This window comes from Stomoxys calcitrans, chromosome 1 (genome assembly GCF_963082655.1).
Source record: "Stomoxys calcitrans chromosome 1, idStoCalc2.1, whole genome shotgun sequence".
NCBI classification, from domain to species: Eukaryota; Metazoa; Arthropoda; class Insecta; order Diptera; family Muscidae; genus Stomoxys; species Stomoxys calcitrans.
The window spans coordinates 170942997-171008299 of record NC_081552.1 but is presented as its reverse complement, the minus strand read 5'-3'; the positions used below and the strand labels follow the sequence as shown (position 1 = coordinate 171008299).

Below are 65303 nucleotides of genomic sequence, written 5' to 3'. Positions count from 1 at the left end.
TGCCACTTTCTCCCTTATATTTATGCCATGGGACACACAATTTATCCTCCTTTTCCTTAGCATATGGTGTATCCACTCTTTAAGGACCGGGTCCACCCGGTACTGGTCCAACGATTGGATCAGTGTGTCGGTCCGCACATTGTTAAAAGCCCCCTCGATGTCAATGCATACCGCCAGTGTGTACGTTTTGGCATCGAAGGATTCTTCTATTTTATGCACAACCTCGTGCAGGGCAGTCTGCACCGACCTTCCCTTTACATAGGCATGCTGTTTGTATTTGAGCAGTTCGCTGGATATCCTACTCTTTATTATGATGTCCACAATACGTTCCATGGTCTTGAGTAGAAAGGACGTAAGGCTTATGGGCCTATAGGCCTTTGGTTTCGCATAACTTGCCTTGCCGGGATTGGGTATAAACACCTCCCTTGCCTTCTACCAGGCTTTCGGAGTATATGCAAGTCCTAGGCACGCTGTGAAAATTTTGCGCCAGACGAGGCGCCAAATAGTCTGCCTCTTATGTAGTAACACCGGAAATATTCCATCAGATCCGGTTTGAAGCTCTTCAAGGATTTCTTCACCATAAATTCCGTTATTATAAATCTTCGATCAACGTCATTATTCCAAGATTCCGGTGTCTTCGTGAGTACCTTCGTATCCTGTGGAAAATGGGTTTTCATCAAAAGCCTCAACATGTCCTCCGTTGTCTCTGCTCACACTCCCATATCGTCTACTAAAGTTTCAATTTGGACATGGGTTTTTTAAAGAGAAAATGTTTTATCTTGGAGGCGTCATTAACGCTATTGACCCGCTCGCAGAAAAGCTTCCAGGAGGCACGTTTTGCCGCTCTGGTAATCTTATTGTGTACCTTGAGCCGTGTGTAATACACATCTCAATAAACTTCCGCCTTTTTATGACGTGCTCTGTTAAAAAGTCTGCGGACCTCTTTCCCAATATTGCGAATCTCCCCGGTCATCCAGGGTTTTTCTTGGGCTGATATCCTTTCCCGAAGAGGACAACTATATTCAAAGAACCTCACCAGTGCAGTCGTAATTCTGTTCATATTTTCGTCAATGTCTTCTATGCTTGGACAATGTAAATTATCTTGCCCAAGTCTTTTTCTGAGTAGCCTTCCGAATTTGGTCCAGTTGGTTTTCAACTTATTCCGGAAGCCTATCGGATTCAGCGCTGGCCGTGCTATTCTAAACCTAATGTAGCAATGTTCAGAGAAAGAGTGTTCCATGGAGACCCTCCTATCCTAAACCTCATCGATTACATTTTCCAAACATATCGTCACATCCAATACCTCCTCCCTAATCCTATTAACAAAGGTAGTGGTGTTACCAATATTAAGTGTTATTAGGTCGTTAGTATTCAAGAACTCTGCCAGGGCTTGGCCCAGCTTATTAGTGTTGGTACTACCCCACGAAATGTGGTGAGAGTTCGCATCGCACCCTATTAGCACCTCGTTTCCTGTCTGGTTCGCTTTCCTCACCAGCCGTTGCAGCTCCGACGTGGGTGGTGGTGTCGGAGAGTCGAAAGGCAGATAAAGTGATGCCAGATATGCTCCACCGTCTCCCTGTCTTACCACTGTTGCATCCGACGTGGAATTTATTGAAATTTCGCATCGAAATCGAAAAATCATCTTCACTGATGAGGACCTTTTCCACATCGGTGGATACGTCAACAAAAAAATTATCGTATCTGGGGCACGGAAACCGCAAGAGGTTATTCTTGGTGCGGTTTAAGGTCCGGCGGGGTCATTGGACTTTACTCTTTCGAATATGAGGTTGAATCAACAGTTGCGGTGAATGGATTGAGCTATCGAGAGATGATTAGTTTTTTATGGTCGGAGTTGGATGGCATTGATCTGAATAACGTTGGCTTTCAACAAGACGGCGCAACGTGCCACACAAGCAACAAAGCCATTGCTCTTTTATGGGAAAAGTATTATGGCCATGGTATCTCTTTCGAAGAGGTGATCACAATTGGCCACCGATTTAACACCTTGCGAATTCTTCCTTCGGGGCAACGTGGAACATAAGGTGTTCGCCAACAGCACAGCGTCGATTTGAGACCTCAAAGATAGAATACGTGTGGCTATCGAGAACACTTTGCGATTTGTTTATGGAAATTTCAGGATAGAGGATATTGTCCTCTAAGCGTGGTCGTGGCGGCCCTTGGGCTGATGTTCTTTTTCATTTCTCACGGCATTTATCTTTGAATGCCAAAATAAGACCTCTTATTGGAAAACCCTTTATGTATGTGGGGATTCAAATTGATATTTCCCATCCTATGGTGGCATAAAAATCATCGCCCTTTTTGACCTACTAAAATGCTCTCTTTGCTACCGTGAGCAACCCTTTTACGGGATAAAATCTTAATGTTCCCTATATTTATTGTAGTAATGTCTAAGTAATGAAATTTCCATTTACAAATAAAATTTCTGAAACTGTTGCGTGTGCATATGCACTTATATGACATCGAAGGTATTTCTTAAAGCACACGTGCCATTGCATGGGAATAATAAGACAAATTGGCTTGATCAAACTGCCGAACACTTTAAAATATGAAATTTACAGGGCATAATTAGAGTGTATTATGGGCAAACGAATATCGAGATATGTGCACATATGAATGCAATTTCCCCTGGAAATTCAATGCAATTATATTGCAAACGCTTCAAATGTTCATACATATCGTTTATTGAGGCAATATAATCTACGTTTTATTAAATACCCAGTAAACCACAAGTTAAACATTGTCATGTGCTCTAATGTGATGTGTTCCAGTGCACTAGAAGTGGTCGCGTATCTGCGGTTGGTGGATGTACACTCAGAGAAATTTCTTTGTAAAAACAGCAAAAATGTTTGCTGTAACAGCAGAAAGTCTGCTGAAAATGGGACAGCAGTAAAATGTTGCTAAAACAGTAAACATTTTCTGCTGTTTCAAATGGTAAGAACTTAAGTAGTTGTTTTATCCAACTTATTTTTCAATTTTACAGCCATATGCTTAAAATGTTTTCCAATTTTCCACAATTTGTTAATTATTGATCGAATTTAAATAACAGCAGACAAAATAACTACTACTATTATATTTATGCTGTTAAACCAAAAATTTACTCCCAAAGTTGGTAGTTGGGATTGCAAATGGGTCCACATTTTGGTACTGCTCCCATATAAACTGATATCCAAAATATAGAGGCTCCAGAACCTCTAGATAGAGCAATTATTATCCGATTTTGCTTAAATTTTTTACTTTGACGTTTCCTATGACATTCAACAGATGTGCCAAGTATGGTCCGAAACGGAACATCCGATTTTACTCTTGAGCCTCTAGAAGGCTCAAATTTTGCATAATAACTTCTTTTAAGGTCTTCCACCCCACCTCTAGCTCCATTAGCATAGCAATTCTTATCCAATATTCTGTGTTTGCCTAAAAAGAAATACCAGGCAAAGAACTTGTTAAGTGCTTTGCACGGTGGAGGGTTTATGAGAATCGGCCTGGCCAAACTAACCACGCTTTAACTTGTTTTAACTGCAACAATCCGGCTACCCACACCTATTGACATTTGTAGAACATTTAAGAGGAATATTTTTTGAGAGAAATGTTCGTATAATGAACAAATCAAAACGCGTTAAGTTCGGCCGAACTTTGAATACCCACCACCTCGGGTATATTTGTAAAGCACCGTTCGTCAAAATCCGGTGAATAATGCATACATTATGCCCCATGGCAGCTTTATCGAAATATGTTCCGATTTGGACCAAATACTAATAAGTACAAGTCATTGTTCAATTATGTATAACAAAATATTGGTCTTTTTAGTAGCTATATCTAAAAATAAACCGATCTGAACCCTTTTATGGAGCCAAGACTTTAAATCGAGATATCGATCAATTTGGCAGCTATATCCAAATCTGGACTGATTTGGACCAAGTTGCAGAAAAATGTCGAAGAGCCCAACACAACTCACTATCCCACGGACAATAAATGCGCCTTTTATGGGCCCAAGACCCTAAATCGAGAGATCGGTCTATATATGGCAGCTATATTCAAATCTGGACTGATCTTGGCCAAATTGAAGAAGAATGTCGAAAGGCCTAACACAACTCACTGTACCAAATTTCGGCGACATCGGACAATATAAACGCCTTTTAAGGGCCCAAAACCTTAAATCGAGAGATCGGTCTATATGGCAGCTATATCCAAATCTAAACCGATCTGTGACATATTGCAAAAGTATTTCGAGGGGCTTAACATAACTCACTGTCCCAAATTTCGGCGATATCGGAAAATTAACACGCCTTTTATGGGCCCAAAACCTTAAATCTAGAGATCGGTCTATATGACAGCCTAACACAACTCACTGTCCCAAATTTCAGCAAAATCGGATAATAAATGTCGCTTTTGTGGGCCTATGACCCTAAATCGGCCGATCGGTCTATATGGCAGCTATATCAACATATAGTCCGATATAGCCCATCTTCGAGCGTAACCTGCTTATGGATAAAACAAAATCTGTGCAAAGTTTCAACTCTATATCTCTATTTTTAAAAACTGTAGCGTGATATCAATAGACTGACGGGCAGACGGACGGACATGGCTAGATCGTCTTAGATTTTTACGCTGATCAAAAATATATATACTTTATAGGGTCAGAAATAGATATTTCGATGTGTTACAAAGGGAATGAAAAATTTGAAAATACCCCCCATCCTTCGGTGGTGGGTATAAAAAGAACATCGGCCAAATGGCCACCACGATCATGCTTACAGTACCATACCCTTTTCATTACATTTTCCATAACCAAATCGCAAATAGCGCAATTCATTCACCGTAACTATTGATCCAATCCCATTTTCGAAAAAGTGAGGTCCAATGACCATGTTGTTTACACTGAAAGTAAATAAAAGTGGAACTAGTTCTGATTACTTTAAAACTAGTGAATAGACAGGTTTGAAACTAGTGGCCTGGACTACTGGGATAACACATACACACCCACACAACGAAAAATTGCGCGAACTAGAACTCAAAATCGGAGTTGCAGAAAATTTGATTGATTGATTTTGACAGATAGTGTATTCGATTTTTTGTTGTTGGGCAACTTGGGTAAGTGCTTACCTGTATCGATTTATCTTGGGAAAGGCTTATCAAAAATAACTCTTGAATTTTCCGAGCACCAGATGAGATAATTTGGAGTAGCCAACGAGGCGGAAATGGTCCTCATCAGTCAAGATGCTCCATAATGTTGCATGCGCATTCGTCGCCCACTCCCTTAACTCGGACTGTGTCGACCCGAAAGACTTTGGGGTAACGAAGTTTATTGACGGCAGTCCTCTGGCCTTCACCGCCAAATCGTCTGCCCTTTCATTTCCCTTACTCCGTTATGGCCCGGCACCCAAGCGATGCGGATTTTGCCATCCTCAGAGAAGGCGTTAATCCCTTCTTACCCTGCAAAATTGTTCGTGACCTTACCTTCCTGGTTGTTATTGTTCTTATGGCAATTTTACTGTCGGTAAAGATGTTCGCACTCGACGTCCTCACGTTAGCACCACACCACTTCACGCATTGCGTGATTGCCCGGATCTACGACTGCAGGATTTCAGTCCCTGAGTTCCCAATTTAAACTCCCAGGCCCAATCTGTCCTCTAGCTTACTAGGGTCAATCCAAGACTGTGCCGATGGCAGCAGTGCCTCGCACTTCACATCAAGGTTCATCTCAGGTATCCGTTCGGATACCTCTTCCCTTTCTTCCAGGTTTCCTATCGTCGCCTCGATTATACCGCGATGGTATGAGCTGCTCCCATCCTCAATCCATTCTCCCATTGCCTTAAGTCTCATAGCCGCGGTGGCTGTCTCACACTTAATCTGTATGTCAATGGGTCGGATATCTAGAATAGTCTCCAGTGCCCTAGTGGGCATGGTCCTCATCCTATCCGCCTATGCCAAGACAACATGTTCTCTGAACCTGTTGTATGGTCCTTATGTTGCACTTTTACTTCATAGCAGTCCATCAAACCACTGAGGCGTAAGTAAGTATTGGTCTTATCACGGTCCTGTAGAGCCAGTGGGCTGTCCTAGGATTCAGGCCCCATTTCGAACCTACGGCCCGTCTGCATAGTGCCCGATATCTGTGAGCCTTGTCGGTACGCTCCTGATTGTGACACTTCCAATTCAGTTTCCTGTCCGAATATCGAAATCCTGTCAAATATCGAAATCGTCTTTTTGAGGAAACGATGTGCGTTAAATTACCCCACCTTCGTCTTTCTCGTGAACAGGCATATTTCAGTCTTCTCTGGGTTAACATTGAGACTTCTGGGTCTAGCCCAGTCATATGCCATATGCAAGGCCCTTCTGCATAGCTCGTTCGGATCCTTATCCCTTAGAAGTATTATAACATCGTCTGCGTAGCAAACTGGTTCAAATCCCTCCTCAGTCAGCATCCGTAATAGGTCATTTATGGTGGTCACCCATAGGAGTGGCGATAAAATGCCTCCTGTGGCGTGCCTTGTGCCACTTTCTCCCTTATATTTATGCCATGGGACACACAATTTATCTACCTGTTCCTTAGCATATAGTTTATCCAGACTCTAAGGACCGGGTCCAACCGGTACTGGAACAGTGTGTCGGTCCGCACTTTGTTAATCGATGTCAATGCATACCGCCAGTGTGTACGTTTTGTCATCGAAAGATTCTTCTATTTTATGCACAACTTCGTGCAGGGCAGTCTCCACCGACCTTCCCTTGACATATGCATGCTGTTTGTATTTGAGCAGTTCGCTGGATGTCCTACTCTTTATCATGGTGTCCACAATACGTTCCATGGCTTTGAATAGAAAAGACGTAAGGCTTATGGGTCTATAGGCCTTTGGTGTCGCATAACTTGCCTTGCCGGGCTTGGGTATTAACACCCTTGCCTCCTGCTAGGCGTTCGGAGTATATGTAAGTCCTAAGCACGTTGTGAAAATATTGGCCAGATGAGACGCCAGATAGTCTGCCTCTTTCTATAGTAACACCGGAAATATTCCATCAGGTCCGGGTGACTTAAATGGTTTGTGGTATCACAAACTACAATAACATTTATTAAATAATTAACTAATAGTTACAATAAGCATTTTTCTGAGTGTATACACGGATCCCTTCTACACTGAGGTAGAAGAAGATGATGTAGATGCGGGAACTGCCTGTCTTCTCGGACTATCACGATATACGTAGACAGTCAGGCGACTCGGAAGGCTTTGGCGTCGGGTCAGGCTCGATAGGTCATTGGATTCAAAGAGCTTCTCCGATAGACGCTTTCTGCGGTGAGCGAGCAAATAGAGCTTAGGCTAATGTTGCAAGGTGGCTAAGGGATTTTCGTGTGGAATATATCTCGAAACAGGACGTCACCAATCCTGAGATTGAGGAATCAAGTCCTAAATTGATCTTTACAACTTGAGGTATTTCGCGTCACGCTTCAAACAGGGAGAGGCCATTTTCTTCGGGTCAAAAGTGAAGAGAAAGAGTTGTGTGTCAATTGTGGGGATACAGCATGTGTGGAGTCCCTCCAGAATCCAAGCCCTCTTGGCATTCTGGACTACTGTCGAAGCCTGTAGTGGTTGACTGGAGGATGCAGGGGTATTTCCACGGGAACAAGCCAGGCATGATATCTTCTTGTTCCTACCGTTGAAACAATCAGTCCACTTTTAAAAAGCTAAACAAGTAAAAACGTGTTTAGCTCTCCCGGCCCGATCTTATAAAGGGTGATTTTTTTGAGGTTAGGATTTTCATGCATTAGTATTTGACAGATCACGTGGGATTTCAGACATGGTGTCAAAGAGAAAGATGCTCAGTATGCTTTGACATTTCATCATGAATAGACTTACTAACGAGCAACGCTTGCAAATCATTGAATTTTATTACCAAAATCAGTGTTCGGTTCGAAATGTGTTCATTCACCGTTCAGCGATGAGGCTCATTTCTGGTTGAATGGCTACGTAAATAAGCAAAATTGCCGCATTTGGAGTGAAGAGCAACCAGAAGCCGTTCAAGAACTGCCCATGCATCCCGAAAAATGCACTGTTTGGTGTGGTTTGTACGCTGGTGGAATCATTGGACCGTATTTTTTCAAAGATGCTGTTGTACGCAACGTTACGGTGAATGAACTCATTTCGAACCGAACACTGATTTTGGTAATAAAATTCAATGATTTGCAAGCGTTGCTCGTTAGTAAGTCTATTCATGATGAAATGTCAAAGCATACTGAGCATCTTTCTCTTTGACACCATGTCTGAAATCCCACGTGATCTGTCAAATACTAATGCATGAAAATCCTAACCTCAAAAAAATCACCCTTTATACTATCCACCATTTATGGCATTTGTGAAGTTCTATGCCCGGTATCTCTTTATGAGCAAACGATATGGGATGAGGGATAATTGCTATGCTACTGGAGCTATACCAGATAATGGACCTAATCGGGGCATACTAGGTTTGGATGTTGGAGACCATAGGAGAAGTCATTGTGCAGCTAAATTGGATGAGAATTGCTGAAGAAGTATAATTGTGAGATCGGTTTATATGGGAGCTATATCAGGTTTTGGCCCGATTCGAGACACCAAAACAAATCAGATAAGAATTGTGCTCTCTAAAGACACAAGGAGTATAATCGTGAGATCGGTTTACATGGGAGCTTTAGACCGATTGAGACCATACTCGCCACCTATATTAAAGGTTATAGGAGAAGTTATTATGCAAAATTTCAATTCGGATAACAATTACGCCTTCTAAAAGTCAAATCCGCCGATCGGTTTATATGGGAGCTATATCATGTTAAGGACCTATTTAACCATACTTGACACGTCTGTTGGAAGGCATAGCAAAACTTTACGTGCAATATTTCAGCCAAAGCGGGTGATAATAGCGGCTTCTAGAGGCTCAAGAAGGCAAATCTGAAGATTGGTTTATATTGCAGCTTTATCATATTATGAACCGATTTGAACCATACTTAGCGCAGTTGTTGAAAGTCGAAACCAAACTCCTATTGCAACATTTTAGCCAATTCAGATAAAAATTGCACCCTCTAGAGGGTCAAAATTCAAGATACAAGATCGGTTTATTTTGCAGTTATATCAGGTTATAAACCGATTTGGACGTTAATTAGCACAGTTGTTGAAAGCAGCAACAAAACACATCGTGCAAATTGGACAAGAATTGCGCCTTCTAGAAGCTTAAGAAGTCTAATCGGAATATCGGTTTATATGGCAACTACACCCAGAAAAATGAGTCCGCTGATATCAGGAAACACTGTCTGCTAACATTATATTAAAAAATTTTTAACTTTTGAATAAATTCACTAAAAATTGTTTAACTACTAAATAACTATTGAGGAATTTGCTATATATTAGTAAAAAAAAATTCCAAGAGAGGACAACTTTAGCAAGAGTTTTACATTAGAAATGCTTCACATTATAAATGCATTGCAAGAAAAGAGAATAGACTTTAAGATTGATATAAAGAACTGTACGTCGAGCTATAGGCATATTATACAATAAATAAGAGAAAAATGACTTATTTGTTCAATATAAAATGCTGTATTTGTAAGACGTTTGATTATTGTAACTCTGTAAGCTTTTGTTTATGTACAATATGTGTGAATTTGTCTTTAATTAATTTATTTCCTTTATTGTTTAGTGTCTAGCCTGATGATGCCAACTAAAGGAAGGCGAAATATTGTTCAAATAAATAAATAGAAAATAAACATCATTGACCTCGAGCTTAATTATTCATCAAAAAGTACCAAAATAAAAGGTGTAATAAAACTAATTAATATTTCCAATTTTAGGTGATAATTTTTTGTTTAAAAACTTAAATATAATTGTATTAATTATTTTGTTTGCTATTATTTAAATTTGTTAAAAAATTAGCAAATTGTAGAAAATTGAATGGAATATAAACATTTTTGAAATTCTTGAGCTTTAATTAACTTTTTAAATATTAAAAACAATAACAAATTACTGCTGTCTTATTTTCAGCAGACTTTCTGCTGTTACAGCAAACAGTTTTGCTGTTTTTACTAACTAATTCCTCTGCGTGTATATCAAAACATGAACCTATTTGACTCAAACGCCTAGCTTTATTTCTTCGAAAAATAGCGTGATATCGACAGACGGACGAACAGTTAGGCGAACGGACAGACAGACGGACATGGCTAGATCGACTGTCATGACGATCAGGAATAAATTTACTTTATGGGGTCTTAAGGCTCTATAACATGGCATGTAGTTGTTTTATGACATGTCAAATTTAGCACATCTTGAGTTGTACATGTCATGTGATACAAACGAAGGTAACATATGAAAATCACTTTACAAAATAGCAAATAGCCAAATAGCGATAAAAGCGTGCTCTACTCCTTCTGACAAAAACAAAAATATATTAGAAAATTTTGGCAAACATTTTCAATTACATGTGAATACAAAAAGTGACATGTCATAAGACATTTACATGCCGTGTAATAGCGCCTTTATACGAATATTTCGAGGTGTTACAAAGGGAATGACGAAATTTGTATACCCCCATCCTATGGTGGAGGGTATAAAAATACTCCCGTAAAAATGTATTTCCCGTTGCGATTTCTTATGATCTTACCACACAAAAATTGTATCTGATTTTGCGAATAGTCTTGCAAAAAATTATAGGCATAACGTAATTAATATAATTATTTTAAATTCGAGATAAAATCGTCTTTAGTGCAGAAAGAAACCCCTACTCATGGCCGTTAAAGTATTAGTCCACGAACGCAAAGATTATTTCCAGATATTTTACTAAGTCACAGCACTGCGTACCGCATTGATGGTATTGCCGTTAGTTGGCTAAAAAACAAAAGAGCTTAAGTTTTTTTTTTAATATTTTAACTGTCATGGAATCTGCCTATTATTAAAGTTAATTTTATAGCAACAACAAGTAAGGGAAGGCAAAAGTCGTGTGGTGCCGACTATATAATATACTTAAGCTATGAGTGAAAATTGGGCGATACCAATATATGACCGTCATATTTATAGAAGAGGACATTGTGCAGAATTTTGAGAATATGGCCTGATAAATGCGCTTTCAATGGCTCTAAAAGTAGAAATCGGGTGAAGCATACTACATTCATATATATGGGAACTATAACTCAATCTATACCGATTTCTATGAAATTCACCAAATATCTCAAAAGACATAAGAATTTCGTGAGGATCGTTGGAAAAATTATCACAATATTGCAATATTACTCAGATTCATCCGAAAATATACATATATGGGAACTACACCTAAATCTGAACCAGTTTCTTCCATACTCGGAGCATATTGGGTGATCGGTAAATAAATGCGCTGCAAGTGAATATCAAACCATACATATATATTGGAGCTATCTGAAGTGATTTCTTTGAAACTCACCAATCTTAAGAGCTAAAGGGTGATTTTTTTGAGGTTAGGATTTTCATGCATTAGTATTTGACAGATCACGTGGAATTTCAGACATGGTGTCAAAGAGAAAGATGCTCAGTATGCTTTGACATTTCATCATGAATAGACTTACTAACGAGCAACGCTTGCAAATCATTGAATTTTATTACCAAAATCAGTGTTCGGTTCGAAATGTGTTCATTCACCGTAACGTTGCGTCCAACAGCATCTTTGAAAAAATACGGTCCAATGATTCCACCAGCGTAGAAACCACACCAAACAGTGCATTTTTCGGGATGCATGGGCAGTTCTTGAACGGCTTCTGGTTGCTCTTCACTCCAAATGCGGCAATTTTGCTTATTTACGTAGCCATTCAACCAGAAATGAGCCTCATCGCTGAACGGTGAATGAACACATTTCGAACCGAACACTGATTTTGGTAATAAAATTCAATGATTTGCAAGCGTTGCTCGTTAGTAAGTCTATTCATGATGAAATGTCAAAGCATACTGAGCATCTTTCTCTTTGACACCATGTCTGAAATCCCACGTGATCTGTCAAATACTAATGCATGAAAATCCTAACCTCAAAAAAATCACCCTTTATAAGATAATCCGTTCTGCAAAAATTTTTGAGGGTCTGATAACAAATGACCACATCTTTGCAATATTAGCCCAAGTCGGACATGTATACAGCTCAGTGACTGACTGATCAACTCCCAGTTCTTGGATCGTAGGCGCGTGACAAGATGGGATTTTGTGATGTTCGGTCGTTTAGGTAATAAAAAGTACCAAATAGTACGAAATTTTGAATGTTTGTAGAGAACGAACGGAAATGGCTAGACGATCGAATTTGGGCTCAAATGAAAGAGCGTCTCAAAAAAAAAAACGAGAATTGGTGAAAAAATTTTCCAAAATTTTACCAGAAGTGAGAGAAATAGTACGAGTGCCGTAATTGGTTCTATTTGGTACCCTCTTTACGAATTGAACTAGAGCTCTGAATTTTGGTACTTAGGTGCACTATGGCAACATAAATTAGTTGATTACATGAGTTTTTGAAATTTTTTTACATTAAGGTACCAAAAATATAGGAAATGTGTAAACTTTGAACAGGGCGAACGGGTGGAGCAAAACTATTGAAAGTTTGCTTAAAGGTTGAAGTTGCGTAAAAATGGGGGAGGGAAAAAACTGGATAGTTGTTCTCGAAAGGCAGAAAATGTTCCTTTAGTACCGAATGTGGTAAAATTTAGTACCTTCTTACAGATTGAGCTAAACCTCTGTAGTTCTGCATTTAAGTACAACTAGGAAATAAGCAATTTGGTCAAAATTATCGTGATTTAAAAAAAAATTACATATGCCGTAACAAATTGCACCAGAAGTGGAGGAAAACGTACTATAGTGTTCCAGAAAATGTTCCTTTAGTACCGAATGCGGTACAATTTAGAACTTTCTTAAGGGTTGAGCTATATGTCTGAAATTTGCCATTAAATACAACTAGCAAATAAGCAATATGGAAAAAACTATCGTGATCTCGAGAAAAAATTGCATATGCCGTAACAAATCCTACCAGAAGTGGAGGAAAACGTACTATAGTGCTGTAATTGGTACTATTTGGTACTTTCTTTACGGATTGAGCTAAAGCTCTCAAAATTGAGATACAGTTACACCCTGGCAGTATATATTAGGTAGGAGGTAGGAGATTTTTTGAAATTCGTACATTTAGGTACTAAATCGTAAGAAATGGTACTTTCTTTGCGAACTGAGATGGAGCTCTAAAATTTGGGATACAGGCACACCTTGACAGTATATATCATAAGCATAGTGAATTTGAAGAATTTTTTGAAATTCATACATTAAGGTCCTAAAATTTTCAAAATGGACGTTTTAACCAGATTGAGCTATAGCTCTCAAAATCGGAATACGTACAAAATTGTACTTTCTTTACGGACTGAGATGGAGCTCTAAAATTTGGGATACAGGCACACCTTGACAGTATATATCATAAGCATAGTGAATTTGTTTGAATTCGTACATTCAGGTAATAAATCGTACAAAATGGTACTTTCTTTACGGAGTGAGCTAAAGCTCTACAAAATTGGAATACAGGTATATATATATATAGCGGCAGAAAAGTCTTTTTAATATTCGTATATTTAGGTTCGTATATTCTGACCAGAACAAATTTTGAAATTCGTACTTTAAGCTACTAAAACGTACAAAATGGTACTTAAGATTATTTTTTTGGAATTACTACAGGAGGCCACCGTAGCGCAGAGGTTTGCATATCCGCCTATGACGCTCAACGCCTGGGTTCGAACCCTGGCGAGTCATCGGAACAAATTTTCAGAGGTGGTTTTCCCCTCCCAATGCTAGCAACATTTGTGAGGTACTATGCCATGTAAAACTCCTCTCCAAAGAGATGTCACAATGCGGTACGCCGTTCGAAAAAAAGCAGGCCCCTTTTTTACTAGAAGAATTTTTTGAAATTCGTACTTTAAGGTACTAAAACGTACAAAATGATACTATCTTAACAGATTGAGTCGCAGCTCTCAAAATCAGAATGCTGTTACTCCTTGACAGTATATATCGGTGGAGAATGAGTTTTTTTGCAGTTCCAACATTTAGGTACTAAAACTTTCTTGACAAATTGAGCTAGAGCTCTGAATTTTGGTATGCAGGCACACCTTGGCAGTATATATCTGGCGACTAAGAGATTTTTTGATATTAGTACATTTATATACTAAAATGTACAACATTTTACTTTCTTTACAAATTGAGCTATAATTGTATACAGTTACTCTTTGATAGAATATATCGGGCGACTAGAAGAATTTTATGAAATTCGTACATAAAGGTATTAAAACTTAGAAAATTGTACTTTCTTTACAGATTGAGTTAGATGTCTGAAATTTTCGGCACAAGTATGCATTAAGAGTAGACAAATTATTTGAAATTATACATCTAGGTAAAAAAACGTACAAAATTGTACTTTCTTTACCGATTGAACAACGGCTGTCAAAATTGCGATACAGTTAATCCTCTACAGAATATATCGGGCGACTAAAAGATTGTCTTGAAATTCGTATATCAAGCTATTACATCTTACAAATTGATGCATTCTTTACGGATTGAGCTAAAGCTTTTATAATTAGGATACAGCTGCTTCTTGCCTGTATATATTTGGCAATTCGTACCTTTAGGTAATAAATAGTACAAAATGGGACAATATGATTCACAATCGCAAAAGAGGCATCTCAAACAAATGGATAGAATAGAACATACGAAAAACGGGAAATGGTACATTTAGTACAACTTTAGGTACCATTACGTACTTACGGATTGAGGTATATCCGGAAATATTGAGATACACAATAGACGAAAAGAAAGTTTTTTCGTACATTCAGGTACTAAAACATGTGCACTTTCTTTGCGGATCTAATTAGAGCTCACAAAATTGGGATACAGTTACACCTTGACAGTAATAAAATCTAGTCGCCCGATGGACTAGTCACTCAAACTTTACTTTCTTTGCGGATTAGGCTAAATCTCTTAAAATTGCAATACAGCTACACCTTGACATTGGCTGTACCATGGGGGGCAATGAAGCGACCGGACGTACGCTAGTACATATATATGGGAGCTATATCCAAATCTTAACAGATTTAGTGACAAGAAAAATGTTTGTGCAAATTTGAATATGATGGGATGAATACCGCGATCGAATCAAAAAGAGATTCTGAGTTGATCCGTATACTTATTTATGCGTCTCTCTCTGCTTCTCTCTCCATCTCCCTCTTCCCTGAGTGATGTTACAAACAAATACACCAAGTTATAATACCCTGTAACACAGTGGTGGTGTAGGGTATAGTAACGCGCACTCAGTAAGTTTCCATTGCTAGAACGTTTAAAATTGTGATGGTTTTTATGATAATCGCGTTAAATATCCCAAATTTGTTTTAATTTATTTTTTTTTTTGATTTACCTAAAATTAACTATGTTTCCACTGTTTTGCTTTTAAGGTGGCAATATTAAACATTTGAAATCACCGAAATCTGGCTTTGGTTCCAGAGGTTGGTTGTAACGGTGTGGTTTGTATCTTCTTGACATCTTTAGAGGGGAGGGCATTACTAACAAGTGTGTGCATAGATAAGTGTTCCTATAACTCATCATTTATGAATTTGATTCTCACCACACACACATGTTGTTGGCTAAACGCAATGAATTTTACTGAGCTCACAGTTAATGACAATTGTTTTCTTTTTTGCTTCTACCCAATTTAGTCCGGTGAGTTGTGTAATACGAGGTAGGTAAATGGGAAATGAGGAAAAAAACCAAACATGTATGTATGTATCTGCATTCGGCAACGGCTTCTTTGAAAATAGAAAAATTAAAGAGATGGCTTAGTGTGTGATCTCTTTAATAGCTTAGTGTGTGATAGAATATACGAGATGCAGATGGGAACAGGTATGACACACTTCTCACAAGGCAACACCTGCTGCTCGCCTATGCTGACGACCTTGATATTGCGGGTGGGAAACCAGAAGCAGTAACAGCCAGTAACCTTTGAATAGATCGAAAGAGAGTCAGCAAAAGTGGGGTGGCAGTAAATGGAAATAAGACAAAGTGGACTGTATCAACTTTCGGCATCTCCTGTATATATTAATGGCATACCACCCAACCGATATCATTGCCCCCACTCTATATTTGATCGGTTGACAAATGACAACATTATTGCAAATTACCCAAAATCTGACGATATATATATATATATATATATATATATATATATATATATATATATATATATATATATATATATATATATATATATATATATATATATATATATATATATATATATATATATATATATATATATATATATATATATATATATATATATATATATATATATATATATATATATATATATATATATATATATATATATATATATATATATATATATATATATATATATATATATATATATATATATATATATATATATATATATATATATATATATATATATATATATGGAAGCTATATATAAATTTGAACCGATTTCGATCAAACTTCTTAGATATTGCGGTAGTGGTCGAGGAAAGCGTTGTGCAAAATTTTGGCAAAATTGGTCAATAAATGCGGTTGCAATGGCTCTAGAAGCGCAAATCGGGCGATATACATATATGGCAGCTATATCTAAATCTGAACCGATTTCTATGAAATTAACCGGTAATATTAAAAGTCATGACAAAAACCTTCCTGCCAAATTTCGGGAGAATCGGCTAACAAATGAGCACTTCATTGCAACATTTCTCAAAATCGGAAGATCATATATATGGGAGCTATATATATCTAAACTTGAACCGATTGCGATAAGACTTCTTAGATATTGCGGTAGTCGTCGAGGAAAGCGTTGTGCAAAATTTTGGCAAGATTGGACAATAGAAATGAAAATTGGGCGATGTATATATGAGAGTTATACATAAATCTGAACCGATTTCGACACCAATTCCACAAACAATGCCGAGAGCCATATAAAAATCCAACCTGCCAAATTTCGAGAGAATCGGTTTACAAATGACTACATAATTGACATAATTGCAATATTAATGCAAATTGGATGAACATATATATGGGAGCTATATCTAAATATGAACCGATTTTCTCGAATCAATTTTGAAGACGATTGAACGAAAATTGCTACCTGCACTTTGTACACAAATTAACATGGACGGACAGACGGGCGGACGGACAGATGGACATAACTAGATCGAATCAGAAAGTGATTCGATCCGTATACTTATTAATGGGTCCATCTCTCCTCTTTCTGGGTGTTACAAACAAATGCACTAAGTTATAATACCCACTACCACAGTGGTGGTTTAGGGTATAAAATAGTGTTGACGATAGAATTCACCCTTGTTTTACTCCTTTATGGATCCCGAAAGGTTGGCTCTGTTTTCCTTTAAACCGGGCTGAAACTTCGGCATTGCTATACAGTTCCCTAATTAGCGTTACGATTTTTATAAAAAGGAAACCCATATTCGACAACGTGGGCTGAGTATAATTTTCTCTCACGAAGCGCACGATCTGTAAATGAGTTTTCTTAATATTCAGTAGTATTTTTGCATTATAGCAGAGAACCATAAAACACACACACACAACGAAAATACTGCGAACTAGTATGATTTTTATAGATAGTTCACTCGATTTTTTGTTGTTGGGCAACTGCACTTACCTGTATCGATTTATCTTGCATAGAACAATGATTTGACGTAGCCTCAAAGAAAATAGTCTATAGGCGTCATATCGCACGAAAGAGGCGGCCAATCGGCTAGGAGATTTCTAAAGATAACACGCTCATCAAACCTGCAAATGCAAATGTGCGCATAAACATTCCATTAAGGAACTGGGGCAGACTTCTCACAAATCAATGAGTGCTGTCCGATTCAATATTAAGCTCAATAATAAGGGGCCCCCTTTTTATAGCTGAGTGTGAACGGCGTGCAGCAGAGCGACACATCTTTGGGGAGAAGTTTTTACATGGCAAAGTACCTCACAAATGTCGCCAGCATTAGCCTCTGTGCTACCGTGTAAGAGTACGTTCACAACTAAAATTCAAAGTTGTCATGTTCCTATTGGGGAACCTTTTATATTGCGGAATTTGCAGACTTTGTATGATAGAAGAGCTCGTTTTGCTTTCGGCGACAATAAAACACCGACCACATTTTTTCGTGAGATTTCATTGCCTGAAAAAATGCAGTGGTTGCCACCTTGAAGATCCATAATTCCGGGTTTCGGTCAACGATCTTCACTTAAGCCGATTATATCTAGGTTGAAGTTTGACATCTCGTTTTAGATTTGCTAAAGTCTCGATGATTCTGAGAGAGTGTTGACGTTCCATGTTCCAAACATAAACCGTATTTTCTATCGATAGGTCAGGAAGTAGGTCAGTATAGCTATTGGTATCATAACGGAACACATTGGACTACGAGCTCACTTATGTAAGATCGGTGCAGCAAGTGATAGTATGTGAAGGGCGTCCGGGGAAGATGATGAGACGTTGGAGCATTTCCTTTGTCATTGCCCGGCTTTCGCGTCTAACAGATACCGGCACATAGGTGGGGACACTATACCAGACATGAACCAACTTAGGGGAGTGGCATGGAAAACAACTAAGGACTTTGTAAGTACCACGGAATTCCTAACTTAAAATTTTCCTTTTAGAGGTTACTTTATAGTTTTTAGAGCGCACAACAAGCCCATTACTGGCTTAGGTGTATGTCCATAGTGGCATGGGGCGGATTAATATCTGCACCCTCTTTTCAGCCTAAACTATCCTAACCTACGCATAGGTCATCATCGGGGAGTTTTTAGTATAATTATTTCTTGTTAATATTTCTGTAATCGGTTTGTTTCAGATGGATGGCGGATTGGGCCATCGCATCGATACCTAGTGCTTGGACTGCCAGTGACCCTCTAGACCGGACTTTTTTGTTGGGAAATCTTTTGAAGATCTGCGAGAGCCACCGTTGGCCATTCTTTTCGCTCATCCGCTGCAGACCAAAATGCACATTGTTTTGCAAGTCAGTTTGGATATTATAAATTGTTTTATAATTACTCATTCCAAATTTCTGCCATATCAGACGAAAAATGAGGTTCGATATATGAGATGTGATAATAATTAAAATATAATTAAATAATAATTAAAATATAATTAATAATTAAAATTTAACCCAACTGTTTTCGCTGTCCTCGTTTCGGCCACACTACTATATGGTGGGACCACACACATACGAGCTTACTCAGTTGCTGGTGATTTCAATGTGTGCGCCTCTCTTTGTGTCTTCACGTCCGCACAAATAGACAATGTCGCTTGGATTTCAGCGGTTTTCCGTTGGCTAAGGTTGAAAATGTTTAAAAAAATATCCATCATTCTGCATGAAACAGCGCTCAAAGCGGGACGTGTATCATATTCGAAGCGGTTCGACTGCAATAAAAGCGAAGCGGGATAAAAACACCACAAATCAAAAAAACGAAAATGTTTGACAAAAACTAGTGCGCGCGTATAATTTCGGCGAAAGTTTTATATCTAAAGCTATTTCTAAAATCTCAACAATCTGGTGAAGTTCAGTAAACAAAAAATAACTATCTCACAAAAAACTGCAACAAGTTCTTGCATTTATACATCAAATACTCAACAACCAACAGTGCCTACCGCCTCGTCATAAAATCGCCAACAACTGATAGTTCATACGGATAAAATTTCCTTCTTCCATCATCAACGATTGCCGGCTTTTGAGTAATTCGAGCTAATTAAAATCTATTTAAGTTTCAATTGTAACCTTAAGCCACAGAAGTGACATGAGTCCCCTGCACTTGTTGGTAATTTTAGCTGTTGCCATTAGCCCTTGCGGTAAGTCAAACAATGCCTTCCTTGACTCATACCAACCAGATGGTTGTCATGAATAAGTGAATTTATTTGTGAAATCGTCTCTACCAAATTTTGAGCACACACTTAGTATTACAAAATTTGTATGTATAACGCTTGGGACTAATATGTAGAAAACTATTTCGTCGATTGTCAATTTTAGCTCTTTTTGCTTGCATTAGTCAAATTTTGAATATTACCCCGAGATCATCTTCGTTGTAATGCTTGAAATGACAGACGGTTATCACAAGATAAACAAACATTTTTAAAATTTTACACAAACCCAAAAACAGATATCGTGAATAATAATCAACTACTGCAAAAAAAAGCTGAGAGACTTTGGTTAAATAGAGGATACTGAAGTGTGCTGTATGCAATCTATTAAAAATATTTAAAGCATTGTAAGTTCTGCCCTTAGTAATGTGGGTTCCGATCACTTACGATAACGAATATGTTTTAAACACTAAATTATATAGCTTAACTATTTGAAAATTGTTTGTATACCTAACACAACATTCGGTTTTTAACATCTAGAAATATAGGCCGAATTTTAGACCGTCCTTCATCGGTAATGCGATGTAACGCGATGTACTATAGCTGCCATGATAAAATGATCTTCCGGATGTTCTAGCTAACTGTAAAACACAAATGTATGCTGATGATCTGCAGCTATGTGTTGGTACAAAAATAAGCGATATTCAAAAATGTGTATCTGATATAAACTATGATTTGAATCAAGTTTATAACTGGGCAACAAATAATAAACTTTGCATAAACCCATCAAAGTCGAAACTACTCGTAATTCTTAGACGTAAACTAACTGTCCTGAATAATTTAATTGTACATCTTAGTAACACTTCAATACCAAGAGTTGAAACTGCTTGTAACTTGGGTTGAACTTTTAAATGCAATTTAACCTGGACTAATCACATCAGTAAAACTCTCAGCAAAGTGTATGGTTCATGGGCAGTTCGCCTCTCTACACCATTTCAAATCCGCATGCTGCTTGCAAACTCATATCTGATTCCCATTCTCCTATATGGCTGCAAAGTTTTCTACAACTGTGATCTTGAAGATGATCGCAGAATTACAGTTGCCTTAAATGACATTACCAGAAAACATCTTTAATAGAAAACATCATGAAAGTATTTCACAATTTGCGCTACAAGTTTTTAATGTATCCTTTAAAAACTATCTAAATATTATCTGCTTCACAAAATTATCCAAACGAAAGAACTTGGGTATCTCTTCGTTCATCTAAAATTTGCACGATCTAATAGAGGACTGACAATTATACCACCCTGAATAAACTGTCTGAACTCAGAGAGACAATTCTTCATTGCTACAATACGTCTCTGGAACAACCTTCCTTCCAGCATTCAACGCATATGCAATTTTGCAACTTTCAGAAAAGAGCTTTTCTCATTTTTCCAATAGTATTAATAATTTAAATTTGTTTATTTTCAAATATTAAATTATTATATTATATAAAATTTTAAAATTATGCCGTGTGAGAACGGATACTAAATTTCTTTGAAGTTCGGAATGGATTGAGCTGAGGTGTTTACGAGATCGTGAGCAAAATTTCAAGGCCCTAGGTGGTCCGGGCGTCTCTTGGCAGGCCCCTAAATTTGGTCACCTTTTGCGGTCCGATTTTCATTGCTGGATAGTGCTTAAAAATCCCTACAAAGAAGTCCGTTCTTTCGGGCAAAGATGAAGGATGATTTCCGCTTCTAAGAGAAACGAACAAAGATATCATAGTAATTCTTTTTGAATTTTGCAGTTAAAAATGTCCTTAAAAAACCACAAATAAATTCTGTCCGAATTTTTTTTTACAAAAATCCCGAAAATACCCCTTTCGGACAAAGATTGTTTCGAAATCGGTATTTTTATTAAATTTGCTGAGAAGGCTAAAAATATTGTTAAGTGTAAATTTTTTTTTGCATGGCTTTAAGGGACATATGGAGTAAACAAAATATGTGCCCAATTGGGGGATCTGGGCTTTGGAATTTTTCAACTCGAGCGAGGTTTTTCCAATTTTTTATTTTTTAAAGTACTTATAGCACCCGTTTAAGTTGACATACCTGCTTCAAATATCATTAAAAAAGAATCTGCAATATGTCCTCTTCATAAGTAAAAAAGAAAAAGAAAAAATAAATAAAAAATACTTTTTTTTGACAAAAGAAATGAAGAAATGTAAATTTTGTCACAAATCCAAATCATGCATAAAAATTAAAATCGAATCAAAAACGCTTTTGCAAATTGCAAAATACTAAGACAATCTCGACTAAAATTTCAACAAATAAAAATTAAAACTCTTATGTCCCGATATCAGTGGAGATATTGTATACCTCGATCGGGTTAGGTGATTTTTGAGCAACCGGACCTCCTAGGGCTTTGAAATTTTGAACACGATCTTGCTAACACCTCAGTTTATTTTTAATAGTTTTTTTTCGATTTTCTCCCACTGTGCAACGTTCAAATTTGTACCGATCTGTCGATTTAGGTTTTTAGGTCTATAAAAGACGTATTTATTGCCCGATTCCGTTGGAATTTGACACAACCCATTATATCAAGTTCTTTGATATCTGTGCCGAATATGGTTCTGATCAGTCTATATCTTAATATAGTTCCCATTTAGACCGATCTCCCGATTTAAGGTATATTTGTACATATATGTCCTTTATTTAAAATTGGAGGATTTTAAATATATTAAAATAAAATATGGCTAATAGTAAACTGTTCAGTGTGAACAAGCTCCCTCCAGCGAGCTCTATCGTTGGCCAAAGCCTTGGTTTGATTCCACGATACATGGGTTGATTCCAACTCTCATTTCTTACAGCGGATCCATGTGTTTTTCAGACGTCCCCTCCCTCGCTGCCCTTGCGGGTTCCAGTCTAGGCCATTTCTCGCTATATCATCGTGCGGTAGGCGTAGGATTTGACCCAACCAAGTCCATTTTCTCTTCCAGATTTCCACATTGACAGGGGAAGTGTTTGTTCTTATTTCCAATTCTTCATTTGAAATAAGGTTTGGCCAGAAAATTCGCAGTATTTGTCGTAGGCAGCGATTTAGGAAAACTTGCACTTTACGGGAAGTCGCTTGTGTCAAGCTCCAAGTTGTACAACCATATAATAAAAGTGATTTCACCCTACTGTTGAAGATCCTGACTTTAGTCAGTTGAGTTTAAGAAATGCACTTCTATCCTTGTTAATATGTGCGCGTATGTCTGTCTCCAATCCTCCGTCCTTTGTTATTTTGCTGCCAAGATAGGAGAAGTTATCAACGTCTTCAATAATATGATTGTTTATGGTGAGCGGTGTCCTGCTATACTATCCTCCGGTTTGAGGTATAAGGCCAGTAAAAGATGCATTTTGTGTCCGATATCGCCGAAATTTGGCACAGTCAGTTGTAATAAGCTTATCGGACAATATTTGGATACAGCTGCCATATATACCGATCTCCCGATTCAAATTCTTGGGCCTTTAAACGGCGCATTTAGTAGCTGATTTCGCCGAAATTTAGCAGAATGTGCTGCGTTGAGATCCTTGGCGAATATGGTCCAGATCAATCGATATCTTGATATATCCCCCACATAGAACGATATTCCGATGCAAGGTCTTAAACCCAAAAAGCCGTATTAAATGCTTTATTTTGGTATAATTTTAAAGAAAGAACTATCCTATCGAACCATATTTAGTTATCAAAGGGCCTTGAGCCCCAAAGAAGGAGCATTTTTCCGATTTCGCTGAAGTGTGGAACATCGAGTTGTATTAGTCCTCTCAACACACAGTGTATTAAATTTCACACAAATCGAGTTATAAATGAAACTTTTATGGACCAAAAACTTTAAATCGGGAGATCGGTTTTATAGCATCTATATGCAAATATGATCCGATTTAGACCAAATTCAGCAAAAATGCCAAGAAATCTAATATAACTCATTGCTTTAAATTTAAGCGAAATCCCGAAATAAATGCGCCTTTTAGTGGGCCGTTAGAGCCGTTGCCGTTGTCTAGCATTCGAAGCCATCAACATAACTTTCAACAAATGCACTAAATCATGTCCTACCATGGAAGTAGTGTAATTGTTACAGACAAAAAACTGTCATTACATGAACACATGCATGGGAAAAGTCCAGCTAATAGACAGGGTTGTCAAGCGTGGTTAATGGGGTATTTATATCATAAAGGCGTTTTCGCAATAAGCACGATATAAGTACAACATACCAACGTAGAGAGCTGAAGCCTTCACACTTAATATGATTGAAAAGCCTTCTAACCAAAGACTCAACGCGTCCCATAGTGGTTGGTGTATGTTGCGGTCTCTGGCTTTCCTTTTTCATTTGCAAAGAAAATCTCCAATCATTGAGCTCGTCTCGAAAGAAAAACAAACAAAAAAATAAGCATTTAACATAAAATATGCAAAAATTTCTTTGCGTTTTCTTAACGTACATTCGATGAAACGAATTTCTGTATTTTCAAAATTTTTTCCGATACCCCAAAAATTATATGCATTTGCATATGTATCCGATGTCTAGAAATGAGAAACGCGTAATCTGACATGGACGTTTAACCCCGTAAGGCTGCAAACGTAGCAAGCGGCAACAGTTACTCCGCTCGACTGACCTAATTTCTGGCATTCATTCTCCTGGAAAATGCCGGAAAAACTATGCTTGGGTACGTCTCTCTTTCTAGATACGAGAAAGAATGCCGAAATGTTACTGAAGCTAAGAATGCGGTGTACAAAGCAATCCTGCATGCAGTATCTATGTGACAAGTGACCAAGATGTATCGGGAGAAAAGAAGAGAAGAAAAACATCTGGATCGCTAGATGAAGAAACAAATGACAAGAGGTGAGTGTGAGCAAATTGAGATGTTCAGGATTGAAAATGAAAAGTCCTAAAAATCTACTAAAATATACCGGTGACCTATAGTGCCAGCGATGAGGATACCCCAGAACCAATTCCTGTGGACGGTATAGAATGTATACCGTCTAGCCAGAATGAGTTCAGTGTAGCAGTGACTCTGCTGAATAACACCAATGCAGCAGAAGCCCATGGGGTTTCAGCATGTACATCAGCTCGTTTGCGTTATCCGGCCTGAAGAATGATTCCATTTGGTCCTGTACACTAGAAAGGAAACAAACAGCATGCCTCATTTCCGGAGGAATAAGTATCCTTTTCATCGATTTTACGAGATATTCAAGTGTACTGAAGGTGAGATGAAAAGTCCACCAGATAATTGAGTCCTTTCAGTGCGGCTTTCGATTTAGACCCAATAAATCCACCATAGGCCTGGTATTCCCCCCAATTCCTACAAAATGATTCAAAAGAGACAAATCGATACTTACCATTATTTCGTCGCCTGCAAAGCAGCTTTCGCCAGCTCTATACGATCAAAAGTGTTTCAAGCCCTATTTGAGTTGAGTGTTCTTGAGATTAATAGTAGCTGGCATACATTCATTAAAATGGGATAGAACCTTCACGATCCGTTCAAAACCAAACAACGTTTCAGACAGGGAACCAGCTTTAGTTCATACAACTTTCTAGTTCATACAACTGAACCATCCAGATTGTTTTAAAAAGCTCAACAACTTGCGAGTGATCAGTGAACATTGTTCACATCCGCTAGATCAGACAAGTTCTCAAAGAAATGAGAACTTAAAGTTGAAACCCTTCTGACTGCCCGTGCGGGACACACACAGCGTCGGTTCTTTAGTCTCTTCTTCCGCGACGTCCACACAACTTCTGCAAAAGTCATTACTTGCAACGTTCAGTCTGTTAGTAAGTTTTCCGATCAGACAGTTCTTCTCTGTTCTGCGACAGCAAAGCGGTAGACCTCTTCAAGTCTTAATTAGGCTACATAATATTACAATGTTCATAACCCACCTTTGTGCCCATATATCATTCGTTGCCCTTCGAGCCTGATCCTGAAAACATATTTACCAAAAAAGTGTAGCATTTAATCGACATGTCGCAATGAAATCGACATTTTGTGTTCGTTTGACCAAATAAATGTAACTCCACCACCGGGTGTAGTTTTCGTTTGTAATGGTGTTGCCTGTAAATAGTGCAAAAAATGTTGCATTTCTAACACCATGCCAAGTTTACGGTGGAGAGTGCAGCACTTTAAAACAGCTGCTATCACTTCATAGGCACATACACCTGAAAAGTGCCGTACACTGAATATCATGCATATTCGTGATCGCCTTAATTTAGATAAACTTTACGCACAAAACAACTGAATACCGTCATTCAAGCAAATTTTGTTTGAATGTTCGGAAATGTTTATTTTGTCCGCGTCCTCTACTTTTTATGTAAAAAAATTAACATCGGTATTCACAAAACTTAATGCAGCTTTAAATTAGGTTTATTTGGCAGTTCTATGTAGAAAATAATTCGAATTTGAAACATATTCAATGATTTTTTTTACTTTTCAAGTTTCGCATATCCATGAAAATATAAAAAGTGAAGCACTTAGAAAGGATTAGAGCGACATTTGCAAAATGTTGTAACCTATAAGTGTACTATTTTCTAGTCTCGCAAGCTGAACTGCTCTACAATACCTTGGGATATGTCTGTAGCCAGGCACCCAGGACAGGTGAATTTTGAACTGTTTATTGAGAGATCTGCGACAGTCGAGGTCAGTTTTTGAATTCAAAAATACATTCTCCAGGGTTATTAGAAGTGTGAGAAGATATTTATGCCAATCGTCGTAAGTATATCTTAGCCATTCCACCACTTATTTAATTGCAAGGATCTCCGCTTGATACAAACTACAGTGGTCGGGTAACCTTTTCGATATGACCTGTCCTTGTTGTTCAGAGCACACCCCAATGCCCACCTCGTCGTCTAGTTTGGATTCATCCATATAGCAGTCTATGAAACTTCGATTACCTGGGATATCATAGTTCCAATCGGTTCTATCAGGATTATTGGTCCAGTACTTTTTTTTAAAACGTCTAAGGCAATGTCTAATCCACACTTCCTGGAACATCGGACATGTATCAAGGATAATACGGTGTCTGCAGCTGCCGCAGAGCCAAAGAGAAAGCACTTTTAGTTCAGTGCATCAGATAGTGTAGTCCTCAGGGCGGCTGTGATGAACAAACAAGCCATCCTTTGGATCGAGATAAGTATTGAACAGTAGGTGGACTTTTGAAGCGCCGTCCACCATTAGGTGTATACTGCAGTTGTCAGACCTATAATGCAACACCATATATCATTATAGGTCTGACAACTACAGTATACACCTAATGTATGACACATAGTTTAAACACCCCATCTTATGCCAATAGCTCACTTGCAGATTTATAGGGCAAGAGTTGCCCCTTTCTTGTCCCTTTCAAAATGTTTGATTTTAAGTTAAATTTCCTGTCCAACAAAACGTAAGATATTTTGCGCTTTCAGTAAATGGAAAAACTCTCGACTCAAGAAGACAGGTGTCACTGTGGGTAACTTGTATCTCCTGCTGAAAAGCACTACTTCTGTCTTAAGCCTAGTACTGACTTCAACTTTTCGGCCGAACAACTGTCAAAACGCATTATAAAAAATGGTGACGAAGAAAATGCAAACACATTCCGTAGAAGCGGTACTAAGATGAACAAAATAGTAGCGACATGTCGCTGCGCCAATATACGTTTCGCTCCAACTAATTGCCAATGTAATGAAATGCTCACGAAATGGGCACCAATCAACTCTGCTTAAATGTTGTTGTCTTTGTTGTTTATTGTTGTTAGACTTTTGTTTGTGTTTTGGCAAAGAAAAGAGTGCGTCGAATTTTGCAATAATTTAATAGGCAGTTTCGACGCGAATGAAGTCAGTACTAGGCTTTAGACGGAATTATGCCTAGATTACTTGCTCACTTCGCTGTCGCACGTAGGACTCCTGAAGTATACTTCTAAGAGTGTTGGGAAACTTTCACCTAATCGCAATAGCTACATCATCTGCATACGCCACCTCTTTAACACCTGTTTCTTCCAGAGACAATAATATATTGTTAATGGCTATATTCCAAAATAGAGGAGACAGTATACTTCCTCGAGGTGTTCCTTTGCTAATCCATCTTTGTAGATCTACAGATCCCAAACCTACCGTAATTCATCTTTTAGTTAGTGAGTTATTTATAAATTTTCTGCTTCAATTTTTCAAGATGATGCTTAGTGTATTTTTATTATAATTTTTCGTGAAATAAATCAAGGAAAAAATCTATTTCGGAAAAAAAGTAAAATCCGGTTGAAATGTTTTGGAAATTGCATTTCTTAAATCTTCAACATGAATGTTATGTTGCACTTTTGTTAAGATTTATTATTTCTAGCTTTATCTGTAAAATTTTGTTTATTCTGTAATTTTTTTTTTTTTTGGAAAAAAATCGAATTTTATTTTTTGACATTATTCGGGGCTCTGTTTACTTAGGACAATTTAGGCATTTATTTGGGCCCACATGCTTTTAGTGGCAAACGAGTCGTTTTGCCCCTATAAATTGTAAGGAAAAACGAGTCGCTTTCAGAGCATTATAAAGGAAACCAGTCGTTTGCTCAAAACAGCTTTGGTCTGAACATAATATAATAAAAACAAGTAAGAGCGTGCTAAGTTCGGCCGGGTCGAATCTTGTATACCTTCCACCAGGATCGCATTTGTCGAGTTCTTTGCGCGATATCTCTTTTAAGGCAAACAAAGAATAATGAATAAGAACTGTTATGTTAGTGCAGCTATATCAAGTTATAGTCTGATTCGGACCATAAATGAATGGAATGCTGAAGATTGCAGAAGTCATTGTGTAATATTTCAGTCCATTCGGATAAGAATTGCGCCTTGTAGGGGCAAAATTGAGAGATCGTTTTATATGGGAGCTGTATCAAGCTATGAATCGATTCAGACCATATTGGACACGTATGTTGAAGGTCATGAGAGAAGCCGTTGTATAAAATTTGTGCCAAATCGGATGAGAATTGCGCCCTCTAGAAGCTCAAGAAATCAATATCCCGCAGCTATACCAGATTATTTACCGATTTGCGCCATACTAAGCTAAGTTGTTGGGAATTATAACAAAACTTCTCATGCAAAATTTCAGCCAAATCGGATGAGAATTGCGCGCTCTATGGGCTCAAGAAGTCATGATCCAAGATCGGTTTATATGGCAGCTATATCAGGTTATGAACTCATTTAGACCATGCTAACCACTGTTGTTGGAAGTAATACCAAAATACCTCATGCAAAATTACAGCTAAATCGGATAAGAATTGCGCCCTCTAAAATCTGAAGAAATCAAGACCCCAGATCGGTTTATATGGCAGCTATATCAGGTTATGTACCGATTTGAACAATATTAAGCACTTGGAAGTGATAACAAAACACCGCGTGCAAAATTTCAGTCAAATCGGAGAAGAATTGCGCCCTCTAGAGGCTCAAGAAGTCAAGACCCAAGATCGGTTTATATGGCAGCTGTATCAAAACGTGAACCGATTTGGCCCATTTACAATCCCAACCGACCTACACTCATAAAAAGTATTTGTGCAAAATTATAGCTTTACTCCTTCTATAGTTAGCGTGCTTTCGACAGACAGACGGGCGGACGGACGGACAGACATGGCTAGATCGACCTCAAATGACATGACGATCAAGAATATATATACTTTATGGAGTCTCAGGCGCATATTTCGAGGTGTTACAAACAGAATGACGAAATTAGTATACCCCCATCCCATAGTGGGGGTATTAAAAATGTATACAGTGCAGGACTGTTTAACTGGCAACAGATGGTAATACCGTTTGTAGGATAGGGTTTCAAGCGTCTCAATTTTCTACTCTCCTTCTATAATCTCTGACACCAAGTTTCGAGGTATCTCTCACCACTTGATCATATCATCGGACGTTTTGCCGCACCGGTTTGCGTGTACCATCGTGATCGCAAGAAGTCAAATTAGTATTAATAATAATATTTGTGCACGTAATGTAATTTCATAAATAATTGGTTTGAATTTTATTAAACCATTCACAATAGAGATACTTCTGCAGGTGGCCACACTTAATTTTGAAAAACATAGAATGGTAATCCTGAAGACAGAGATTCTTTATACGCCTGCCCTAAAAATGTATGCAGAACTTCGTTATACTGGTTAGTTGTCAATTTTCGCTGCACTGTACTGTATAGTACTTGAATAAAACAGGGCTAATATATCATTGAAAGTAGTAACTGTCATTCTTGAAAAAGGGTTGGCACTCTATTCGGCTTTTTAACGTGAACATCTGTCAAACTCCTTATAAAAAATATAAGCTAAGAACATGTGATATAAATAAATGCCTTTTTGCGCTAATGGCTTAAAAAAATATTAAATTTTGTTAAAGTTTTTCACAACAATTCCGAAAGCTGAATAGAATAGAATAAAGTCGTAAAAGAGTCAGCTAAAATGTGACAGTCAGTAGATAAAGACAACTCGAAATTGATGGTATCGATGCACCAAACATTGTACCGTTTTTGAAATAAAGCAAATCGTTATATGGGCTAATAGATGCTATTTCGCCCTAAAGGCTGGAAACACATGTTTTTCGGGATTAATTTTATGAAGCTCTACAAAAATCTCATTGATAATACTTTTATTAAAATTTCACCGTAAGTAATGAGGAGGTGTGTCCTTCTAAACTAAATCAGCAAGTTTTTTTGCTTCAAAACCTATTATCTAAAAAAAGTAATAGCGAAAATATATCGCGAATAGCAAACATAGTACCAACCTCAAGTAGGAAATTTAGAAAATACCCACCTGAATTGAGATATTTTTCGAAAATTAATTGGCAAAACAGCATAAAGCATGTCATTTCATGTATAACATTTATGTCATGCACCTACAACTGCATTATCTCTCAAACCCGGACATTGTGAAATTGCCAATGTCATTGTGTTCTCACACCCGTCATTGATGGACAAGGGCAACAATATCTGCTCGATTTTCTTATTTTCACTTTGTGGTAATGTCGGTCAAAAACCACACTCACAACGTTTCTATTATTGTTTCTAAATATATTTGCCGAAGATATTGCCATCAATAAAATTAGACTCACTCAGACGTTCTAGACTAAAAGTAAATTTTGCAGTTGCAGTAAGACCTCGATAAATGCAACGTCCAAATGATTTTGCATCTAAAAATGCTCACTGAATTTTTGATTGTTTTAAGGTATCAAGAGAAAGTTATCAAGCGGATACGGTTGAAGGCAATTACATACTAACATAAGTTATCTCATTTTGAAAGAGAAAGACAAGCTGCTGTCTGGCTTATGTGCGTAAACAGAGACCCAACCAAGTTAATATTCCTGGCAATGTGAGAAAATGTATATTTTAATACTCGAACCTGAGCTGTTTCAACTTATTTCGCCAATGGATGATAATGCAATATGATAGAAAGCTCCTTTTGCAGTTCTAATATGGAATATTGCTAATCGTAGACCTAATGATGAACACAAAATATCAGCTAGCTATAACTTGTACTTTGAGCAAGTATTTCATGTGTTGTTCATCCAGAGCCAATCTGTAACTGGGGTATACATACAGGATATAAAGAAACTCACATATGTATGGGAATACGCTGACTTAACTGACTCTTAAGTTTAGTCTGCGCTACTAAAGGCTGGAAAGTGTAATAGCTTGGAATTCAGAAACTACTGGCCAATATTAGATAATCATGTTAAAAGATGGGTAATCTATAAAATGATGTTATTGTAGCCGCAGGGTTGATCCTGGATCGATCACGGTATGTAAACACGACTGCAGTGGGTTTATGTGCCGAAATTGATTATTCTTATACCCTCCACCATAGGATGGGGGGTATACTAATTTCGTCATTCCGTTTGTAACACCTCGAAATATGCTTCTAAGACATCGTCATGACATTTTAAGTCGATTTAGCCATGCCCGTCCGTCCGTCTCTCGAAAGTACGCTAACTTTCGAAGGAGTAAAGCAGACACTTGAAATTTTGCGGAAATACTTCTAATTAGTAGGTCGGTTGGCATTGTAAATGGGCCAAATCGTCCCATGTTTTGATATAGCTGCCATATAAACCGATCTTGGATCTTGACTTTTTGAACTTCTAGAGGGCGCAAGTCTAATCCGATTTGGCTGAAATTTTGCATGTGGTGTTTAGGTATTACTTCCGGCAACTGTGCTAGGTATAGTCTACATCGGTTGGTAATCTGATATATTTAGCTACCATATAAACCGACCTTGGGTCTTGACTTCTAGAGGGCACAATTCTTATCCCATTTGCCTGAAATTTTGCTTGAAGTGTTCTGGTATGACTCCCAACAAATGTGCCAAGTATAGTCTAAATCAGTTCATAAGGTGATGTAGCCGCCATATAAACCGATCTCCCGATTAGACTTCTTGAGCCTCTAGAGGGCGCAATTCCTATCCGATCTGAAATTTTGCACGTCGTGTTTCGTTATGACTTCCGACAATTGTGCTAAGTATGGTTTAAATCGGTCCATAACCTGATATAGCTGCCATATAAATCGATCTTGGGTCTTGATTTCTTGAGCTTCTAGAGGGCGCGATTCGTATTCGATTTGGCCGAAATTTTGCATGAAGTGTTTTATTTTGACTTCCATCAAGTGAGTCAAGTATGGTTTAAATTAGTCCATATCCTGATATAGGCGCCATATAAACCGATCTCCCGATTAGACTTCTTGGGCTTTTAGAGGGCGCAATTCTTAATTCTTTAAATTCTGCATATGTCTATTTGGTATTGGACTTCCAACAACTGTTCCAAGTATATAGCTGCCATATAAACCGATCTCCCATTTTGATTTTTGAGCCTCTGGAGGGCACAATTATTACTCGATTTACCTGAAATTTTGGAAGTGCTGTTTTTCTATGACTGATGTTTTTCTATTTAAAAATGTCATTCAAAGAACTTGACAAATGCGATCCATGGTGGAGGGTATATAAGATTATTTTACTTATTTTAATTTATTTTGGAACCGAAGTGTAGACTTTGGGCTATGGATTTCTATTCAAGACCACTGTGCATTGTCCACCATGGACAATTTAGTAGGAGCCTTATTTAGTTAGAAGGATAGCCACTACCAATAGTTCGAAGTATTTCCCAAAGTTTTCAAAGTTTTTGTCATATATTTCCTTGTTCTATGTACCGAAACTATACTGTCAATATACATGTAGCTCGTATAAATGAATAAAAGATTTACAAACCAACATTGTAAAATAATTGTTATATGGCTCAAGAGACCAACAAACCCTAAAACATTGTCATATCCATATTCACACTTAATGTATTCTGAGTTACTAATTCCACATATATTCTTCAGATTTAGTATTAAAGCTGTTAAGCAAGTTGTTGATTTTGATTTTTTATATATATCCGAGCAACCTTAATATAATCTGACTAAATGAGAACTCAAGGAACCAAGAAAAAAGTTTAAATTATAATAAGTAACCTTAACAGATGGAAAATTCATAAAATTGACTGATTTTAATTAAATAAAAATCTAAGCTAGTCATTCCGTTCCTAACACCGCGAAATATTGATCGGCGATCCTATTAAATACATATAGGTTAGGTCTAAGTGGCAGTCTGCCATCAGATTCACTTAGACGTTTTCTTTCATTGTGAAACCACACGATTAGGAGAAGGAAGATGCCTTCTTATTCCTACTATTTAACCATCTAGATGGCTTTAAAAAGCCCACATCCGCAAATCAGATCAGCTAAATCAAACAAGTTCTCAATGAAATGAGAACCTTAAGTGGAACTACTTCTGACTACAAGCGCTATACACACACACAGCAGATGTTGTATAGCCTCTTCTTCCTTGACGGCCTCACAGCTTCTGCAGAAGTCGCCTTACACCCTTCAGTCTGGATCAGGTCAGGATGGACACAATGACTGAGACGTCTGTTCGAGCCAGCGACAGTAGAGCGGTGGAGTCAAGATTAGGCCACATAATTTTGGAGTGTTCACAACTTCCCTTTTTTACATCTTTCATTCGTTGCCCTTCGGGCCTGTTCCTAAAGACTTGGCTTACCCCCGGAATATGTTAGGTAGTTCCTAGTCTCGCAAGATTGTCTGCTCTATAATTCCCTGCGATATCTCTGTGGCCAAACACCCAAAACAGGTGGATTTTGAACTGTTCAGACATCTATTGTAGTTGAAAAATCTGCGGCAGTCGAGGGGGATTTTGAATTCAGAAATATGTTTCCCAGAGATTTAATGGCTGCCTGGCTGTCTGAGAAGATATTTATGCCATTCCACAACTTCCTTAATTGCAAGGATCTCCGCGAGATCTCTCCAGGGATATTGCAGTTCCCATCGGGGTCATATCAGGAATACAGTACAGTACTTTTTATCAAAAAGCGGCGCAGCCAATGTGTAATCCATAGAGATGGGTTTCTACCGGGTAAATACCCAATGCTTGGATGTTTATTGGGTAAATTCCCAATAAATACGTTTTTTGGATATTAATAAATGTTTAGATATTTTGGTAATTGAAATCATTTTGCAACGTTTTTTTATTATTTCTTATTCTTTGTATCCAAAACTGACTTTCTGATTTCATAAAATCGGACTGTAGTTCTCTATAACCGCTATGTAGACCGATCTCCAGACTTAAAGTGTTGAGGCAATTAATTCTCCATTTTTCATCCGATTTCGATGAAATATGGCACAGTGAGTTATGGAAGACCCCTACCTATTCCGGGCCGAATCTTATATACCCTCCACCGTGGATCGCATTTGTCGAGTTCTTTCCCGGTATCTCAAAGGAACATCGGACATTGTATCGAGGATAACGCAGTGTCCGTATCCGTGTCATGACCAAAGAGAAAGCTTCCTTAGCCTCACTGCAGTGGTAGTAGCAATTTGCACGTCACAATGTCCAGAGGCATTCGGTGTACCATTAAATTCAGTGCATTAGATAGTTTCGTCCTTAATGCGGCTGTGATGCACAACAAACCATCCTTTGGATCCGGCCTTGTATTGAACAGCAGGTGGACGTTTGAAGCGCCGTCCACCAGAGCACAACACCATATAGCATTAAAGATCTGACAAATGGAGTACACTCCCAGTGCATAACTACTAACTAAATTTCTTATGAACATTCCATTAAGGAGACACTCCTCTCATATCAATGAGTGCGGTCCGATTAAAGTTTAACCTCAACGATAAGGGGCCTCCTTTTTTATGCCGAGTCCGATTGGCGTGCCGCATAGTAACCCCACTTGGTAGAGAAATTTTAACATGGCAGAATACCTTACAAATGTAGCCAGCATTAGTAAGGGGATAACCACCGCTGAAAATTTTGTTGAGACAGGTGTTAAGTTACGCCTAGAGCACTTTTGGTAACCCACTGTGGACGCACTAAGAGCTTCCTGAGGTATATCTCTAGGAGTGCAATAGCCCTAAATGCAATAGTCATGTCATAAGCATACGCGATAGTTTTTATACCTTTTTGTTCCAGAGATAACATATTGTTAACTGCCATATTCCAAAGTAGAGGAGACAATACACCTCCTTGAGGCGTTCCTCTGCTGACCCATCCTTTTTTACCCCCCGCCATAGGATGGGGGCTTACTAATTTCGTCATTCTCTTTGTAACACCTCGAAATATTCGTCTAACGCCCCATAAAGTATGTACATATATTCTTGATGGTCGTAACATTTTAAGTCGATCTAGCCATGTCAATCCGTCCATCTCTCCGGCAAAAGCATGCTAACTTTCGAAGGAGTAAAGCTAGGCGCATAACATTTTGGACAAAAACTTGTTATTAGTGTATGTCGGTTGGGATAGTAAAAGGGCCATATCGGTCTATGATTTGATATAGCTGCCATATAAACCGATCATGGATCCTGACTTCTTGAGCCTCTAGGGGGCGCAATTATTGTACGATTAAGCTGAAAAATAGAGCTGGGCGCATGACATTTTGGACTTGTTATTAGTGCAGGTCGGTTGGGATTGTAAATGGGCCATATCGATCTATGTTTTGATATAGCTGCCATATAAACGGATCATGGATCCTGACTTCTTGAGCCTCTAGGGCAGCATGAGGTGTTTTTTCTGACCTTCAACAACTGTGCTAAATGTGGTCTAAATCGGTCCATAACCTGATATAGCTGCCATATAAACCGATCTCCGATCATGACTACTTGAGCCTATAGTGGGGGCAATTATTACCCGATTACAACGGCTTCTCTCATGACCTCTAACATACGTATCAAATATGGTCTGAATCGGTCTATAGCCTGATACAGCCGCCATATAAACCGATCTCCCGATTTTACTTCTTGAGCCCCTGTATGCGCAATTCTAACCCGAATTGGCTGAAAATTTTCACAATGACTCTAATATGGTCTTCAACATTGAATTCATTTATGGTTCGAATGGGACCATAACTTGATATAGCTTGATATAGCATAGAAATTCTTATCCATTGTCGTTTATTATCTCAAACGAGATATCGGACAAAGAACTCCAAAAATGCAATCCATGGTGGAAAGTATATAAGATTCGACCCGGACGAACTAAGCACGCTTTTACTTGTTAGATTACCAGATACCAAGCCTGCTGTAAAACATCTTTAGCAAATAAGTTATTAATAAACTTTCTCGCCGTAGTGTTGATGCCGAGAAACTCCAGCTCCAGCTGCCAGTGAGAGAGCCCTCTATGTAGGCGACTAGGTTGTAAAGGGCTGTTTCAGTGGACTTGCCCTTACTATATGCAATCTGTTGCCGATACATGCGATCTCCAGAGGTTTTTGCCTTAAAAGCATAAAGGATGACAAACTAATAGGACGAAAATCTTTCGCCTTTGTGTGGTAAGGTTTTTCTGTTTTTGGCATGAAAATGACCTTTGTGTCCCTCCATCCTACAGATATATGTGAAATGTTATTACAAGCAGAGTATATTTCTATAAGCTAAGGAGACCGTCTATCGGACATAGCTTAGAATTCAAATGGTGATACATCACCAGGTCCTGGCGACTTAAAGGAGTCGAAACTTTTTATCGCCCAAATTTTCGACTCTGACTCAATTTCCCCATTAACCCACTTTGTCCGTTGGAGAGTTTTCCTGGAAATGTGTATGAAGGAGTATTTCTAGTGTTTCTCACTAGACATTGTCCATACATTCTCTGACTTCTGAATATGTCCCACCGTAATAGGTTTCGAGGATAGGATCTTCCTTAGCCTAGAGACCTCAGATGTATCATCCACGAAGCTGCAAAATTCCACCCATGTTTTGTTCTGAGACTTTCTTAGCTCGTCCTGGTATTTTCTAAGCTCAGCCTTATAAATGACAGATGTCCAATCGTGTAAGGCTCTTGAGGCTCCCACCATCGCTATAGCGATCGTTGTTTGCCCCTTGGCTTGGCTTTAGGACATGCGAGTCCAAGCGAGTCATTCAGGGATTTCCTGATCCGCTTCATCATGTTGTCTATATCCTCTGCAATTTCCACTTTCTTTTCTGGTCTCAAGGGGATAATCGTGCAGAATGTATGCCGAAATTCATCCCAATCCGCCTTTCTTCTGTTTAGCCGAGGGATCACTTCTGCAGCTCACCCCTGACGTTGATATTCGAACTTCACCATATTTGGTGATAAACATTAGCTTCACTTCCCATAAATAAATATTGGGTTGCCCAAAAAGTAATTGCGAATTTTTCATATAGTCGGCGTTGACAAATTTTTTCACAGCTTGTGACTCTGTAATTGCATTCTTTCTTCTGTCAGTTATCAGCTGTTACTTTTAGCTTGCTTTAGAAAAAAGTGTAAAAAAAGTATATTTGATTAAAGTTCATTCTAAGTTTTATTAAAAATGCATTTACTTTCTTTTAAAAAATCCGCAATTACTTTTTCGGCAACCCAATATAAAATATTCTAAATTGGGGTTTACGAACTACAAAACGAAAAATATGATCTTCCCATATCTATCTATTTGGCCTTTTTGACGATATAGGATCGCTTAAAGTTCCTTTTACTATGCTGAAACTTTATAACAGCGTGCAAACATGGATATGATAATGATAATATGTAAGGTAGCGGAAATTGCTGAGATTGGATAATATTTTCCGCTTTCCCGGGAAATGATCAAGGCGGAGGAATAAAGTGTTACGCTGGTTTACAACATGAAAAAAACAGATTTATCTGGAAATGAAAAATGAAAATGAAAATATCTACGTATATTAAAAGACATGTAAAATTGATTGTTTCATCCGATTATTTATGTGTTTCCATCGCAATTGGCGCTTTGTTTCTAAATCCGGCAACAGACGATGATTTCTGATTTTGACCTAGTTTTTGTTTTTTCTTACACTAAGAAATATTTATTGTTGGTTTTACGACATAAATTGCAAAGAAGATGTTGTGTGGTTGATCCAAATAGTTTTTACTTTATTCGTGCTGAATATAGATATACTATGTATACATTTGAAAAATTTAAAAACAATAAGAACTATATAGGACTTAGTCGAAATTGCGTATCACCAGTACTTTAAAATAGAATTGCGTCACCAAGGCAAACCATGGGTTCTTCAGAAAAGCGTGAAATGCCTACGGTTATGGCCCGGTGGAAAAAGAGATGTCATTTAGTTCTAACACCCATGATTTGTCGAGAATCTCTGACAAAGCACCAACCATTTGAAATTATTTCTGTATGTACAATTAGATTTATTGAACATGGGCGCGTATGATAACTATACGATAATTATCCCCTCATATACCATATGTAGCCAAATTATGGGTGTTACGAACGTTATGCCATCTCTTTTTCCAATGGACCATACAGATCAAATACCATCCAGTTCTGATGACAGATGACACAACTCTTCTTTAAACAATTTTGACATGGCGATTATATGATTTTTATTATATTTTTCAAATACATAGTTCTTTTATAGTTTACTAGCTGGACCGGGCCCGCTCCGCTGCGCCTTCTTTTACTTTATATGGAACAACATTTTCCTGGAAATACTTATTTTCGACAATTAAAGAGCTTTTAGTGAAACACCATGCAACGAAAATAGTATATCGCTTGACAAACAGTTTAACAATATAAGTGCCTTTATCTGAATCCCATATGATCTTTTTTGGTCTACGAGTTTAAGTTTGGATATAAGGTGTACTCCATTCTTAAAATACTTCATTTCAGCCTGATATTCTCATCATTTCTGATTTAGTGGTGTTTTCGGGGGTGAAGTGGTCCCCCATACACTTGGCCCTGAAAAATATCATCATCGTGCTCTTCTCTCAAATACCAATTATTTAAACTCATTTTTTTGCAATTGGCTTTGAGGGGAGTTTATAGGATGAGGCGTCCCCCAAACACATGGCCCCAAGATTGGTTCTCAAATTCGTTTTCTAATTTCAAATACCTTTCGTTTGAGCCACATATTGTCATGGTCGAAAAATGTTTAACCTTTGGGGAATGTTTTGGGGAAGGGGTGATGCCTAAAATACATGGTCCTATATTTGGATATAAAATTCGTATTATACTCCCAAATACCTTTATTTGAGCACCATATTGCAATGGTCAGTAAAAAATTGCTGTTTGTGGGATATTTTTGTAACAATTCTTGCTCTACCTCCAATTCCTTTCATTTAAGCCCCACACTGACTTGGTCAGTAAATATGCCCGATTTAGGGGTGTTTTGGGGAGTGGGGTGGTCCCCCAATCACTAAGCCCTGAAAATATATCAGCAACGTGCTCTATTCTCATATATTTGAACCCCATATTGCCATTGGCCTCAAAATTGGATATCCAATTCGTTTTCTAATCTCAAATACCATTCACTTAAACCCCCTATTGAAAAACCCAGCAAATATGTCCGGTCTGGGGTATGGGCCCTAAAAACTATAAATATTGAGCTGCACGGTCTTGAAGACCCAAATTGTCTTGGTGAGCAAATACGACATATGAATACGAATAGACAATTGGGCCCGAATGTTGATGTCAGATTCATGGTCTACTCCCAAATAGCCTTCATTTGAGCTCCATTTTTCCATAGTCGGCAAACCTGTCCGGTTTGAAAATCAGATTTGTGTTCTACTCTAAAATACCTCTTATTTGAGCCTCATATTACAATATCAGCAAATACTTCCTATTTGGGTGGTGTTATAGGTGTGGGGTGGCCCCATAGACACTTTTCCCGAACATTGATATCAGATTCGTGCTTTACTTCCAAAGACCTTTCATTTGAGTCCCATATTGCTTTGGTCGTAAATTTGTCTTCTTTGGGGATGTTTTTAGGGAGAGGCGGCCTCCAAACACTTGGTCCCATATTTGGATATCAGATTCGTATTCTACACTCAAATACCTTTTATTCAAGCCCCATATTGCCATAGTCAGTAAATAAGTCATGTTTGGTGGTGTTTTGGGGAAAGGGAGGACCCCCAGAAACTTTGTCCCAAATTTGGATATTAGATTCGTATTTTACTCGCAAATACCTTTTATTTGAGTCCCATATTGCCATGGACGGTAAATATGTCCGATTTAGGGGTGTTTTGGGGGTTGGGATGGGCCCCTTAAACACTTGGTCCGAAGTGGATATCAAATATCATTTGAGTCCCACATTGTCGTGATTGATGTATATATATATATATATTTGGTAGGTTTTGGGAATGGGGCGCTCCCCCTAGGTACCCCATCCGAAATTTGAGTACCAATTTTTGTTTGTAGGTTACTATAAGAGAGCACACAAAATTTCGCTTAAATCGCACCATCCATCTCCGAGATCTGGCGTTTCTGAAAATTAGAGTAAGGGGGAGGGTCCGCTCCTCCTTCAGATATCAAAAAATGTAGTACACTATTTTCACCACGGGATCATTATGCACCATCAGTGAAAATTTCAAAAGAATCAGTTCAGCCGTTTCTGAGTCTATAAGGAACACACAAACAAACAAACACAAATTGATTTCTATATATAAGAAGAAGATGCGTTCAAGATTAGTTATTTTTGGCTGGCACTTACCACAGGGATAACTACCGAACCAATGGTTGTCCAACTTGTTTATTAGTTGACAGCCGTGGGAGATTTAATTTAATGATGAAACCACCATTTGGTTTTAAATCAATAATGTCTTCAAAAATTTGGTCGCAAACATTGTCTGCTGATATTAAAATATCTTTTTTATATAACTATACAAAATTTTTATATAATTTTTTCCCAATTTTAGGATTACATTTTTGTTTCCAAGCATAAATAGGGTTTTAGTACATTCAACACAGCACAGATGTTTGCCAAAACAACAGTTCTTGTTTGCTGAAAAGGGAAACAGACATTATTGCTGTTTCTGCAAACATAGTGCTGCTGGTTTAGCAAACATTTCGTATTGCTATTTCAGCTTACAAAACCTCCTGTTTCAATTTATGTTAAAATATTAACAAATGTTAAAACAAGAATGCTGCTGAAATAAAAAAAATATTTTTTTATTTAATGCTATTATTTATGTTTACCTTTTACGGCCTGTCATGTGTTTTGATTACTTTGGGCGTTTTTTTCCAAAGGGAGTCGAGCTAATGACCACACCCAACGCAATTTGTTATTCAAAACAGCAAAAATATTAGCTAAAACAACAGTATTGTTTTGTTGAAAAAGAGAAAGCAGACATTACTGCTGTTTCAGCAAATATAGTGCTGCTGTTTTAGCAAACATTTCGTACGGCTATTTCAGCCAACAAAACCTGCTGTTTTAAGCACAAACATCTGCCAAAATATTGGAGTGAAAACATGTTTTGCTTTTTATTCAATGCTATTATTTATGTTTGCTTTTACGGCCTGTCATGTGTTTTGATTACTTTGGGCACTTTCCCAAAGGGAGTCCAAGATTTTAATTTGTTGAAAAGAAATTACCTGATCAACGGATACTTGTACACATAGCCATTGCTGCCATTGGTATGAAGGTGACGAAAAGTCTCATGTCAATTTTATTTCTCTGCTAATGCCCACACTGCTTATACCATTATTATATGAAAAAATCCCTATGGAATGTAAACAGCCACTAAAACACACATCTCCATTTGCATACTGGTCAATATCTCATTTAAAAGCTTCCTTAAATATGGCTGTGCCAGTTTTGTTGTTATTTTTGTGGTCTATCTATGTATGTGTGCAATGTATGACAAAGTATTGTCCCTTCTTACTTTTCGCTTCTGTGAGGAAACACGGGTGTAGTAAAGTAGAACAACAACAGTGCAAAGGTATTTTAAACAGGGAAATGCTGCATTATTGCTTCATTCCTACTGGATACACATGACGCATGTGCGCTGTGTATTGTTTACAATAACGATGACTCGTTTTTACTATGCTATAACACGCATGTGCGCTCTCTGTGCTCAAAATTATTTAACTAACAGTGTGTAGAATAAATGGAGGCCACCGTAGCGCAGAGGTTAGCACGTCCGCCTATGACGCTGAACGCCTGATTTCGAATCCTGGCGAGACCATCAGAAAAAATTTTCAGCGGTGGCTTTCCCCTCCTAATGCTGGCAATATTTTTGAGGTACTATGCCATGTAAAATTTCTCTCCAAAGAGGTGTCGCACTGCAGCATGCCGTTCGGACTCGGCTATGAAAAGGAGGCCCCTAATCATTGAGCTTAAACGTGTCCTATGCACTCTTTGATATGTGAGAAGTTTGCCCTTGTTCCTTAGTGGAATGTTTATGAGCAAAATTTTCAAATTCAATTTTCAATTTTTTCAAGTGTAGAATAAATAACAACAACAAAAGGTTATCGTTTTGTGTGCGGAATGAGTTTGTGGGCGCAATCTTTTTTCCCCCTTTTTATGCCTCCCACCATAGGATGTGGGCATACTAATTTCATCATTCTGTTTCTAACCCCTCGAGATACTCCTCTAAGACCCCATAAAGTGTGAGATTTTAAGTCGATATAGCCATGTCCGTCCGTCCGTCTTTCTGTCGAGAGCACGCTTACTTTCGTAGGAGTAAAGCTGGCCGTTTGAAATTTTGCACAAATACTTCTTATTAGGGTAGGTCAGTTGGGATTGTAAATAGGCCCTATCGGTTCATGTTTTAATATAGCTGCCATATAAACTGATCTTGGATCTTGACTTCTTGAGCCGCTAGGGGGCGCAATTCTTTTACGATTTAGCTGAAATTTTGCATGGCGTGTTTTCACTTCGGTTCATAACCTGATATAGCTAACATATAAACCGATCTTGGATTTAGACTTTTTAAGTCTGTAGATGGCGCAATTATTATCCGATTTGGCTGAAATTGTGTATAACGGCTCCATGGCCCCGTGGCCTTCAACATATGTGTCACATATGGTCTGAATCGGTCTATAGCCTGATACAGGTCCCATATAAACCGATCTGCCTATTTTACTTCTTGAGCGCCTAAAGAGCGTAATTCTTATTCGAATTGGCTGAAATTTTACACAATGACTTGATATAACTCTGATATATCAACATTCTGAGTCGATCCAGCCATGTCCGTCCGTCTGTCGAAATCACGATAGCGGTTGAACGCGTAAAGCTAGCCACTTGAAATTTTGCACAGATGCTTCCTAATTATGTACGTCGTTGAGGACCATGAGTGGGCCATATCGGTTCGGATTTGGATATAGCCGCCATATAAACCGATTCCCCGATTTGACTTATTGAGCCCCTACAAGCCTCAATTTTCAGACGATTTGGCTGAAATATGGAACAAAAACTTGTGTTATGACTTTCAACATCTATTTCAAGTATTATTAGAATCGGTACATTAACAGATACAGCCCCATATAAACCGATCCCCGGATTTGACTTCTTGAGCCCTAGGATGCCTCAATTTTCATCCGAATTGGATGAAATTTAGAACAAAGACTTGAGTTGTGACTTCCAAATATGATTAGAATCGGTCTACAAACAGATATATGCCCCTTGTAAACGGATCACTGGATTTGAAATCTTGAGCCCTTAGCCCTGGTGGTTACCCAAGATTCGGCCCGGCCGTACATACAAAGATTTTATTTCTTCTAATAAACCCATTTTAAATTGAGCAGCAAACAACAGACTTTTCAGCAGTAAGCCTGCTGTTCTGAAATTGCAGAACTATTGCTGTAATTACAGCAAAATTAACTAATAACAATCAGCAGACAGTGTTTCCTATTTTCAGCAAGGTTTTTTTTTATGAGTATAGTTATTTTGTTTGCTGTTATTTAAAATCATTTAAAAATTATAGAAAATTGAAAAATTACTTCCACAATGCACCCTTAAAATAAAGAGATAATAGGAAACATAAAAATTTTTGAAGTATTTATTACATTTTTAGGCAACTTCGCTTAAACATTTAAAAACAGCAGAAAATGTTTGCTATTTTAACTCAATATTGCTTATGTCCTATTTTCACAAAAAAAGTGTTTTCACTAACAAAAAGGTGTAGTTTCAAATTGTTACAGTTGTTGAAGAAAAGCTTTTGTCGGATTTGGAAATAATGCACCAAGTTGAGATAGATGCAACAACAAAATGAGTGCAAACAAAAGAAACCCTATTGATCAGGGTTATTGTGCTTGATTTTCTCACACAACTCAAAAAACATGGAATCGAGGTTTTTGTAAAACGGCTTTGTTACTCTATCTATGAGCATTATCCAATTTTGTTGAATACCAAATCAGAGACATTCTTTAAAGAGAAATGAAGACAACAACAATGGATTTAATTTCGTTCTAACTTTGATCCCCTCTCTTATATTTACAGTTAATGGGGACTCTGAATTCACCTACTACGGTACTATGGGGCCAGATCATTGGAGTGAACACTACAACCAATGTGCTGGCAAGCATCAAAGTCCCATTGCAATCAACGATCTGGATGTAATCGATAGATTCTACCTTGATATTATTTATGAGCATTTTGATAAGAAGCCAGTTAACGCCACAATCACCAACAATGGCCACACTGTACAAGTAAATTTGGAATATGAAGATCATGCTCCATATATATCGCAAGGTCCGCTAGAAGGCAAAGGGAAATATGAATTCCAGCAGTTACATTTCCATTGGGGTGAGGACAACAGTGTGGGCAGTGAAGATCGCATCAACAATGTGACATTTCCAATGGAGTTGCATATCGTGTTTCGTAATACCAAATATAATGATTTTGCTGAAGCTTCGCTCAGAGACGATGGCGTAGCTGTAATGGCATTTTTTTATGAGGTAAATATGTGTTATAAATGTAAATAGTAATTACCATAAAAAAATGCCAAATTGTTGAAAACTAGAAAAAAAAAAATCTTCACTATACAACAAGTAAAAAGGCAATAAGTTCAGCCTGGCCGATATTTGGAGACCCACCATCCCTGATATATTTGTTGACACCATTTCCTCAAAAACCGTTGAAAATGGAACAATTATTGACTTATAACAGATATATCGAAATATGGTCCGATTTGGACCAAACTCAGCACGGACCTAGAAGGGTCTAATACAGGGTCTTTTTAAGATGGCAAAATACAATTTTGGTCTATATGGCAGCTATATTCAAATACAGTCCGATCTCCAACATATTTGGGAAGGATATAATACAATTCATTGTATCAAATTTCAGTGAAATCGGTATATGTGACCGCTATAACCACAAATAGTCCCATCTTTACCATACTCAGCACGAATGACGAGAGGTCTAACGCAACTCAAATGTAAATTAGTCTATGAACACTCCATTAAGAAACTGGGGCAAAAATCTCACATATCGATGAGTACTGTCCGATTCAAGTCTAAGCTCAATGAAAAGGGATCTCTGCCGAGTCTGAACGGCGTGCTGCAGTATGACACCTCTTTGGGAGAAATTTTTACATGGCAAAGTACCTCACAAATGTCACCTGCATAAGGAAGGTATAACCACTGCTGAAAATTTTTTTCTAATGTTCTCGTCAGGATTCGAACTCCTGGGCAGCTTTTCATAGGCCAACATGCTTACCTCTGCGCTAAGGTGCCCTCCGCAATTCACTTTTCTAAATTTCACCGAAATCAGTTAATAAATGTGGTTTTAATCGGCAGATCAGCCTATATGGGGACTATAACAAGATATAGTCTGATATAGCACATCTTCGAACTTAACTTAAACTCTGTAGCATACAGACGGTCGGACATCTTAGATTTGTACGACGATCAAGAATCTATATACTTTAATAGGGTCCGAAATGGATATTTCGATGTGTTGCAAACGAATTGACAAAATTAATATACCCCCATCCTTCGGTTCTGGGTATTAAAATAAAAGTGTCGGGTTTTGTTTGTTTGGTCCGTATAGACTCAAAAACGACTGAAGCGATTTTCATTACATTTTCAATGATGATAGTGTTTGGTGGGGGGAAAATATCTGAATATATTGCGAATAATTCGCTGCTAACAGATTTTCAATCTGGTTTCCGGCCAAAGCACAGTTGCACTACTGCACTTTTGAAAGTAGTTGAAGATGTAAGGAGTGATATTGACAGCGATAAAGTTGCCTTTCTTGTTCTTTTAGATCATTCGAAAGCATTTGATTCCGTTGATCCCAATATACTTTGCCGTAAACTGAAACATTTATTTAAATTTTCTGAAAGAACAACGGATCTTATATATTCCTATCTTACGAATAGAAGCCAATCGGTATGTGTTGATAGCCGCTGTTCTAGTTATCTTCCAGTCTCAAGAGGTGTTCCACAGGGGTCTGTATTGGGCCCACTCCTTTTTTCCTTATATAGCAATGACCTTCCTGGACAGTTGCGCAACAGTGGTATTCATATGTATGCCGACGACGTACAGCTGTATATGAGCTCCTCGCCGGAGAGGCTGATCGATGGCGTACTTTGACTAAACAATGACTTGGATAGCATAAACACATGGGCAAACGCCAACGGCCTACTTTTAAATCCAACAAAGTCAAAGTGCTTGGTAGGATTCGGGTGTCGGAGTCAAAGTAATTGGTAGGATTCGGGTGACAATGCCGCCCAATCTTGATGTGGCAATTGCTGGAGCCCCAATTGAGATTGTTTCATCTGCAAGAAACCTTGGTTTGGAGTTTGATGATAGACTTTCATGGAAGAATCATGTCAGTATGACAGTGGGCAGGACCTACGGCGTTTTACGAAACTTATATATGAGTCGAAAGTATACCCCTTTGTCAATAAGAATGCTTTTGGCTAGGACATTTATTCTGTCGAAACTATTATACTCTTGCGAAGTTTTTTACGGTTGTGATGTAACTCATAGCAATAAATTGCACGTGGCCTTTAACGATGTCGTTAGATACATTTTTGGTTTGCGTAGAAGAGACCGGGTATCTGACTTTGCCAGACAAGTATATGGTGTCTCTTTTAACTCGTTCCTTAAGATACGCTTGTTGCAAATGATCCACAAGATAATTTATACCAATGAACCGTCATATCTGGCTTCTTTATTGCGTTTTGCCAACTCTACAAGAGGTAAACAAGTAATACAAATACGTAATCAATATCGTGTATCTGAACAACAGTTCTTTGTTAATGCTATACGTCTTTGGAATAATCTTCCCAATAGTATTCAAATTATAAGTAATGAACGACAGTTCAAATCTTTGATTTATAATCATTTTAATTAATTATTATGGGTTTTATCATAATAAAATACAAATACAAATACTTGGGGATGGTAGAAACCAAGCAACGTTTCTAATTGGATTTGACTTCCCAAAATCCAGGCTTATCTTGGTTTTCCTTCATCTCATATGTGGACACAAATCTCTCCGCGGAGTCATCTGGGTAGCTACCTTTAACATCCGTGAGCTAAAATGTGCCACGAGTTCGCTTGTAAAACGATAAAAAGGTTGGTTAGGGCGTCGAGTTAGTAGCCCATCACCCGTGAAAACGAAAAAGATAAAAAAGGGACGACCCCCGCAAACGTTTTAAGGACCATGTTTTGCATATCTGCTCCTGGAATGTCCGCGCTTTTTATAGAGAGGGTGCAGTATACGCACTGGCGGATGTATTGGCGGATGCCATACATGAATTGCAATGGCTCGGGATGGGCTACACAACAACATCGAGAGGTGATCCACACTACCACACAGGCTGGAACATTGAGGTCCGGTCTGTGTGGTGTTCATTGCTGTCAGGAGAACCTTAGCTGCGAGTTACCGGGCGCGTACACAGGTTGCAGATAGTGGAGTGCTCCAAACGGAGTAGCTGCAACGACAGTCGCTAACAGTCAGCGGTATCGAGCGGAAAGTCTCAGTGAGAGGCGGGACGGCACCGGCTCTTGCACAAATACTGAGCGCCTAAGATGCTCGATATGACAAGGCGGGTTTTTTGTGCCTTTAAATAACCAATGGCCGCGATCACTCCTTTGGACCGGAAAGAGCTTGCTCACCCACAGGAGCTTGACGATGATCGCCACCTACACATGAAAAGTCAAATTCTTCAACACCAGCCTTATTTCCCTCCATGCCCCGGCAGAAGGACGAACGGACCAAGGATATTTTCTACGTGCGCCTACCATGATATTTAAATCGTTCTGGGAGATTTTAATGCAAAAATAGGGAAGGAAAATTTCATTTCTGGCCCAACAGTCGGAAAATTTAGCCTACGCGAAGAAACTTCCGACTATGAATTGACGCTTAGACTTCGGTCCGGCAAAGAACATGGTGGTTAGCAGCACCAGATTCCAACATTGACGGATTTATACGGCCACGTGGCTGTCACCTGATCAAAACACGAGAAACCAAATTGATCACATTGTGAAAGATGCAAGGCATTAAACCAGCGATCGATCCGAGGGGCGAAAATCGATTCGGATCATGACCTTATTGCAGCAAAGGTTCGCACACCTCTTAGTATGGCGAGAAACACGCGATCTGACACTGCACAGAAACTGGATATCGGAAAGCTGCAAACACAACAGGTGACAACCGCATAACCCACCCGGCTGACCCAATTGCCTGAAGAAAACACTCCCTGTCCCGATAGTTTGCCAGCGCAATGGCAAACAATTGTCCAATCCATGGAAAGAGCCGCAACATCTGTACTTGGGTACCAAGAGCCTCCCCCAAGGAACCCATGGTACGACTAGGAATGCCAAAAAGGTGAACTGAAGCCAAAAATGCGCAATGCAGGGCAACATTATAGTCAGTAGCAACGCGCCAGGCGAAGGAGAGGTATCGGGAGAAAAGGAGAGAGGACAAACGTCTCTTCCACAGGAAGAAACAGGAAATGGAAAAACGTGAGTGTGAGCGAATCAAGATGTTCAGGAGCCAGCATGAAGCCAGTAAATTCTACCAAGGAATTAAACATCAAACCGATGGCCTTGGTACAGGCACATCCTCCTGCAGAAAAAAATATGGAAATCAGGCATCCGATGGTGGTGGCCATGAGTATACAGCATAACCAATCCCTGATGATGGTATAGAATGAAAACGAGGTCCACGTGTCAGTAACCCGGCTGAAGAACAATAAGGCAGCAAGAACCGATGGGTTGCCGGCCGAACTGTCTAAGTCCGGAGGTGACACGCTGATAAGACGTATGCATCAGCTTGTCTTCGCGATCTGGCTAGAAGAACGCATACCCGATGATTGGAACCTCAGCATGCTATGTCTCGTACACAAGAAAGGGGACAGGACCAGACAAGATTAAAGTCTAAAGTCAACGAAATAATTGAGCCCTATCAATGTGACTTTAGACCTGGTTGATCTACCATGGACCACATATTTACACTGCGACAAATCCTTGAAAAGACCAGAGAAGGAAAAATAAACACCTACCATCTTTTCGTTGACCACAAGCCGCCTTCGACCGCCCTATACGTTCAAAGGGATTTCAAGCCATTTGTGAGTTTTGTATTCCTACAAAACTAATGCGACTTTGCAGGATGACGCTCTCCGAACCGTCTATCGTGTGATCTCTTTAAGAAGAATAAGATTTACTACTCGCCTATACCGACAACATCGATATTATAGATCGGTCATCGGAAGAAGCTATTGCAGCCATTGAAAGTATCTATTGGCAGTCGAAGTATTAAATGAAAGTCAAGTCTAGTACATGAGATAAAAAGGAGAACTTTACTATTCAAAGGTAAGTACAGAAGTAAAAGTAGATATACAAAATTAATTACACAAAGGCATGAGTTCATACGGAATTCGTATGTACTAAAAACTCGAAGATAGTAAGAAGATTGTAAAACACAACAGGGTGATATGGTAATATATTTTATATTCGCCACCTCAATCCAAATACTATCGCATTAAACACAAACTAATCCAATAACAATCTACGAAAGGTTATATGTTTTTCTTTAGATAAACATTTTCTAAATAAATCTGCTACGTTCTCATTAGAAGATACATATTCGATTGAGATATCATTAGCTTCATATCGCTCAGGAATATAATGATAACGTATGTCTATATGTTTGCTCCTTTTGTGGGCAACAGGGTTCTGAACCATGAATTGAGCACTCTGGCTATCGCATCTAATAGTTGTCGGATGTTTGATGAATTCGTCAAGTCCAATTTCAGATAGCAGGCTGCGAATATAAACGACCTCTTTCGTACCTTGGCACATGGAAATATATTCCGCCTCCATTGAACTTAGAGCCACGATCTTCTGCTTTTGCGATTCCCAAGCATTCGGACCTTTAGCAAGAAATATAACAAAGCCACTAAAGGACTTTTTGTCCACGGTATTCGAACCCCAGTCGGCATATGTATAGCAAACCAAACCATTAATAGAATTATAACACAACGTACCTTTTGGTTTATGATTGAGGTATTTCAAGACATTCTTGGCAGCAACGAAGTGTTCCTTCTCTGGATAACTGTTGAATTGTGGCAGCTTTGAAACGACATGGGAAATGTCAGGGCGTGAAGCTACGGCCAGGTATGTCAGCGATCCAATCAAAGACTGATATTTCTTGACATCGTAGCCTGCACAATTCTCCTTGGTGCATTTAGTTATACGGTATGATTTGCAATCATCCATCTTCCATTCACGAAGCAAATCGTTGGTAAATTCAGACTGATGATTGCTCCTCGAAGACCATCGCGCTCTATTTCCATCCCTAAATAGTATTTCACTGGACCTCTGTCAATAGCATCCACAAATTTATTCAAATTTGACACCACTTCATTCAGAGTGCTCTCTTTAGAACATGACAGTAGTATGTCGTCAATATAAATAGCCACTACTTTATACATGACATACGAGAAATTGTCAGTTTTAGTACGAACAACATTGAGGTCGATGAGAATGTAATTAATTTTACGATACCAATCTCTCCCGGGCTGTTTAGGACCGTAAATTGATTTTTCAGCTTATAAATACGATCAGGGAATTCTTCATTAATAAACATTGGTGGTTGACGCATAAATACCTCTTCTTGAAGATCTCCGTTGAGAAAAGCAGAAACAATGTTAATATTGTTGACCAAAAGCTTTCTCTGTGCAGCTATAGCAAGCAACATTCTAACAGCTGTGAATCTCACCACAGGAGAGTACGTCTCAGCATAACCAACATAGAATTTTCGTAGAACCCCAGGGCTACAAGGCGAGCTTAGCATTTTTCTTGTTGTCTGGATGGGTCTCTTTTGGTTACAAACATCCACTTGCATCCCACGACGTTCTTGCCTTCTGGTTTCTCCACAAGTTCCCAGGTAACGGTTTTCAAGAGAGAATTAAACTCCACTTTCATTGCGCTTTTCCACTTATCCGCTCTTTCTGCTACTTCGTTCTGTTGCGGGGTGTAGCACACAGTGGTTTGGTGTTGTATACCTACGGACGATAAATACATTTGGAACGCATTAGACAAATACTTACACCCGTTGTCACTTCTGAGGAATTTCAGCTTCAATTCAGTTTGCCTTTCTGCACTGCTATGGAATTCCTTAGTAGCCTGAAATGTTTGCGACTTCTGCTTTAGGAAGTACACGGTGGCGAAACGAGAATAGTCGTCCATAAACGTTATGAAGTACCGGGCTCCACCTTCACTTGTTACTCGCATAGGACCACAGATACGGACATCTGTACCAACTCCAACGGCCTTGTTGTGAAACACTCACCATACTTCGGAATAGGTTGGACAGTCACCTTTGACATAGCACACGTCCCAGAAGAAATATTCGTCTTTGGATTGATTGATAAGCCTCGCACCATTTCATTTTTCTGCAGCTTCAACATGTCATTATAATGTTGGTCATCTTTTGTTTTTGAATACGCTTTCTCATTCGTAAATTGCACGCTATGTCCATGCTCAATTATTTTATATACAGCCAAAAATTTGCATTTATTTTCCGCACGAAGAGAACGTTGTATAGAATAATGTCGGTGTACTCCGATTTTAATTCTACATTACCTATACCTTCTGCTAAAACAAAATCACCAGACGCCAACTGCACATTCTGCTTGTGTTCTCTTAATGAAGAGAAAATACTCTTAACACAGCTCATATGTAATGAAGCTCCACTATCAACAATCCACTTATTGGGACTTAAGCCAGAGTCACTCATCACCCTCGTACTCATTACAGCAGCTTTAGAATTGTTGCTATTACAATTCGCCTTGGTGTGGCCCTTCTTCCCGCACGCATAACAACGTACGTTCTTGAAACGTTGCTGGTCCCCACTCTCTTTTGTTTGATTGCCTTTATACCTGCTTCTACGTTTTGAATTCGCCGCAAACACGTGTTCATCACCCACATCAACTTTTTCACCCCTTCTTTGGTGTTCCTCCAATATCTTGACCTTCAATTGATCAAATCAAACAAGAGCATTTGATCTCTACTTTCCATTGCTACAATGCAACTCTCATAATCATCTGGAAGTCTGCACAACAACAATTGTTTATGAAGTCGTCAGTGGCAGACACATCAATCTCCTTCAGTGATTCAACCAAAGCACTGAACTCATTTAGTTGTTGTTGGTATCTAGATGAATCTTGGACTTTAATAGTAAAGATCTCTTTTGAATAGTAAAGATCTCCTTTTTATATCATGTTCTAGACTTGACTTTCATTTAATATTTTCGACTGCCAACATAGGTTATGGGTACATGTGTGACGTGTGCTAAGTCAATGGTGACTGTTTAACCTATTCCGAAGTATGGTGAGTGTTTCACAACAAGGCCGTTGGAGTTGGTACATACGGACATCTGTAGTCCGATGCGAGTAACAAGTGAAGGTGGAGCCCGGTACTTTATAACGTTTATGGACGACTATTCTCGTTTCGCCGCCGTGTACTTCGGAAGCATTTCAGGCTTTTAAGGAATTCCACAGCAGTGCAGAATCTTGGATTTTAAAGCCCACTAGGCGCTTAAACAAATTTACCTCTCTGGCTGGACTTTTAGCTTTATAAATAACACTCAATTTTTGCCATGCTTCTTTAGCAGTCTTACACTTCTTCACGTGTATGAGTTCGGATGGTTTTATTCCCAACATTATCGTTGCTAACGCCTTGGCATCAATCACCTTCCAAGCTACATTGTCTTCTGCAGACGCTGTTGCTGGACATGTGTTCTCGATAACAACCCAATGGTCCATAGTAATTAACAAGCTCCTCATATGGACCGACCGACTGGCATAGTTGTCTCCACTTAATTTTTCGATTTGTGCCGAACTTGCCATTTTTCAAATATGGCCACATATCAACGTTGGACAATACCAAAAAATTTACAAAACTTCACAGCTGACATAGACATTAACTCAAAAATTCTTATGCACGTGGGCAATGATTGGGCCCATAACCTAAGTTGGCAGTCGAAGTATTAAATGAAAGTCCAGTCTTTGCGATCATCTGGTGAAGAAACTAAATATAGCTTTTGATTCTCCTTAGGGGGCGGGGGTGCCTTTGTATGAACAACTCCTCCAGAAACTTCAATGACAGTTTTAATCTCAGCTGGGCTTGGTTTTATGTTTGGTGTCATTACAAATTCGTCACTATCAAATATGCCTTTTTTATTTTGCCTTCTTTGGCAAAATAAAATGTCTCCAAGCTGAATTTAATGCTTTTTCTCAAACACTGGGTCATTTAACATATATTTGATTATCGGCGGGAGGGGCTTTCCGGGTTTGGTCTTATTTATATCACTCAACCACTGGGATTAAACAATTGGTATGCCACGAGCCATGGCCAATAAAAACTTAAATGTACGGAATGAGTTGTCCATTACGACAGCCCATTGACCTTTGCAGTTAGCGTTTAATTCTACCATAGTTATTGATATTAAAGGCCGTGATGATGATGATCTTTTTAATGAGTTGCAGGAATCTTGGGATATTGTACGCTTTGATCGTTTTTGTTCAGCAACCTGTTCGAACTCTGGAATATCTGTTTTGCGTTTCCTTCCGGGTTTGTTTACAGTAGCCTCCATTTTTACAGCCGTATTGGTATCAGGCATAGAATTACTTTCATTTATATTTGCACTGGAGCTCGAATGTGATGAAATATGAGGTTTTCCTCATTGTCGGTATCTTTTTGACTCGAACAAGATCGTGTACGTGTGGCGCGCATGAATGGCTGTGTTAATATGGAATCCAAGTTATCTGATATTTCTCTGGAGTTAGTACTGGCCTGCGACTTTAGCCTAGTGCTACGTTTAGCCACTTGAGCTGTTTTGGTTATTGTAGTTTCTTCACTGGTGTTTGAAGACTTTTCCCCTGATTGCAATCTGGTTTGGCGTCGCTAGGTCTCTCTAATACTTTCTGTGTTTCTTCGTCATCTTTATTTGACGATAGTAGTCTGGTGTTTGGTCTTGCAGGCTTTACAGCCGTTTTCTCCTTTTCTTTTTGCTTTCTTTTATCGGCTTGTTTGACAGTCAAAACTTCCTCATTTTGATCTTTTCATTTGTGTTAGATGTTGGTTTCTTCTGCTCGTCTACATTTTTTTTTCCTCTACTGCTAGTTCTACTGCGTTTGATAGGCGCTTCTTTATTATCCTCGCCATTAGATTTATTTGTGTTGCTAGTTTCCTTTTGCTCTTTCAGACTCCTTGTTTCATTCGTTTTGATTGAAGCTTCCTTATCTGTTTTTTTTCAGAATTTGATTTCTTGTTATATTCTTGTTCTATTCTCTCTATGCTATCGAATGTTTGCTTCATCCGATTTGCTGGAAGCGTCCTTATCTGTTTTGCCAAAGTTGTTGTCTAAGCCTGATGTGGCGGAGGACTTGGTGTTTTTTCTGGACCGTCCTTTCTTAGCATTTTTGTCTCTTTTCTACTCTTTGGACAATGAGGAAGACTTCGTTTTACTATCTTCATCCTGTTGAATAGCTTTATAATCACCATTGTTTGATTTTTGAGCTTCTTGAACACTGTCTATCTTCATAACGTTTTCCGTTTATTTCTTCGAGAACCTTTTTTTGGTCTTCATTGTTGCGAGTTTTATGGCTTTCCTTATCTTTATCATCTAACTTGGCATTTTCATTTCTTCTTTTAGTTTTTCTTTTCTCATCACCAATCATCATTATGAATCTTTCGTTTTTCCTTTTTCCTATCCCGGGTGGCATGGCGTTCATGCCGGCTTAATGTTGATGATTTATTGCTAGTTTAAGTATCATTGCTTGAGTGCTCATGGCCAAAAGATATTCTAAATTTTTCTTCTTTTGCAGCCTCTTTAACAACCTGTTGCTCTAGGGACAGAGAATTTTTCTTGTTAGGAACATTGTTATTATCAAACTCCAAATGTGGTAAAAGTCTATCGAAATCTTTGGATTCTTTTGGCATATTTATAAGCTGCACACGACAATTATTTTTAGTTTTTTTCTCATCAAGCTCTTCGAAACCCTCACCCTCATCCGTATCTTCTCCGAATACATTTTTGTTTTTTACCGCCAGAATATTTTTCTTTAGGTCTTCAGATTTGGAGTATGGCATGGTACACATAAATAATAAATCCATATACGAATCTGTGGAGGTGGTACTGGCAGCTGATGAGGATGTTCTAGCTGCATTAAAAATCTTTTAGGGCAATTTGGAATATATGATCATATCACCCTGTTGTGTTTCACAATCCTCTTACCATCTTCGAGTTTTTAGTACATACCTACGAATTCCATATGTACTTATGCCTTTGTGTAACAAATTTTGTATTGTATACCTACATTTACTTCTGTACTTACCTTTGAAAAGTAAAGTTCTCCTTTTTATCTCATTTACTAGACTTGACTTTCATTTAATACTTCGACTGCCAACATAAGCAGAAGAGAATGTTGTATAGAATAATGTCGGTGTACTCCGATTTTAATTCTACATTACCTATACCTTCTGCTAAAACAAAATCACCAGACGCCAACTGCACATTCTGCTTGTGTTCTCTTAATGAAGAGAAAATACTCTTAACACAGCTCATATGTGATGAAGCTCCACTATCAACAATCCACTTATTGGGACTTAAGCCAGAGTCACACATCACCTTCGCACTCATTACAGCAGCTTTAGAATTGTTGCTATTACAATTTGCCTTGGTGTGGCCATTCTTCCCGCACGCATAACAACTTACGTTCTTGAAACGTTGCTGGTCCCCACTCTCTTTTGTTTGATTGCCTTTATACCTACTTCTTCTTTTTGAATTCACCACAAACACGTGTTCATCACCCACAACAACTTTTTCACCTCTTCTTTGGTGTTCCGCCAAATCATCTGGGAGACTGCACAACAACGAAATGCTTCTGAAGTCGTCAGGGACAGACACATCAATCTCCTTCAGTGGTTCAACCAAAGCACTGAACTCATTCAATTGTTGTTGGTATCCAGATGAATCTTGGATTTTAAAGCGAACTAGATGCTTGAACAAATTTACCTTTCTGGCTGGACTTTTAGCAATATAAATAGCACTCAATTGTTGCCATGCTTCTTTAGCAGTCTTACACTTCTTCACGTGTATGAGTTCGGATGGTTTTATCCCCAACATTATCGTTGCTAACGCCTTGGCATCAATCACCTTCCAAGCTGTCTTGTCTTCTGCAGATGCCGTTGCTGGAGATGTGTTCTCGATAACACCCCAATAGTCCATAGTTATTAACAAGCTCCTCATATGAACCGACCAATTGGCATAGTTGTCTCCACATAATTTTTTGATTTGTGCCGAACTTGCCATCTTTCAAATATGGCCAAATATCAACGTTGGACAAAACTACTCAACCGACTTAGACGTTAACTCAAAAATACTTGTGCACGTGGGCTATGACTGGACCCATAACCTATGTTGTCAGTCGAAGTATTAAATGAAAGTCAAGTCTAGTACATGAGATAGAAAGGTGAACTTTACTTTTCAAAGGTAAGTACAGAAGTAAATGTAGATATACAAAATTAGTTACACAAAGGCATAAGTACATATGGAATTCGTAAGTATGCACTAAAAACTCGATGATGGTAAGAGGATTGTGAAACACAACAGGGTGATATGACAATATATTTTACAGTATCGAAAGAGAATCAACGAGAGTATGTTTGGCAGTAAATAGAGATAAAACAAGGTGGATAATATCAACTCCCACAAAGCCTTGTTAAGCCGATCAGATATAGGTAATGGAGAAAGTTGGGAACTACAACTTTGAGAACGTCAGCAACTTTATCTACCTCGGAACCGCCGTAACCGAAACAAACGACACCAGTTTTGATATTAAACGAAGAATATTATTGGCTAACAGATGCTATTTTGGACTGAGCATGCAGATGAGGAGCAAAGCCACCTCTCGATCTACGAAAATTACACTATACAAGACACTGATGCTACCTGTGCTGCTATATGGCTCCGGAGCGAATGAGTAATTGCGAAAGCAGATGAGGTAGTACTTAGTGTGTTTGAGAGAAAATCCTTCGTAAAATATATGGACCAGTTTGCGTTAATGGAGAATAAAATCGTCGTATGAACCACGAACTGTATGAGCTGTATGACGACGTTAGCATACTTAAAAACATGAAAATACATCGGTTGCGTTGGCTAGGTCATGTTGTCAGTATTAATGAAAAAGCCCCAGCAAAGGAGTCTTTTAAAGGTGATCACGGTGTTACACGCAAACCGGGACGACCAAGAACCCGATGGAAAGACCAAGTAGTGGGGGACTTCTCGAAACTTGGTGTCAGAGATTTTAGAAGGAGAGCAGAAGATCGAGGTGCTTGGAAAGCTATTGTATGTTCGGCTAATGGAACAAATATTCTGTCATAGTCGATTTAAGTAAATGAGGTAGAGAATGTTCCCCGGTAAAAATGGGATATTTAATTTTTTTTGAAATCCGAAGGGGTGTGGACCCTCCCCATTACCCAAATTTTTAAAAACACCAGTTCTCGGAGATAGGTAAAATGATGTAAGCGTAATTTTGTGTGCACACTTATGATAATCCGGAAACACGAAACTGGTATATGAACTTGGGGTCGAATATCGTATGGAAGCGGCCAACCCAAAAAAATTATATGTAATACGATTGGGTCAATATGGGTGTCAAATTAAAGGTATTTAAGGAAGAGTACGATCCTAGGACGCTGAGCACCGTATTTACCGATTGGCTGGGGGCCGCCTCATCCCCAAAAACCGAATATATTTACCGATTGGGTAATACAGGTATCAAATGAAAGGTATTTGGTAGTGCGAATCTGATACCAAAACCACATCGAAAATAAATATGTGTGTATGTCCTACGACAAAAAATGGGTACCAAAAGAAAGGTCTTAATGAATACATTACAAATCCGGTGTTCAAATTTGGGACAAAGTATCTGGGGAACGGACCCAAAGGATGGCTTGTTTGTGTGTCACAGCTGCACTGAGGACGACACCATCTGATGCACTCAATTTAATGCTACACTTTGAGCCGCCGGACTTCGTGGCTAGACAAATTACTGCAACCAGTGCTGTGAGGTTAAGAGATCTTTTTATTTGGTTATGTGGCGATTTTCTAGGCAGTTTGGATTGCACTTTGACTGAGCCGCTATTTGAAAAAAGGTACTATACAACTATTCCTGATAGAGCCAATTGGAACTACAATATCCCTGGTAATAGAAGGTACGTAGACTACCATATGGATTGTTCCTGACTAGATGTCCAGCCGACTCTGAAGAACTAGGACAACCAAACAGCCATTAGATCTCCGGGAAACATATTTATGAATTCAAAACTCGCCCTCGACTGTCGCCGATCTCCCAACGAGATGGCTGAACTGTTCAAAATCCACTTGTTTAGGGTACCGTACCAAGGAGATATCCCAGAAAATTGTGGAGCAGACGAGCATGCAAGACTTGGAACTACCTTCCATGTTCCAGGGGAACTTGGAACTGTGGATATGCCTCTAGTGACATATAAGCTAGGTCTTCAGGATCAAGCTCGAAGGGCAACGAATGCCAGATGGTCACAAAGTGCGGATACTGACGTTTCAATCATTGTGTCTGTCAGGACAAGCCACTGTCTGATCGGAAAACATGCTGATAGACTGAAGGTTTCAAGTAACGACTTCTGCAGAATCTGTGAAGATTTCGAGAAAGAGGACATTATAGAACATCTGCTGTGTGTCTCTCGCACTCGCAGCTAGAAAGGGTTCCACTGTAGATACCCATTTCTTGAAGCAGTTATCTGAATTAGCAGATGTTAGCATTCGCAAATTGTTGGGCTTTTTAAAGCGAACTGGATGGTTCAACGGTAGGAACTGGAAGGCATCTTCCCTCTCCTGTTCCTGTTGTATCACAATGAACATAACCGTCTAAGTGAGTGTGATTACCTCTAAAACCTAACCTAATCTTTTACTGACACAAACCATATGTTATTATTATAAAGGTTGATTTGTTAGCTATTATTTTTTTAGCAACACTGGTTTAAACACCTCACGCACGTTTTGTGTTTTGTTTCACTGTCAAACATTTCCAGTTTGGTCTACAATTAAACCATGAATCGTCTTACAAACGAACAACGCTTGCAAATTATTTTTATTATCAAAATGCGTTCTCTGTTAAGAAAGTTCATCGCGAGCTTCTTCAGCGACGAGTCTCATTTTTGGCTCAGTGGGTACGTAAATAAGCAGAATTGTCGATTTTGGAGTGAAGATCAGGCAGAAGCATTGCAAGAGCTACCAATGCATCCAGAAAAAGTCACAGTTTGGTGCGGTTTATGGGCTGGTGGTATCATTGGACCGTACTACTTCGAAGATGATGTGAATCGTAACGTAACTGTGAATGGTGAGCGCTTCCGCGATATGATATCCAACTTTCCTTTCCCAAAATACAAGAGCTTGCCTTGCATGACATGTGGATTCAACAAGACGGTGTCACATGCCACACAGCACGCGTAACCATAGGATGGGGTAAATTAATTTCATCATATCGTTGTAACACATCAAAGTATTTGTCTAAGACCGCATAAAGTATTATTGATAGAGCTGGCAAAATATCGATGGCACTATCGATATTTTAATTTTTGTCTGAATATCGATTGATATTTTTCCTATCGATGCTATCGTCAAAGTTTAATATTTTGCAAAATTGAACAAAATTAAGCGATCCGATAGTGAATGTATCCTATAAGATGCATTGCGCCTCTACAGGGCGCAATTTTCATCCTGATGACTTCCGACCAGAGCAGGCAAACTATCGATTATCGCAACATTCGATATTATCGATAGTTTTAATAATAAATATCGACAGTATCGATACTATCGTTAATTTCCCTTCACCTATATTTCAAACAAAAATGAGAAGTAAAAATCCGGAGATCGATTTATATAGAAGCTATATTAATGCACAGACCAAATAAAACCAAGGTTAATAAAGTCAGTTGGAAATCATGAGAGAAATCATTGTACAAAATGTTAGCCTAATCGGATGAAAATTGCGCCCTCTATAGGCGCAACGTAACCTAAAGAATACATTCAGTGTCGGATTGCCTTTTTTTGTTTAGTTTTGCAAAAAAATAACTTTTGCGATAGCATCCATCGGAAAAATGTCAATTGACATTCAGTTAAAAAATTAAATATCGATAGTGTCATCGATATTTTGCCAGCTCTACTTCCGACTGAGTAAGTTTAGCAAATTTTGTTTTTTTAGGTCTGGGCATTGACATTGCTTCGATCTCCCGATTTTTAATTCTCATTTTCGTTCGAAATATAGATGCTGGGAAATTAACGATAGTATCGATACTAACGATGTTTATTATTAGAAATATCGAATGTTGCCATTATCGATAGTTTGCCAACTCTAATTCTTGATCAACATGATGTTTTAAGTCAATCTTAACTTCTCCGTCCGTCCATGTGTCTGTCTGCTTTCTGTCGAAAGCAGGCTAACTTTCGAAGGAGTAAAGATATACCGGGCAAAGAGCTTGAAAATGCGATCCACGGTGGTGGGTATATAAGACTCATGCCTGTCGAACTTAGCACCCTTTACTTGTTGTTTCTTAAATATTTCTCTGTTCATTGCTTACGTTATGCTTTTAATAAACCTCTTTTTATTTGCTTTAAACTCCTTCTTTTCAACTCTATTTTAGATCAGCGAAGATATCGACCGAGATTATGATACCTTTACCAGTCACCTAAGCAATATAATTGAGCCCAAATCGAAAACTAGAGTGGAACCAATTACTTTATTTGGCTTAATGCCGGAAGACATACGCAAATATTATACCTATATCGGCTCTCTGACGACACCGCCCTGCAGTGAAGATGTGATATGGATGGATTTTAGCAACCCTATCTCCGTGTCCTCATCTTTGGTTAGAACTTTTTGACAATAAAACATTAAATGATGTTTAGCCTCATGTGTCTTGTTTTTTTGCAGTTGGATCGTTTTCGGGCCCTAAAGACGTTCGATGGCTCGCCTTTGAGCCATAATTTTCGTCCTGTGCAACCACTGAACAATCGCAAAGTCTATCGGGCCCATAGTGAATCACGTTTACCACAATCCGGCCCGGCTATAACAATACCGATCATTGATGTTTGGCATGATGGAGCACATCACACTTCAGCCCCTTTGGCTTTGGCGGCAACACTTTTAATCTTGAGTTTTTATTTAGTTTAGCCACTATTAGACCACACAAGGAATGAGCTGTTGGTTAACGTGTATATATAGTGAACATCGTGGCTATATTCATGTTTAAAGTGACCAAACCTATTTCAAGCATAGAAATTAATCAAAAGTACAATTAGGAAGTCGAATTAGATTTGGGATGTTTAGTCAAGATTCATAACGATGATATTCTGACATGTAAGAATATCTATGGGAATTTATTCTTTTGCTTATGTTTGCTTACATCAATATGTACATATAACACACCCATACTATAACACTTATATTATGTAGTAGTTAGTTATCGGTAGCGTTTTATATTAAGAGTTACTTTTAAGTGCCGCACATATACTCGCATATAAATAATTATGCAATAACTAGAATATAGAAAATCCATTCTCATTACAAAGTTCAAATCGAATTGAAATAAAGAACATGCTCATGAAATGGAATTATGTCTATGAATCATTAGTTTTTTTTATTTATTGCTTAATAGTAATACATAAACCTCCTCGGCCAAAAAAACGATATATACTCCTAAATTAACATTAAACAAGCAAGAGCGTGCTAAGTTCGGCCGGGCCGAATCTTACATACCCTCCACCATGGATCGCATTTGTCGAATTCTATGCGCGGTATCTCTTTTTGGGCAAACAGAGAATATTGAATAAGAACTGTTATGCTATTGGAGTTATATCAAGTTAAAGTCCGATTCGCACCATAAATGAATGCTGAACATTGCAGAAGTCATTGTGTAATATTTCAGTTCATTCGGATGAGAATTGCGCCTTGTAGGGGCTCAAGAAGCAAAATCGGGTTTATATGGGAGCTGTATAAAGCTATTGATCGATTCGAACCATATTAGACACGTATGTTGAAGGTCATGAGAGAAGCCGTTGTAAAAAATTTCTGCCAAATCGGATGACAATTGCGCGCTCTATTGGCTCAAGAATTCAAGATCCCAGATCGGTTTATATGACAGCTATACCAGATTATGAACCGATTTGAACCATTCTAAATTTAACAGTTGTTGGAAGTGATACCAAAACACTACGTGCAAAATTTCAGTCAAATCGGACGAGAATTGCGCCCTCTAGAGGCTCAACTAGTCAAGACCCATGATCGGTTTATATGGCAGCTATATCAAAACATAGACCGATTTGAACCATACTTAGCACAGTTGTTGAATACCATAACAGAATACTTCGTGCAAAATGTCATTCAAATCGGATAAGAATTACGCCCTCTAGAGGCTGAAGAAATCAAGACCCGAGATGGGTTTATATGGCAGCCATATCAGGTTATGGACCGATTTGAACCATAATTGGCACAGTTGTTGGATATCATAACAAAACACGACGTGCAAAATTTTATTTCAATCGGATAAGAATTGCGCACTCCAGAGGCTCAAGAAGCCAAGACCCCAAATCGGTTTATATAGCAGCTATATCAAAACATGGACCGATATGGTCCATTTACAATCCCAACCGACCTACAGCAATAAGAAGTATTTGTGCAAAATGATAGCTTTACTCCTTCGAAAGTTAGCGTGCTTTCGACAGACGGACGGGCGGACATGGCTAGATCTACATAAAATGTAACGAAGATGAAGAATAAATTGGGTTGCCCAAAAAGAAAGTAAATGCATTTTTAATAAAACTTAGAATGAACTTTAATCAAATATACTTTTTTTCTAAAGCAAGCTAAAAGTAACAGCTGATAACTGACAGAAGAAAGAATGCAATTACAGAGTCACAAGCTGTGAACAAATTGTTCAACGCCGACTATATGAAAAATCAGCAATTACTTTTTGGGCAACCCAATATATACATTATGGGGTCTCAGACGAATATTTCGAGTAGTTACAAACAGAATGGCGAAATTAGTATACCCCCATCCACTGGTGGATGGTAAAAATTAAATACTTTACAGTTACATAAAGATGTAAGATTCTAAGCCATTATATGGTACACTCAAAGAAAAAAGTCCGCTGAGCAAACACTGTCTGCTGACTTAGTAGTTAAATTTGCGGTTACGGCAAAATGTTTGCAATTCCAGCAGACTGACTGTTCCATTAACGAAACAGTTTAGGTCATTGCAATAGGAGGGCCTATGGCAATTGTGTACACAAAATACTTACTTGTTAAAAGTAGACACACACATGTGTGGCGACAGGATCATGAATATTTAAGAATAAAGACTAATGCATCGTTATAATATATATAAGCATATATAATAATTTCTTCATTCCGTTTGCTACACATTGAAATATTCATTTGCGTTTATTTTAGTCCTCGATAGTGCAAGTCAGATGTTCTGGATAAAATAGCTGTGCAAGTTGTACTGGTAAGTTATCGATAACAGATAATAAGAAACGATTAATCGCGTTTTGCCCTATATAGTACTAAACAAGTAAAAGCGTGCTAAGTTCGGCCGGGCCAAATCTTATATACCCTTCACCATGGATCGCATTTGTCAAGGTCTTTGCCAGGTATCTCCCAATATGCAAACAGAAGATAATGGATAAGCTATATCAGATTATGGACCCATTCGTACCATACTCGGGATTGGATATTGGTATGGTCTCCAAGAAGAAGTCTTTGTGATAAATTTCAGCCAAATCGAATAAGAATTGCTCCTCACAGAGGCTCAAGAAGTAAAATCAGGAGATCGGTTTATATGGGAGCTATATCAGGTTATGAACCGATTCAGAGCATATTTGGCACATATGTTGAAGGTTATAGGTTGTTGTACAAAATTTCAGCCAAGTCGGATAAAAATTGCGCTCTCTAGAGGCTAAAGAAGTCAAGAACCGAGTTCGGTTTACGTGACAGCTATACCCAGGTTATGAATCGATTTGAACCATACTTAGCACAGTTGTTGAAAGTTATAGCAAAACAGTTTCAGCAAAATGGGATAAGAATTGCGCCATCTAGAGGCTTAAAAAGATCAAGCTCCAAGATCGGTTTATATGGCAGCTATTTCAAAATATGGACCGATATAGCCCATTTATAATCCCAACCGACCTACACTTATAGGAAGTATCATGCAAAATTTCGAAAGTTAGCGTGCTTCCGACAGACGGACGGACATGGCTAAATCGACTTACAATAGTCAAGGCAATCAAGAATATATATACTTCGTTGGATCTCAGATCAATAGTATACCCCCAACCTATGATGGAGGGTATAAAAACACGGCAGCGTATATTTTTTTTCCAAAAATCGTATAGCAAAAACTTAAACTACATACAATTTTAAGAAGTTTCTCCAAAGAAACCATGTGTAAAAAATAAAATCCTAATCCGCGCCTCTCGACTTCAAAATGTATTTCCCGTTCTTTTTACATTGGATATTCTTGTGATCAAGGTACAGATCTCATTTGTTGTTCGATTATCGTAAGATTTTCCACAAGTCACTTTATTGGTCCAAGAACGAAAGCTATTGATTTTGAACAAAATCGGTTCAGATTTAGATACAGCTCCCGCATATATATTTCGTCCGAAACGCCCTTTTAAA

General features: G+C 38.4%; 1 protein-coding gene across 1 annotated transcript; it reads left to right on the top strand.

Moving 5' to 3' along the window:
* Window positions 1-19347: 19347 nt before the first annotated feature.
* On the top strand, window positions 19348-62250 carry LOC106090078 (putative carbonic anhydrase 3). The gene is made up of 4 exons (XM_013256149.2): window positions 19348-19854; window positions 44562-45019; window positions 61268-61492; window positions 61558-62250. Exons 1-4 carry the CDS (start codon window positions 19803-19805, stop codon window positions 61795-61797), a joined length of 975 nt encoding a protein of 324 aa, XP_013111603.2. The 5' UTR covers window positions 19348-19802; the 3' UTR covers window positions 61798-62250.
* The last annotated feature ends 3053 nt before the right edge of the window (window positions 62251-65303 follow it).

Excerpts from the sequence above, each read along its gene's own strand:
- LOC106090078 (XM_013256149.2), top strand. The coding sequence starts at position 19,803 with ATGAGTCCCCTGCACTTGTTGGTAATTTTAGCTGTTGCCATTAGCCCT. Across the intron at positions 45,020-61,267 it reads TAATGGCATTTTTTTATGAG|ATCAGCGAAGATATCGACCG; the intron begins GTAAATATGTGT and ends ACTCTATTTTAG. Across the intron at positions 61,493-61,557 it reads TCTCCGTGTCCTCATCTTTG|TTGGATCGTTTTCGGGCCCT; the intron begins GTTAGAACTTTT and ends GTTTTTTTGCAG.